Below are 70,171 nucleotides of genomic sequence, written 5' to 3' on the forward strand. Positions count from 1 at the left end.
ACGGTCCATCGTCTTTGGGGTCGGTGGGAGTTTCGATGGTGGCAGTGTAGTCTTTTGCCATAAAGGCAGTTTCCACATCGGAAACCTAACGATGGTACTCAAGTCCTTCTGAGTCCAAAATGTCAAATTCAGGTCAAGTTGGATCAGTCATCTACATAAACAAGAGAGAAGATATATAAATGACCCAGTCATAAAGACATCCACGTGAACTATTTTCCAAGGATATGAATTAGATTTCAAGACCAAGATTCGTAATGGTCACAATTTTTTGATGCTATGTGAAAATACTTTATCACGGTAATTATGTATTTAGAATGCGCATGAATTTTCATTATCAGGGCAAAACTCAATTTATATATAACATGCTAAATAAAACAATTATAGAAGGTAGTAACATAAATTACAGGACATGCTCAAATTTCACAAATAATATATAACAAAATATATGCTACACATAATAACAGCAATAATATTGCATGCTCAAATTTCTACGAATAATAAAACATAGATAAAATAACAAGGCATGCTAAAAGGATCAATATTATCTAACCATACATGCTCAAAAGTTCTAATTGTAAATAATTAAATTTATTGGAGTATGAAATTAAATAAATAAAAGAGAACATATATACTTGGTTTCGAGAAAATAAAACGATCCTAGCGCACGCGCGTGTTGATACAGGCGTGCGTAGCGATTTTTTGGGCTTCTGCTGGGCCCGCTGATGTGGTGGGCTGAGAAAGCTGCACACGTGGACCTACGTGACAAAGGTGGGCAGGAGGACAAACGTGTGCCAAGGCTGTCGTTGGCTGACTGATGCGCGAGTTGCTTGGTGCATGCAAGACAGACGCGCAAGGTGATGTGCGGGGGATGCAGTGCGAGTGCCAGACACGCGCTAGGGCTGAGAAGCTACGTCGCTCGGATGCTGGTGTGGCGTGCAGGGAACAAGACTGCTGCAACACATGGGCTGGGTCAGAACGGCGGCTTGGCTTGACAGATCTGAGTTTTTTTTTTTTTCTGGTTTTGTTGTTTGTTGGTTTCGACTAGAAGAAGAAAAAAAATATAGGGTTTTTTTTCTCTTTTTTTTCTTGACTATTGGCTCTGAGCGTGCTGATAACGTGTAAAAGTAAAATGGGAAAATTTGTCTACTCATTTCATAAGATAGTCCCTTTATATAGGGTAAGGATTACAATGGTAATAGCAATTACAATAATGGATGATTGAGCTGTAACCGCTAATTCCCTAATTCCCTCTTCTTCAGTTACTTTGACGAAGACGCATAACGTGTTTTTCCTTTAACAAGGGGCTTATTAAAAGAATAAACATAAGTAAATAAAAACACTAAAAACACTAAAAAAGAAAAAAAAAAAAAGAAACAAAAAAAGTTCCACAAGCCCACTTCCACCCAAGACAACAAGGAACTCTTGACAAGCTAGCTAGACGATCCATGACAGCCACCGCAATTGGGGCACCATCGCCGCTGCACAATCACCACCTTTGAGAAGAGACTACACAACCTTCACTGCTAAACCGTTGTCGTCCCCCACCAGTGCTCGTCCAGTCACCACCCTGTACAGACCAAATATGTCACCACCATGCAAGCACAAGCATCAAACGATCGACTTCTAGCCAACAACCCACACGGATCCAAGCAAAACCCGCTCAAGTTCAACTCACTTTATTTTGCACCAACGTCAAATTTTGTTATCAGGCTGTATTAGAATTGATAACCCTAATGCATAAATGTGCTTGTGTTGTGTATATTAAGTTATTAACAACCCTAACTCACTAACGTGCCTATGTAGTGTTGCATATTGTCGCGTGATGATTTTACGACTTGGAATTCCATAGACGCACGTTAGGATTGATATGATTCATATCGTGTGGATTCCTGTCATGTTAGAGTATTAACCGTGTCCTAGCTAGTAGATAAATAACCTAATTAAATTTAAAAACTCATAGTATCTATTAAACTAGTTTAATTTATGTTAGCTAGTTGACATGCAGATGTAGTAAATTCAACCCAATTAATTTGGCTAAAATTAGCGAATTGTGTTATTGGATTGTGTTAGAATTTAGCCAATTAATTAACAACCCTTAGGCCTCGTTTGTATGCCGGAAAGGAATTGGTTTCTTGGTGTTTCCCATGAGCATGAGAAAGTAAAAAGATATATAATCTCAAACTCTATTTTTTTTTCTTCAAAGGAAAAAGATCATTTTCAGTATTCCTCAGTGATCTTGAAAGATTGATTATTTTGTTTGTATTGATTATGAATCCTTTATTTGTTTTTATGAGAAAAGAAACAGAGTATTGTGAAAGAGCTCGATTGAACAAGAAGAACCAAATCCCTCAATTTTGTTTATAAAATATATCATATGAAATTGCAAGCTCTTGAATCTTTAGTTCGAAACGATAATTCAATTAAATGTCTCAACCTTTGTTGTTAATTCCTCTGGCCCATGAGATAATCCAATTATATTGAAGCTTAAATACTGAAGCTTTCACCCTAAATCATCCAAGAGTAATCATCCATATAAATTAGATCTGACACATGGAAGATGGATTTTCTGAATCCTCCATTCTTCTCTACTGCATGATTTTGCAAGTGTCAATTGATTGAAAAAGATGGGGAAGAAGAAAGTTAAAATAGCAAATAAAGTAGATGAGATCATGAGAAGAGAGGAGAAGTCCTAATGAAAATAGTGGAAGAGAAAGAGAGAAAGACCAAAAGAGAAGAGAAGAGTTTTCAGATCTATGTGCTTAAAAGTAAAAAAATTAAATCACTTTCTCCAATTGCAGGGTGGGTTGTTTTCAGGAAACAATGAAAACATCAAAAAGTCATTTCCCATATTTATTCATAGTTTCTGAATTGTTTCCTAAAATCTGTTTTCCCTGTTTTTCAAATCTAATGCAACGAACACAAATTACATAAGTTTTTGAATTCGTAAAATAAAAAACAGTAACGCAAAATGATACCGAACATGCCCTAAATTTCCCACTAGTTTTCGATCTTTGGTTATGTGCCTAAATAGGAAAGTAGGTAACATCAATTTTCCCATAATATCCTTATTATCGAAACATAAAAAATTCAAGATTAAAAAGTTTCTTGGATAATTTGATAATAACAACCATTAAAATAATCTTTAAAGTAAGCAATTAATGTGTAATTAATGCAGGAAAAGTATGAGGGAAAGTGAATCTCATGCAGTGACGGAACTGTGTTTCGGTCCGACGGGGTCCGGACCCCCCCCCCCCCTAACCTTACTGTCAGATATATACTTATACGAGCATTGCTGTTAACCAATCCAAGGAAAAACCTTCCATTTCCCCCCTCCTCCTCCCAAATCCACGTGATAATCAATTCATATATGAAAGTTTAATAAAACAATCACTAATAATAAGAATACAGTAATATTAAATAAAAACCAGGTTGTTTTTTTTTTTTTTGAAACGAGAGTTATCTATCAGTTTGTTTCGAATTTATTGTTTACTTATGGATTATATTGAATATGTTTAAGGAAAACTAAATTGGGAGAGAATTGAGTCGTGCTTTCATTGATAATAGGGGTATCTTTATATAAAGGATTACAAGACATAGAATCAGAGTTGTACAAGGAAAGATAATCGTACAATTAATCGGATATCTATGAATATCTCCGAGAATATCTCTAATTCAAAACTCTATTACAACTAGGTCAAGTAACCTAGAGTTTGAGCCAGACACATATTCTGGATTTAGTTGAATAGAATATGATTTTTAATTTATTTTTGGTGTAGGTTTTTTTTTTTTTTTTGAACTTATGTCTCGACCCTCTCAATGTTTAAATCCTTGTTCCGCCCCTGATCTTATGGGGCGGTGCGGGAGGATCCATTCCCCCCCCCCCCCCCTTTCCTGGGTTTGTCAAACACAGGAAAGGAAAAAGCTTCTCTTTCCAACCTTTCTATTCCGCGAACCAAACAAGACCTTAGCACGTGTAGTGTATGCTGGGGCCTGTCGGAGTTTAACTCTATTCTAATTGAGGTTCTGTGAAGCTGCGAGGAGTTTGTCGTAATTTGCATGTTAAGTCAGGAGCACACTCCACGACACATAATACGGCTCGCTCTGAATCCAAGGTACTCAAACCAAAATTAAATCAAACCCTTTTGTTTTTTTCCTCTCTTATTTTTTTTTTGTTTTTTTTTCCAAAATTTTAATTTAGTTTTCCGAAGAATTAGTTATAACTCCCACCAGCGAATATGCTTCTGTGTCTCTCTCTCTCTCTCCTTGTCTCCGTAAAACCGAGGAGAGAGAAAACCGAAGCAGCAGGAGACAAGAAGCTAAAGCTTTTCTCCCCTTTTCTCTCTAAATTTTCCCAGAAAGCAAAATTACGCAACGAAGGAAAATTTAGAGAGATATGGGGAAGATAGACAACAATGGGGATGAGGGTGTAAAGGGATCTATCAGTAAATTCCCATTGAACTTTTGGGAGGTCACGGTGGCTTCCACGGTGGTGCTGGGTTTTCTGTTCGGCCTTCTGGGTGTTTACCTAACCATGCCCGCATCCGATTACAGCTTTCTTAAGCTCCCCCGGACCCTCCAAGACCTTCAAATCCTCAGGTGATTATTTATTTACCGATTGGACTTTGGTTCATATTTACTTTTCAATATGGTTATTGCTTTGGTGTTAATATTGCTTAGATTGGTGAATTGGGTTTGTAAGAAAAGGTTTTTTTTTTTTTTTTGTGGGTGTCTTGAAAGAAAAGGAAGAACATTTAATGGGAAAAGTGTGTTTTGTTTTAAATGCATGCAATCCGTATCTGGGTATTTGGTTTTTCATGGTGTTGCTGTATCAGAGCTCTGTTAATATTGTGGTAAATTATCAATCTTTACTTTGAGAGCTGTTTTCTTAAACGTCAAAGGGTTTCTGTAGTGCACCAGGCCTCATTTAAGTGGATTCAGTCATTCAGGACTAGGACTATAGATGATTCGTTGTTGTTTACTATTATTGTTGTTTTTATCTTTATGACGCAAATGCCTGATGTGAAGTGATGCAATAATGGTAAAGATTGAAATTTTCAAGTAATGCCTTGTTGTGAGCTAAAGGGGTTTAGTTTGTTATGACTGTTTAAAGACAAATTCCTTCGGATTTATGATTTTGTTGCTCAAACATTTTGTGAGGCATACATGAAACGTCAGAAAAAGTAGTAAAACTTTGAACCCGATTACTTGTTGCTAATATAGTCCTACACTCCTACAGTTTGATGGCCAATGTATTCCGTTGGAACCCTTCCTGTATTGCCTCATTCACAGAGAGATTCTGGAATATGGTTTTGACAGATTTTGTTGTTGTCTTCTTTTTTGTAGAGATCACCTTGAGGACTACACAAGTGACTACACAGCTCAGGTTTTGTTAGGGTACTGTATGGTTTATATATTCATGCAGACATTCATGATTCCTGGAACTGTGTTCATGTCGTTGCTTGCTGGTTCCCTTTTCGGAGTCTTCAAAGGTGTAGCTTTGGTGGTGTTCAATGCCACTGCTGGTGCTTCTTCTTGCTATTTCTTGTCAAAGGTGATAGGGAGGCCCCTGGCCACCTCTCTTTGGCCCGACAAGCTCCTATTTTTCCAAAACCAGGTAAATCCAGATGTCCGTCTGCATATGTACACTTCATGAATGCTATTAAAGTATTTACTGTGTTATCTTTCTCACATCCAGGTGGCTAAAAGAAGACAGGGGTTGCTGAACTACATGTTGTTTCTCCGATTAACTCCAACCTTGCCAAACACATTTATTAATGTTGCTTCACCAATAGTCGATGTGCCTTATCATATTTTCTTCCTGGCAACCTCAATTGGTCTGATACCTGCTGCTTATGTCACTGTCAGGGTATATATCTTTCAATTCTTTTGAAACTTTTTTGTTCAATGTTGAATTTTTTTTAGTTTCAATAACATAGAAACTTTATGGTAGAACAGAATGAAAATCCAGAATCCAGAAAGCCAACTCTTTCTGCAGAGAGAAACACTATTACACCTTCATCTTATCCCCATCTTGACTCATCGTGATTCATGGGAAAATGTTTTGCTTGTCTTTCTAAATGCAAATGATATCAGTTTTCTAATTTTTGAAGGAAATAAAGTCATTTTTACATAACAGTTTTTATCCAGGGTCACTCACCATAGAACCAATCTCATCTTGTATACACTCTTAGTGCATGAGGTACAACAGAGTTGACAAATGAATGCAAGTTGGTTGGACCTCAAGCCAACTGCTATGAGTAGATGGATGGTGGGATAGAACTAGGTCTAATCTAAAAACGACAGGAGCAATTATGTTGGTGATTATCTGTATGCTCTGGTATTCGTGTTGCTACTCAACTATCACTAGTTGTGCCTATGTATCGCTGACTTATGTTTTTGTGCTCAGGCTGGACTAGCTCTTGGAGAATTGCGATCTCTTGGGGATCTCTATGACTTCAACTCAATAGCCACCTTGTTCTTCATCGGAGTTGTCTCAGTTACGCCCACATTAGTGAGCAAGAACAAATCATAGCATTTCACTAGCTCAACTTTACTTGGGGTACGTTGGGCCCCTGTTGTGCTTGCAGCCATTCGCGTATCACCTCAATACATTTTAGCATCAAATAATTGCGCACCGGAAGGCTCTGTTCATTCTGGAAATTACTTTCTTGATGAAAGCTTCACTGAAGAATGTGGGAAGGTGTCTCCTTGGGTGTTGGGTTTCGGGGGTAATGTGTATGTATGTAAACTTCAATTTCAGTTTCATAGAGTATGTGTATCAGTATCGTTGGTAACAGAATGTAAAGGCAGTTTCTAGTAAAGTTCTAAGCTTTTCACGTTTCTAGTGTTAGATTATTGGTGTTTTATTTCATTACAATGACTACAACTAATTTATAAAGCTTAGATTTTCTCGTTCAACGCTCAGCAGATAAGTATGACATTTTGTTATTTCATGATTGCTTGTTTGCCTAAACTAATCAAGAGAAGTTTGAAGTTTGCAAGTAATGATGGCTTCTAAAATTGCCTTGTACGAAAGCCTATGTTTAAGACTTGCAGGGTCGCGAGGTATTGTTCCTCTGCAACGATACCTGGTCTAGAAACTTGGCGCTCCTATTGAGAGGAATTGCCTACTTGCTTGAGCTGTACAAAGTAATTTATTGCTAGTAATGAAATTGTTCCAAGGAAAATAGGTAGGATTGCTGATATTCTCACTAGATAGGACATGCTATAAGATTATGTGACGTGCTGCAAAAGGATCTACTGATCTACAAATTGCAAATGTGGTTCACAAATAAATAGTAATGCGTTGAGATGTTGCTTTGTATTATATTTTTTTGCTTCTTTAAATTTTTCTTTTATTGAGATGTTGCTTTGTTATTTTCTTATCAACAACTGGATCATCCATGTCACACTCAAGATTGATACAAGCTTACCCGACTTTGCCACTTTAGTTGGGGAAGAAAATTTGGAATTTCAAGCATCTTCCCTACTTTGAAAGACAAACCACAAAGTTTCAAGAGAGATGCTGAAAGTGCTCAATTTTCAATTTTGACCCCTACAGAAAGAAAAGCCACTTGCCTTGGCATCCTGAATCTGTACCTAATGATAAATCATTCTAATCCACATCGCCTCCATAATATATTGGACTACAAAGAAGGAAATTTTGTAAATCAAATAAATGAACCAACTGAAAAAATACATTCAATTTAACATCAGTGAGTTGTACAAGAAAATATTTAAAAACTTGGGACAAGGTACAAAATTCAACTTCTCTTGCCGCAGACTGGAGGGCAGAGAGCCTTTCAACTGTATAAGGCCCCTAAGATATGGAGCAACTGTTTCTGTAGTCCTTCCTACCTAAATTTCTTGAATTTCTTTTTCTGGTGGGAGCTCTCTGGAGTTCGACTATCCATCTTACGCTTCACACCTGCTTCTTTTGAAGCAGCACCACCTTGGAATGCCACCTTACCTTTTCTGGCAGCAACAGATGGTCTTTTCTCTGTACGTTCTTTCGGCTTCACTCCACTCTGAGGCCTTGATTCAAACTTGGCTTTTGGATACTTTTGGACACCATTTTTACCCGCACGTACACCCTGGTAGGACATGGTAGCCTTGGAATTTCCCTTAAACTCTGGAGTCCTTGAACCGAATGCTAGCCTTTTAGCTGGGGACTTGGTATTTGATGCAGGTGATGGATTGCTTCTCTTAGATGGGGTGGAATCTTGGTTTTTGCTCTTAGATTGGGCAGACTCTGGTTTTGCATGAGAAAGCCTGAGTTCCCGATTTCGAAGCTTCAGATTTCGTTTCCTAACGACTGCATTTGCAGCTTCCTGGGAGACCAAAACATACACGATAATAAGATATACATCAGTTGAAAAAAAATTGAAAAAAAAATATATTGAGAAAATGGGACATATAGACTTGCTGACAGAATTTATGACAATTATATTCTTTAAGCCGGGCTTTCTAATAAGTTCAATAATGACCACAGAAATACTTCTCATAACAATTCTTCCAACCGTCACATTGAGAAAAAGGGATGGAAACAACTCTGTCTCAATTTTTAATTCTTAACTGGAGGCAAACCATATTCATCTCATGTAGTCAACTATGCGTTTGTGTTTCATTTTATGCCCTCACTTTAAATAAAGAGAAAGCCAAGTCGAGACAGGCAGATAATTAGAGGCAAGTATATCATCTTCATTCCATTGGACTCTATTCTTTTTTAAATGCATGACTGTAAAGTTGTGATGGGAATAATTCATAAATGCTCCACCGCACAATCTAGGTCTTATCAGCATCCATATGAGGACTCTATCCCAAGAGAGTACAGCACACATCCCGAAAGAGAGCACATATATGAGTTCATGGAATGCCATGCTTTCCAGAAAATAATGACAGTAAATGGTTCAAGAAGTATTGAAAACAAAACACCTATACCTTTGTTTTAAACAGAACATAAGCAATGCCCTTTCCGAGACCAACGTTAGAATCCCTGATTATGCGAATGGCTTCAACTCCGGAATCCTGATTGTTAGTGCCACAAAACAACTGATAAACTTCTTCATCCTGAGAAAGAAAATAGGAGAAGCACATATTACAACCAAGGTCGGCAACAATAATGCCAATTGGAGGGGCAGATATTCCCAAAGAAAAACATCAGAAAGTGCAAATCACCTTTACTTCAAAGGGAAGGTTGCCCACAAATACAGTTCTCGTGTGATCATAAACAGAAGCATTCTCCCCTTTCAGCTTCTTACGAGGTGGGCATGCCCTGTCAACACGGATGTGATGTTCTTCAACCTACATCAACAGACACAATATGTCAGGGAACAAGACCTTCAACAACTTCAGCCTTAATGCTGCTCAACTAACTTCTGATCGAAATTGATGAGAATAACATACCACAGCCATGTTATGGGACAGGGAAGCCTGCGCAGATTCCTCTGACTTGAAAACGATGTATGCATTCACGCTGCAAGAGAGAATGAGCTTTCAAATTCAATATGGAGTTCACTTCTCAACTATATAAGAACCTTTTAAACTAAGTAGTAAAACCTAATCCCTAACAACACAGAGCCCCCATCTAACAATGAAATTTCTATCTGAGCCACAATGGATTAAAACAGAAAAGAAAAGCTAAAACATACACAATCAATCCAAAATCAAACAGTAACAGAATAAGCACCTATGAAAAAAAAAATATAACTTTTGAAAATAATGAAGTGATTGACATCTTACCTGTCAGCTTTCTTATGGAGTTTCTTTGTAAGCACTGCTACTTTTCTGGGCGCTTTCGTCTGCACAAAGATGATCACATGAATAAATCAATCATCAAAAACCACAAGTAACAACACAAAAGGCTTAAAACTTGAAAAAGCATTCCGGTAAAACACTCACATCCTCTATCGGCACGGACCGAATCCTCACAGACTCCACCTCTCCAAACTTACTGAACTCCCTGATCAACACCTTCTTCTTCACCTTCACCGGTAAATTCCCAACGAAAATAGTCCTCAGAAGCTTACTTTCGTCGTCGAAACCTTCCTCTGAAACCAGCATATCAGCTGGATTATCCACCGTCTTCCTCTTTTCCCCCACAACTTTCTTCCCCAAATCTCCATCCTCCTGGTTCTCTGTCACACCATACTTCTTTGCTTCGTATTCCCTCTCAAGCTCATCCCTTTTCCTCTTCTTCTTCACCACACTCAGACCGAAATTCGGATCGTTCTCGGTATTCGATCCCAATCCCAAAACCAAATTGGACACTACATCATTTTCTTTGCTTTCAGAACCCAAATTAGGGTTTTCCAAATTGGGTTTTTCCTTCTTCGGCTTCTTGCTCTCTAATGCAGCCTCCTCTGAAGCTTCTTCTTCTTCTTCAGCAACCGAATCCATCGCCTTCTTCTTCCTCTTCTTCTTCTTCTTCTTCACCTCACCATTGCCGGCGTCCTTGTCCCCGGAGCCGCCGTGGTTGACGTTTCCGACGGTTTCGAGTGACGGAGCAGCGGCAAACCCTGACCCTGGTTCCTGGTTCTTCCTCCTGAAGGGGTTGTCTTCGGAGAAGATGGCGGGGGCGGCGTCCTGGGTGGCGGCGTCGCCGAATAGGGTCTTGAATATGTCGGGTTGACCACCCGAAACGGCGTCGCTTTCTGGGTCCTTGGGCTTCTTCCTTCCCATTGTAGTTTGGTTCAATTTGAGAAACCGAGACTCAGAGAGCGCAGTTGTGAGCTTGTTCCGGCAGAGAGAGGAAGTGGCGGGTTGAAACCCTAGAGCTATTTTCTGAAGGAGGAGGAGGAGGGAGAGAGAGTTTCAAAAGAAGAAAAGCCTTGACAGTGGGCCGGGTCGGATTTGGTTCCAGGCCCAAAGATGGAAAACCAGCTCAAAACCATGAAAACGTTGGTGTATCAGATTTTTAAAGTGTCATTGGACCAATGTTTTTTGAGAAAATCTGGCAAAATATTAGGGTGATTTTATGAATTTTAGAGCCATAAATTTTGTAATGTAATTGACATGTTGGTATGGTAGACTAGCAAAAAAGAGGGTGTCTCAGATTACCAAAATGTCTTTGTATCCCCAACAAATGATTTTAGATAATGTAATTATGGAACCATTTACGCACCAGGAAGCGTAATAACTCGAGTTGAAAGAATATGAAGGAGAAGTTAACACATGATGAAGAGTATATAATACAGTAAGTCGTTTGAAGTTCAAAGAAAGTGAAAACTCATGCACACTATGTTTCAAAATTTGAATGGGATTCGAAATTTGAGAGAAGAAAATCTATTATTTTTACTAATTAAATTATTGTCGTGTCATCAATGAGATCTCTTAATAAAATAAATAACCCACAAAGATTTGATCATTTTTTTTTTTTTTTTGAATCAAGGTAGAAGCCAATATATTGATCATAAACCAGAATGATCATTACATACCCTCCTGCTACCAATTAGGGATAGGCAAGAAGTTGTGCTAGTACCCACAGTGGTACGTAGAAACTAGGGCACTCATTTGACATTAAATACATCAAAATAGCATGAATCTTCCTTCGGTACTACTCCAGAAGATTCGCTAAAAGCACAACAAAGTGCATAGCTCTCTAACAAAAAGAGAATTATTGAAAATAGACTAGCTATTAACCTAGGCTCCCAAAACAAAAGGAGTTAAAGCAAGAAGGAAAAATCCAACTAAATATAAGCCCAAAGCCCAAAGAACGGCTGAAACCCTAGACCCAACACACTTGGTCCAACCCAGACCTTCTCCTCCTTGTGCAAAGCAGCCACACCCCAGCCACCGCTGCCGCCACAATCAGCTGCAGGAAAAACCGCTACCTGCAACTCACCGCAAGTCGATCAACGCCGCCATGACTCAAGGACACCAAGAAGACTCGCGAAGCCACATCAAGAAAAACCCGACCCCAAAACAGATTTGAAGTCCCGGCCAAACTCGACGTCACCATCACCCCGCTTGGAGAAGATCTGGATCACGATCCAGTCACCCCTGCGCCGCCCACTCATGCCTTGAGTCGGTGTTTATGGCTGCCCCGCCGTAGAGCAATTTGGGAAAACCACGCCAAACCAAGCCTGTCAAATCCACGGGCACAACAATCCAATGGACCAAGTACTATATTCCGTTCATCACCCGTCCGGTAGCATCACGACGTCAGTGAAGTGACATCGGATCGCCACCGGACGAGAACGAGGTTGTAGAAGTCGGCGGCTTCTTTAGGGTTTTCTCCAGAGAGAGAGAGAGTTTGTTGACTTGTACAAAGCTTTAATTAAACTAGTCCTTATCAAATGTGGTACAGAGAGATTTGATCATTAATCACAATACAAGTAACTTTATTATCATTTTTTGGGTGATCCATACACTTTTGAGAGGCAGAAGATGCAGTAAAGGAATGCATTAGATTAGTTAATTATATTGACATATGAAAACAATTTACAAAGCAAGGAGAAAATCAATTGAAATAAACACATACAGACAGAGAAGAACTCTCTTAACTCTTATCCTCTTCAAGACTAGTACCTTACTACCTTTCACGTACTTGGCTCTGGCTAGCTATAGATTTGTGCTGATAGAGGTACGTAGATTCATACATACATGCCCTATTAGCATAGCTATTTATTTCTCGTTCTTCACGTTAGTTAGTGTTACAGTAGAAGGCTAAAAAGCCTTTTCTCATAAACCAATATCCCGATGTGATAGACATCAAGTTCCTGCTAAAATGCTGGAACCAGCTGAGCTGCCGATGAGACTTGAGCAGTTGTGGTGTTACTGTTGAATTCTTGATCTTCTTCTTCTTCTTCGTCTTCCTCTGCTTCCCACATGAAGCTTGCGGAGGAACCCAAAACCATGCTGCATAGAAATACACAAATAATAATACACTGAGCAGCTCAAAGAGCTAAATTAAGTTATTCCTACTTCAATTATGATTCACATTTTGGATTTGCCATCGTCTGTGTTAGAATTTATACTATAATTTGCATGTTAGGAGTGCTGTAATAGTCGAATCATAATTTAGGACTGCAACAGTATATCTATCCTAATGTCTACAAATTTACATGAACAAAATCAACTATGACAAATATAGGACTGATATGATATTATGATCCTAAGTTAGGATGCGTAAATCATTGCAATCCTATAACACAATAAGCACATATATATGGCAGTATACGATATGAATTGAAATAAAAGACAAAGGGTACTGTGTAGAGATACTAACTAGTTCCACTGCCTCCTTCCATTGTTCTTCTCCTAGATCCACCCTTGATCTCATATTGTTAATGGGACAATTTGGTTGAGGTTTGGTGTTCTAGCAGGGATCAATGCAGGCGTTGTTTATCCTTTATATCAGACAAAACAGTTATGCAGTTCCATCCATTAAGAAACTGCTGCATAACTTCCTTATCCTTGTCAGATTGGATTGATATTGATAACCACACCATTTGAAATTCAAATTCAAACAGATTTCAATATATATAAAACTATTTTCGATTACAAGTTTATATATACAACGTATTAGTATTTATTTGAACTCTAAACTTCTCAAAAATATCAGCTTAACTAGACAATGTTGATGTCTAGTTATAATGAGGCTTTACAATCTCCCACTGAACTAGACATCACACATAATCTATTGTATAAATGAGTTGTTTCTTAAGTGTGCACCATAATTCAAAAACACTATCTGTCCTCAAAGTTCTGTCAATTTTCCTGAACTACATTGAACTACAGAAGACTATAATGAATTAGCAAAACATTGATCTGCTGCAATCACAATATAGCAAGCAAAAAATTACAGGAACTACCTCAAGTGTGATTTGTACCTGTTTAATATTTACAGTAATCGATTTGTAACATATATTTGATCCAAAATTAATTTCAACTAGATGAAGTGTTGCATTATCCTACTGATTTGGCACATCAGTATCAGGTTCTTCTGCGTATGTACATATTCAATGATTTGGTATATCATTATCAAGTTCCTTATATGTACATGGTTCTGCAAATGTACATGATCCACACCATTTGAAATTCAAATTCAAACAGATTTCAATATATATAAAACTATTTTCGATTACAAGTTTATATATACAACGTATTAGTATTTATTTGAACTCTAAACTTCTCAAAAATATCAGCTTAACTAGACAATGTTGATGTCTAGTTCTAATGAGGCTTTACATACTCTTATTATGTGACTCATTTGACAAGGAAACTGGGGAAAAAGAATATAGATTACAAGTCGAGCAAAATTCCGGGCACTTTTTCTTTACAGAGTCAAAGAGACAATAAACACAATACAAGTGACATTATTATCATTTTCCATGTGAGTCTACACTAACACTCATGAGACGCAAAATATGCAGGGATACATTAACATAAAACTAGTCTACAATTACATGCTCTGCATGTGTACTAAAAATTTTCGTTTAAAAAAAAAAAAAGGTGGGTAGTTGTTGCAGAAGAAATAGATTCACTGGTAGTTATTGCATAGAGAAAATAGTGGGAGAGAAAAATGGGGGTTGTGGAATCATTTTTTTTTTATTTTCTTAATAAAAATCTATTTTATAATTGTCCTATTTATCCTTGTAAATTAATTTATTCTTAAAATTTTTTAGTCTTTCAGGGATAAATCTGTCAAAATTTTTAGTTTTGGCTAACAAAGCCTATTTTCTTAATAATAGTATAGATTAGTTTATATTGACCGGAAAAATTTACAAAGAAAGCAGAAAATCAAATGCAATGTTTACATAGAGAAGAGATCGATGAACTCTCCTACTCTTATCCTCTTGAAGACTAGTCTTTCACGTACTTAACTATTTCTTAGAGATTTGAGCTGATAGAGGTACGTAGATTCGTACCTAGAAGCTCTATTAGCATAGCTATTTATTTATTGTTCTTCGCTTTAGTTAGTGTTTACAGTAGAACGCTAAAAAGCCTTTTCTCATAAACCATTATCCCGATGTAACTTGGCGCAACAAACTGTGATAGACATCAAGTTCCTGCTAAAATGCTGGAACAAGCTGAGCTGCTGATGAGACTTGAGCAGTTGTACTATTACTGTTGATTTCTTCATCGTCTTCTTCATCTTCCTCTACTTCCCACATGAAGCTCGCAAAGGATCCCAAAACCATGCTGCATAGGAAAGCACACATATTTAATACATTGAGCAGTTTAACTATAGTCATAGAGCTAAATTAAGTTATTAATTAATACTTCAATTATAATTCAAATTTTGGAGTTGCCGTCGTCTGTACTCTATTATGTGACTCAATTGACAAGGAAAGTAGAGTTGAGAAAAAGAATATAGCTTATAAGTACTTGAGCAACATTCCGGGCACTTTTTCTTTACAGGTCACCTACAATAAAAGCAACAAGATCCCAAACCCCCTGGCTGTTTCACAACTTGGAGAACAAAATGAACTTCCTTCACTCTTCTTTACAAAAAACGCAGAGAGTAGTACCTAGTACGAGATCAAATCCTAAAGACTAAAGTTTTGCATCTCCCTTGCTTCAAAAAGATTAAATCCAGAATTCTAATTGGATCCTAAAGTTTTGCATCTCATTTCTTTTAGAAAAATCTTCTTCTAAACAAGCTACTCTTGGAGTTTTGATGGGATTTAGAGCATTTCCAACTAAAAGACAAAAAAAAAAAAAAAAACTAGTGTGCTATGTTAACATGGAGAAAGTCTTAAGTACAATCTCATACCCAAAATACCCTTGGATATTATCTCGAAATATCCTTACTTCCTTACCAAGTGTCAAACTGCTCCTTTCAATTTTCCAATAAAAGAAACTATGATTCCAAAAAATTTACTGAAGAAGACAAAGCAAAGGTGAAGGATAACAGAAACAAGTGTTTCTATATATGGTATAGTGGTCAGGACTCAGGACAGTAACCTAATGCCTTGTTTGTAAAACCAAAAGAAAACCAAAGATAGCATATAACATACCAATTGTTGGGTGAAGCCGAAACAGCCTGGTTAAAGTAAGAATTGGCCCGATCCTTATCCCTCTGACTCTCCCATATCAGCTTCGCGTACAGCGACAACAACTCGCCGTCTCCGGGACTCGCCAATATGGCTCTGCAATAGCACTCCTCAGCTCGCACCATATCCTTCTCCACCTTCAATAAATTCAATTCCAATTGTTCAACTTGTTATCCGAAAAATTAAGCAAAATAATTCGATCGAATAACCAACATGTCACAACAGCTCACCGGCATAATTAGGTTAAATTAATTACCTCGTGCAGGAATTGACCGTAGTTTCTGAGCAGCAGAGGATCACTCGGATTAGACTTGAGCATCTCCTGATAATACTCTACCATCTTTCTCCGCTCTTCTCTTTCGATCGTCACCGTTTTGCTTCCCATCTCCTCTTCCGGAATCCCACTTTCCGGCGACCTGCTTCCGGACGGGATATACCTCGCTTCACCGGAGTCCGATCGTAGAATGTTGCTCTCGGATACAGCTCGCCGAATAGTGTCCTTGTCGCGGCTGCGGTTGACGTCCAAGTGGAGGCAAATCCTCGGAGACGTGGCGACGTTGCTGATCTTCTCGCCGGACAAGACGCCGGAAAGCGAGTCGGTTCGCGAGAGGGAGACTCTGGGAGAGCCGGAGAGACCAATGGAACCGGTTCGGATGAGAACAGATAATTTCATCACTGGAAGGGCTTCAAAGTTTTGGTTTTGGGGTTTAGAAGTAGATCAGGCATCAGGGAGTGATGTATATATAGGTGATTAGGGGGCTGTTGGATTAGGGTGACGTTGACTGGGGGTGGTGTGAGATGGGGACACGTGTGGTGGGGCACGTGAGGAGGCCACTCCGGTGGAGTCGGCGGGAAGGACGTGAACCAAGGGGGCGCCAAGTCAACGAGTCGCGACAAAGTTCGAGTGGTTCGGACTGTAGACCTTTCATTTTCAGACCCAAAAGTAGTGAAGGAACTACAGAACTTTCTCATTTTGGTAAAGGTTTGTTTGGGCGCGGTAGCTTTCGGGGTATGTGATTTTTTTTTTTTTTTTTGATGACTTTTCGGGGTATGTGATTTTTCGGGTGAAATGTTGTTGACATTTTTAGAAAGTTATCGTGTAATTTGTTTGTGAGTGTTCAATTTGGTAAGTACAACAGTTTACTTAATATTAAACTATCTTTACTTTACTAATTAGATCTAAGCACCTTTAGAATCATTCTAACGCAACTCAATTACTTTAGAATAATAATCAGGATATTTTTTAAAAAAATAAAATTTATTGGCACACGAATCAATCAGCAAATCAAATTATTGGTCAAGTAATTCCTAAAAATTTTAAAGTCTAGGTGCACTTTCTTTTAGTATATATCCATGAACCATAGACTCCTCAATACTAATCAATATTTAAAGTTTTACGCAAATAGATAAGTTTTCTATAATTTAAAAATGTATTTTGATTTGACCGCCTTATCAACATTCCTATCTATGGCACTGGGGTCAGGTGGTATGTTGCAAATCTAGGAGTTTAGAAAGGGTTTTAGACAAAATTGTGGGCTTTATGTATGGTTTTGAAGACATTGGAATTAATTGACCTTTTGATATGATAGTTGCATATATACAGCTAGCTAGCATTGGCTTTATTTTTTTATTTTTTATTTTTTTGAACAGGCATTGGCTCTATTGTGCATTTAGAAAGAAAAAAAAAGTTAAGGGGATGATCACCAGATTTTTGGATTAATAGAAGAATTAATACAAGAGCTTGATGACTAAAAAGTGAAATTGTAGCTAGCATATCTCGGGCTACTCTCAGTTTGGGGCTGCAAAAGGGATTGCATTATCTGAATGTTTTTTTCTTCTTTTTTCTTTTTCTTTTGCAACTAGAATTAGACTTATCCTGTTGCTAGCTTTTCTCCTGGCCTTTATAATATCTATGTATAGATATATCATATATCCATAATTTTCATTTTACCGGTACCCTTGTTCGAATGATTTTTTTTTTTTTTTTTGGAATAGTGTTTGAATGATCTCTATATGAACATATTTGGTACTTTTTGTTTATTTTGTCACTTTTCAGATATGAGATATGTCTTCTTCACTGCTCTAATCTCTTCACTTCGATCACATATACATTTTATTAAGTTTATAAAGAATACGTCATTTAAAATCTTCTCTAAACGATTGAAATTAGTGGCTTAGATTTTAATTACATGTCAAAAAAGTGAAGCGTCATTCTTAATTGGTTTATAAGAGCAACTCCAACAGCTTCCCTATAATTTTTGTAGGATTAAATACTTGTTACTCCCTGTACTTTGCTCCAGAAAACAGTTCAGTCCCTCACCTTTTAAATTAAACAATTTAGTCATTATTCTCTTTAATTCTCACACAAAAGGTCCAAAATGATCCAAAGTGACTACTATACCCCTCACTTCGTATTTTTTTTTTCTCTATTTTTTTAATTTTCTCCCCTTTTTTTATACTCTCTCTCTCTCTCTCTCTCTCTCTCTCTCTCTCTCTCTCTCTCTCTCTCTCTCTCTCTCTCTCTCTCTCCCTCTCTCTCCCTCTCCCCCTCCCCCTCCCCCTTCCTGAAAACAAAATCCCTAAAACTCTCAGCTTTCTCTCTCGCCGGAGCCACTCTCGGCCTTGGATCGAAGCTCAACAGAGAAGATGAAGACCGGGGCCGGGTGCCAGCTTCTGCTCACACATGTCCATCAAAAACTCCCTGTACTCTTTCGCTGCCTTCTCCCACGCTTCGGTCTCAATCTTTATCTGCCTCCTCTTAAGCATTAGGTACTTCCCTTGCCCCATTCCTCTCTGCCTAGCCTGCCGGCTCCGCCGCCTATACTGTGCCTGCCTCCTATCCTCTTTTCTCATCTCCTGCAATATTTCTTGAAGCCCATCAACAAAAGACACCTCTTCCTCAGCATCAGTGGATGAACCGCCTCAGCTACACTAGCATACCCTTTGGGGCAAAAATCACTGACCCCAACTCGATTCAGAGACCCAAAAGTAGGCTTGTGCATATGATCATTTCGGCAAAAACCCACCAAATTTGAGCAAGAACTTAGCAAAATGGGCTTGAGATTTTCATGAAAACTCGATCTTTGGCAAAAACCCAGAAGGGTATGAGCTCGTGAAAGAGATTGGGGTTTAAGGGGGAGCCTCTGGGCTCTGGAAATGGCTTGTTTAGCGAAGCTTCTCCACACACGGAGATGGAGGTGCAGTGGGAGGGAAGTGGTTACAGGTGAAGCAGAAAGCAGATCTAGATCTTGGCGGCGTACTTGACGGTGGAGAAGGGATTGAGGACGGAGCGGCAGGTCCAGCATTGGAGAGGGGAGTAAGGGAGGGCTGACATGTTTGGGATTCTAGGTCGATGAATTCACTCATGTTTGCTGAGAGAGTGAGAGAGAAGGCTCAGGGGAGGAGAAGAGAGAGTGGTATTTTTTTGATTCTCTAATTCGGGTTTGGAGGGGGGAGGGAGGTAGAGAGAGAGAGAGAGAGAGAGAGAGAATAAATAAAAAAGGGATTGAAAAAATAAAAAGAGAAAAATTAAAAAAAGAAAAGAAAAATAATATAAAAAAGGAACTGAGGGGTATTATAGTCATTTTGGACCTGTTATGGACTTGTTATGTGAAAATTAGAGAGAATAAGGACTATTCAGTTTAATTTAAAAGGCGAGGGACCAAACTGTTTTTCAGGAAAAAGTTTGAGGAGTAACAAGTAGAAGCAAAAGTCAAACCTTTAGCCTCTTTTTCTTCTCAAACTCCAACAGATTCTCTAGTTTACAGTAATCTATAAAATCTCCATATTTTTCTTTAAAATTTTGGAGTTTGCTGTAAATATAGGGAATTTGGTTTTCTCTCTCCTCATTTTCCCTAAAATAGAGATAGTTATAGGGAATCTGTTTGAGCAAAAGAGGCTCATTTTTCCCTAAAGTAGAGAAAAATCAAAATATAGGGAATCTGTTGGAGTTGCTCTAAATAATAGAACCACACGCACTGAGTCACTACTTCCGAGACTCTATAGCTGAAGTGCACAAAGTGTCGGCATGTTTGATACATGTGTGGCAGTGTGACACCTGTTTTTTGTTATGCAGAACGCTCTCTGCATGTAGGTTAATTAAGAAATCCATGAACAAATATCCTGATTCCCACTAATCTAGTGCGAGGTCAGTGAGAATCAAGAGAACTTGCATATAACTCTGTGTCGACAAAAACCACCGCAGGTGGTCGAGTTGGTAAGAGGTTTCAGGTGTGGAACCAGTGGCGGAGTCAAAAATTTAAGTGTACTGGGGCACAAAATAAAAATAATAATATCAAAATAACTCTAATGAACAACTTATACGCGACAATTTCTGCAACATAATTTAATTTTAATTTTCTTTTCAAGTATTTCAACATCTCTATAAAAAAAAGGATTTATAATTGACAAAAGAATTGGCTGATAATCGTTATTAATGTTAATAAAATATTTTTTTAATAATTTTGTATTAAACTTGAAAATCTGTAAATAAAAAAAAATTATAAATGATTAACTAAAATTAATTATATGATCCATGTCAAAAGAGTTCAGGAATTAGAGTATTAGATTATCAAAGTTCAAAACTTGGATCCAAGACAAAACGGATCTGCCTTCTTTCTTTGGTTTTGCCCAATGCGGGAATCGAACTCACAAAAATGAAGTTGAGATACCAACTGAACGAAACCATCTTTCATTCACTCATCTATATGATATATATAAACCTAAAAATCATAACTGGGGCACGTGACCCAGTGTGCCTCTACCTCCCTCCGCCCCTGTGTGGAACCCCCATATCCGGGTTCGAATCCTGCCGACGTTTAGGGCACGTTTACTTACTTGGAAGGAAAGGGAATGATTACGGGGTAAAAATATTCCTGCGTTTACTAACACATAAAGGAATCGGAATGATTCCGGGTAAAAGAATTCCTGCGTTTACTAACACATGAAGGAATCAGAATGGATGTAGGTCCCACCTCCTTATCAGGAATCGATTCCTGAATACTCAGGAATTCGATTACGAAGGGGGGAGATGGGTTTAGGAATCATTCCTCCGGAATCAATACCGATTCCTTTCTTCTCCCATTCCACTTGTCTCCGATTCATGATTATTTTCCATTCCAAGTAAGTAAACGTGCCAGGGGGGAGGAAGCGTTCTGACAAAATCCCCCGAGTACAAATTAATCTCTGGGCCTAAAAAGCCTTTGAAGACACTGTGTGATTGAACAATAAAAAAAAAAAAAAAAAAACTCTGTCGACAAAGGAAACAAAAAAAGATGGGAACAACATATGACAGGACCCCATGCATTTTGTTTATAGTGAAAAGTCTCTTGGTTAATTACCACGTTCAGTTCAGAATCAGATAGGATTTGGCGCATATGGTTTGCCACAGTTTCTGTGTGCCCATCCTGTGCTGCTTTGTTACAGAGAGAGAGAGAGAGAGAGAGAGAATGCATGAGTAGAAAATAGTTTGGCTGGTTTGCTTCTCTTTCCCGGTAAGGACTCAGATCGATCTGCAAAAAATAGGCTGTCTCCTTTTGTTTTTCTCTTCCATTCATTCCCGATGCACTGCAACTATGCTTTCATGTTACTTGCAGACCAAAGAAAAGAAAAAGTAAAGAGAATTCCATGCATGTTACTTGGGGCAGGGGCCAACTTCCCCCACGATATTAGGTAATCTCATATATTTTGATTCCACATGAAGTTATGGCCCCATGTGTTGTCACGTGAAGGATTTCTCAGTTTGAAGGACATATTGCAGAAACATTTGAGTTAGCTACCCATAAGATTACGTGCATCACAATCGAGTGCTTCCTAAGCAAAGCAAACGTGATGCACGAGCCCAGTAGTAGTAGTAGTAGTAGTAACAGAAATCCAGATACATCCTCCATGTTTATGCCTAGAGTGAACATAAAACACGAGGATCTCGATCGAGTCTCTTCTTCATACTTAAAGTTTTCCATGAGCCCTCAAGACAGTCATTTCGAGTATAAACGTCATTTCGCATTCTTAGTGGGCGGTGGTGGAGGAACTAGATCGGAAAAAAGAGGATTCCAGCTAGTTATAAGATTTTAAGATATCTACTTGTACCATAATTAGAATTGAGATATCATCTATTCATCTTACAAACTGTTCGCAGCCTTAGTCATCTTTTCGGTACACATGCATTAAAACGATCGTTTTTGCTAAAATGGTTCACCTTTTACTTAAAGCTTGATCGCCTTTACATAAAACTTGACGAAAGTTTGAATCTAAAAGAGATTTGTTCACATAACCATGTTCTAATAAAGTAATAGAACCTTTCAAAAAAAAAAAAAGTAATAGAATATGTGGAGGCACCTTAGCTGTATTAAGTTCATGTGATTAAGACTTTTTTATTTTTTTTTAATAAAGGACCGGTGCGGCTGTCCTCAAGCCTTGATTAATGAAATTGTCGAATATAAAAGAGGGACATAAAGCCTAAACCCCTTATTACAATAAGCATCTAGAATATGTTCTGAAATGATATCAAGAACTCTACATAATACATGTATTCTAACAAGCACTAACTAGCGAATAAAAGACTTTTGAAAGAAGAAAAGTCTTCTTCCCATTCAGAAAAGAAGACAAGAAAATTTGATCCCACTTTTGATGTTTAAAATAAGTTGATCTAATCTTCTTCTTTATTTGTCTCATCTGCTTGAAAGAAGTTTTGCACTTGGCTTCCTTTTGATCGATCTTTTCTTCCCTTGTCGTCTTGTGGACACATGATTTTGTTATTTATTACCAACCATATTAAAATATGCATTTTCTTGATCCACATCTAAATAGTATCCAACACTAGATATACAGAGCCAATTAAAATATGCATTTTCTTGATCCACATCTAAATAGTATCCAACACTAGATATACAGAGCCAAATAAAATATGCATTTTCTTGATCCACATCTAAATATCCAACACTATATATAAAGAGCCAAATAGGCCATATTCACTTGATATTTCTATTTTTTTAATTTGCATTCATGTCCAATAATCGGATACAAACCACAGTTGAGTATTATTATGAAACTAAATCTGAATCTTTATTTTTATTGAGATTATAAGAATCACAGATCAAAAAAAGAAAGCTACAGAAGTTTTTTTCTGGTTGAACAGAAACATGCACCAAATATACATTCACTCTCATATTCAAGGCCAGAGTTCGAAGATTCCCTTTGGCTTTTGACCTCAGTGTAATGAAACTCTATTAATTCTTATGGACACCCATGATGTCTAGCAACTGGTAATCAGCTCCGAGATCTACATTTGGAAGTACAAGAATATATCCAAACTCCCAAGCTTCCACCAAATCAAACCGGGAGAGTTGGGTTCTTTATGCACAACAGAGTACCTGGTTTCACTGTCCTGTTCACTATAGTTTCATCTTCAATTTGAAGTTTCAAGATAGTGGATCACAGATCTACATAACAGAAATCATGTTGCAAGTGGAAAGAGATATGTTATCTTATACATGTTTCAACAATATTGATTGCAACCCTTAGATGTCAGTATCATTGCCAACATCAGTATCCATGGGGGTCAAGCTAGTTCGATATCAGTTGTTAGCAGATATTGACAACTTGTCTGACAGCTGGGGGGCTATCTAAGAGATTAGGATAAGCTTCCTGCTGTCATTATAAATGATCTTGAAAAGATGTAATTCCATTTTCATGAAAGGAGAAAATGATTTAATTCTTCGTTAAATACTTGATTTGTGTTCTTGTGCTATGCTCAGTAGATTCATAGCCAGACAGAAACTTATCTAATCTGTTAACCACCCTAGAAGCTGGCTGATAAGTTAACTTCTATAAACCAATGCATGCTATCAACTACCTTAACAACCACGCTTCAATGGATAATGAGTTTGCAAATGTACTAACATGCATGGCTGTGGCTGCAATCATTAAACTGTTCAGATCCTTAGTATTGGGTGTTACCATTAGAATCTCTTTACATGTTTCAAATTTATATAATAAATATTACAAAAATACCTTCAAATACCGAATCTACTGATCCTTCTTTAGCTTCGATGTGGAAGAAGATGATTTAAGATCGTAGCGGGAAGCTTGAATTATGAAAATAAGCGTTTCTACAAGCATGCCAATGACCAATCCAAGAATGCCTCCAGCAGCATTCTGAAATGAAAATATAAAAGTGCCATCAATTTTGATAATACTAGGAAAAATGATAAACAAAAAATAATAATACTAACCAGATCATATATCATAGCATTCTGGAATAAGAATATAAGATTGGCATCAACTTCATTCATACTAGAAAAAGTGAGGAAACAAAGCTAATAACCTGATAATAAAATTACTGAATACTACAGTACCAAGAAAACAAATCAGAATTCTATACAAAACGATGGTCTTTTAGTAATCATACCATCACAGGACTGTGGCTAAACAATGCTCTGAATGCAGCATATCCAACCAAATAGCCGGTAAACATGGTCACCACAACATGTAAACCTGTAGAAGTTTTTGACTGATTATAGCTATGAAATATCCAAACATATTTCCAGAGAAAACATGTAAAATAAAGAGAACAAAAGAAGAGATATAAATGAACATAAATCAATTAAGGGCAAGCATAAAAAAAAAACAGAACAGAAAAGATGCTTAAATTATATGAAACAACTGAAGTCTATTTGAAAACAAGAGAAATAAATATCAAAAGGATATAATCAATCTCAACACAGACGTTGAAATGGATCAATCTCAACACAGACGTTGAAATGGGATCCAGTAAAAAAATGAGGCAAGTAGTGAAGCAGATGTGAGTAAAATCATTCGAAAGAATCAGATTCAACTTTCATACCTAAAATGTTATGAAATCCTATATACTTTTCCAAAAATCCATGCCATACTATCCTGTCGACCAAGTGCACATGTATAATCCAACACTTCTGGTTCAGTCCCAAAATCATCACCAGTATTGCCTTAATGATAAGTCTCTCCAGTACTGTCCTAATTACCTACCACCACTAACTCTCCCTATCTATTCTAGATCCAAGAGTCTTCAACCAGATTTTACGGGGTCTTTTAAACATCTTCTTTTGGGAATATAACCACTACAAAAAGTTATAGACATCAACGACAATACGAGCTGTCGTAAAGACCCATAAATGTCTGGCTTTAATATAAAGGAAAGGCAAAAAGAAAGTACTTTCAGCAAAGCAAGTGCTTTATTTCATTGATGGTCACTAAGACTTCTTAAGACAGAAAACTTGATTAGAGCTAAATGCAACAACAAAAACACCAAGAATATCATCCATTTTGAGTATGTACTCAAACATTCCCTAAATATGGCAGCATAAGTGAGTTAGAATACTAGAATTTGCTTTAACTGCCCATTGAAAATGGAAACAGACATCTTAGCTGTGCAATCAATACTTATTAGCAACATTTATATGCAAAAAGAGGTAAAAGAAGGCACTTTATAGCAGGCATCTTAGAGTTTGGTAATTTATCAACATTCATTCTCATATTGAATATGCAACATTCATTCTCATATTGAATATGCAACATTCCTACGCACAAGGCTAAAGTCAGACACTTGATAGCTGACACCTTAGAGTTTTCCCATTTAACATTTAGAGTAGAGTTCCTCCATTTGTTAAAATTTGTGATCATCCAATCTCAATCACCATGTGATGCTCGCTCAGATAAATCTTAATTTTTGTGGATATCGATCTAACCATGTTATCCTCACTCTAAATGTCATGGTTTTACTCGGAACAAATTGCTTCAAATACAAAATTTGTTTTCCTTATATTAAGTAATATACCCATAAACTGAACTAGAATCAGCCATCTTGCTTCAGATCTGTTCACAGGTATTCTCTATTCCCATTAAAACTTAGTCCAATATGTTTATTGAACGGACGAAACTCATGCCTGTCCCTTGTTATTGAAAATGTACTCATGGCAACAAAAAAAGGAACATAGAACTAAAAGTATATTCTCTTAATAAGTTCATGGAAACAGAACCATCTATGTAACAAGTCCCTTTCTATAAACACGGATAGAACCATCAAGATTCACCCACATTTTAGAATACGCAAAAGAGGTCAAAGAAGGTGATAGCAGACACCTTAGAGTTTATGCATTTAACTTTTGGAACAAACTTCACATTTCTCATCATCTAATTTCAATTAACAAGTGATATTCAAATAAACCGTACATTGTGTAGATACAAATCTAACCATACTATTCTCGCTCTAAATGTTATGTTTCTAGACTCTGAGAACAACCATTATGTCCTGTAACCTGAACTAACACGAGCCATTCCGCTTCCAATCTATTCTATGCTACCACTCCCCTCTAACTTCTTGACCTAAAATATCAAACTAATACTGTCATATAAATTTAAGAAGCTCTTCGCCTTCATCATAGAATTGAAACATTCCAGCACCAATGCAATGATTCCCGAAAACATAAACAATCAAGATATGATGCATGAGTTAGGCATACCAAAGCCCAATTGATCCTTGTAAGAAGAGAACGGCTCCGGTGCGCTATCTTTCCGAGGCGTTATATCCTTCACAAGCTCTGCATATGCATTCCTCTCTGATATCTCCTCCAGCTTCTTCAGCCTCGCCTTCAGCTCCTCACTCTGTCTCAATTCCAATTTCAATTTCAATTTCAAATTTCAAATTCAATCTCAAAAGGTAACACAATATTAGATGATCTGTTTTGTGACCTTCTCTCTGGGCTTGGGGCTGGTGAAGACGAACCCGGAACCGGAGAAGAGCTTGACCAATTGGGGCCGGGTGGAGGCCCGGGAAGCGACCCAGAGGGCGCGGATGGCCCGGTAGGGGACATTGGATTTGGAGGAGAGCTTGGAGGCGGTTTGCTGGAGGTCCTTGGAGAGGTGTGGGTCGGTGGAGGCGGAGACGAGGAAGGAGAGGATGGGTGCCGTGGTCGATATCACCAGTCCGGGTCCAGTTGCCGGTGCCGGAGAGTCTCCGCTCATTTTCGCGCGTTTTTTGGGGTCTCCGGGAAAGATGGTTCGAGAGAGAAATCGATCAAAGGTTGGAGTGTGTTTAACAGAAGTTGGGACCTGGTCATATAACGAAGGAAAAATAAAATTTTAAGAACAGTACATGAAATATTGACCATTCCGAAGTTTGGTACATCAGGTTTCAAAGAATTAAGATTGGTACATGAAATTGCAATTTCGACTCTCATTTAGTACATGACGTCAATAACACCGTTAAGCCTATGTAATTATACAATTTTTGAAGGGTAATTTTGGTTTTCATCTCTCTCTCTCTCTCTTTCTCTCTCTCGCTCTCTCTGTGGGTTTTTAATAGATTAAAGAAATCAGAAAGCCAGAGAGAAGCTCCATCACTTCTGCAATGGCCGCCGCTCTTTCACCGACCTCTGACTATCCTAACACGACGTACGTTCTCTACGCCTCCATCTCCAGCCTGATGCCCATATTCAAAGCACACAATCTCCTCGGCTACGTCGACTGCTCCATCACGCCGCCGGAGAAGTTCTTCCCGAACGACGCCGGAGAACCGACGATCGCGATCAGCTCGAGCTACAAAATCTGGATGGTGCACGAGGCCAAATTTAAGCCGCCCGAGACGTCAGAAACTTGGTCAGAAAGTCGTCTTCTTCCTCCTCCTCTTCTTCTTCTGCGGCCAAGACTCGATTAAAGTTGGAAGCTTCAGGTGTGATTCCACCTTTGGTGACTATGCTGGTGTCTCCTAACCCAGATGCTCGCCAAGCTTCTCTGCTAGCTCTTCTCAATCTCGCTGTTCGCTATGACCAGTATAGTTTCTTCATCTTTTTTTTTTTTTTTTTTTAGATTTCTATGTGTTTTATTCACTTGAGCTGTTTGAGACTAGTTTATGCTAATTTGGATGATGGGTTTTGTTGGGTTTGTGCTGATTTTGTTGCTAAAAGTGAAAGATTGAAGCTTTTGGTGCTTCTGGGATTGTGTTTTTGCAATGAGGCAGGGCATGCTGCTTTGGTCTGTCCTCACAGAATGAATTTCACATACCAGGGCATACAGAATCAATAATCGAAGCCTCAACTTAATGTTAATTTCTAGTAATAATTTTCTTTTTTTCTTGTGTCTATCGATTTAGTAATTTGAACTGGTTAATGGCTTTGGGTTTTATCTGCTTTGCTCATTATGTACCTAGCTTTTTATCTCTATGTCAATAAATTTGATGTTTCTATAAAAGAGAGAGAGAGAATATATATGTATATATATTTTCATCAATAAGGCTTGAAGAGACATATTTGCCCCTCAAAGTTTGACGGAACGCACCCTAAATAACGGAAAGAGTAACGGCATACACCGATTTTGAGTCGAAATTGCAATTTCATGTACCGATCTTAATTCTTTGAAACCTGATGTACCGAACTTCGGAATGGCCAATATTTCATGTTCTGTTCTTAAAATTTTCCCTATAACGAAACATGTAGGTTTCAATTTTGTTTTTTGGTTTTTGTTTTTTTCGTTTTTTTAACAATGGCCAGTTCGATACAACTGTGAGGATCATTTATACGCCCATTAACGATGTTTCGATGAAAATCTTACTCTTAAAATAGAATTAAGGTAAAAACTATTATTAACCAATTAAAACTTGTTTCCATAAAAACAACATGTGCTAGCTAAACAAAATCTTCAATCATTCTAGGTAGTCTCTCGCATAGCAAGAAAGCTCTAGTATTGCTGCCCTATTGCTCTGACCTTTTTTTTTTTGGGCAACAGAAGTCTGATTCATTGATATTAAAAGGGAAGATTTCACAAACAGTACACCAAGTAAATACCACTAATAATTCTTATACATAAAGTTCCAAACCAAATATTTCAGTACACGAAATCTGAAACTCGACCCACTATCAGTGCACGACGTCAATTTTTGACACCAAAATGTCCATTATGCCCTCAGTTCTTTTTTTTTTTTTTATAATTTTTTTTTTCTGTTTTTTTTTTCCTTCGTTTTTATCTCTTTCTTCTTCCTTCTTCCGGCTCCACGAAACCCACCTCTGTTTTCATGTGAGAAGAAGCCGGAAGAAGGAAGAAGAAAGAGATAAAAACGAAGGAAAAAAAAAAGAACAGAAAAAAAAATTATTAAAAAAAAAAGAACTGAGGGCATAATGGATCTTTTGGTGTCAAAAATTGACATCGTGTACTGATAGTGGGTCGAGTTTCAGATTTCGTGTACCGAAATGTTTGGTTTGGAACTTTATGTATAAGAATTATTAGTGGTCTTTACTTGGTGTACTGTTTGCGAAATTTACCCATATTAAAATCATATAACCTTACTTGGTCAAGCTTGAGAGGTCCAAAGACCTCTCACATTACAAATCAATGCTCGAATAAAACGACTAAAATCCAAAACGGAAACTCCAAAAAAAAAATAATTCTAAAGGAACTGCAGAAAATAAAATACATAATTGAAAAAACTCCCTAACCCTACGCTGTTCTAACTTGGAACCACTGTTTTGAACATCTTGACGCCTAAGACCATCTTGGTATACATTTCAACAGTCAACACAGCCATAGCAACATGCTAGGAGCAAATGTAGGACTAAGAGTAGGACAAACCACCTCCCAAAATGCCCAAACCATACCCAACTCAAGTGAGGGAGAAAAAGGGAACTGGACTATCCAAAGGCCAGTTCACCAGCCTGCATCACCACAGCCCAGAAAGGCAAGGGCCCACTACCCACTGACTAAACCTTACGTCTCCAACACCTAGATTGGATGGGTCTGATCCTTCAGGGAAGCAGCACCCACCCTTCACCGCTCCGGTGACCTCCAGTGTTATGATTCTGCCAAATGGTTGTCCCTGTGGATCTAGGAATAGTATTGTTGACTTACTGTAACACACCGTTTTGTGCCTAGAGACTTGGTTATTTCTTTTGGTCGTGCACATGTGCTGCACGTGGCTGTGGTAGATAGGTTTTGTTACTTAGGGTTACTGTTATCCATTCGATCATTGACAAGTGTCTTGATCTGCTAGCTTCTCTAGTAGTATAAATATGAAACTGTTGTAAGGAGCAGCCATCTATGAAAAACCATCTTTATTTCTTTCTCGTTTAGTTTCTCTTTTCTTACACTTTTCTTACATATTAATTGTTAGGGCTACATCCCTAACATTTGGTATCCAGAGCCTTTCGATCTGAGGGTGATGGTTAAGCAAAAGGGTGGCGGAGTTCATCCTGCAGTTTCGGGTGAACTTTCACATGTCGAATTTGACCTTCAAGTTCACAAAGATGAAACTACGGCTCGGATTGATGCACTACAACAAACACTGAGTGTGTATCAAGAATCCCTATCTACATTTCGCACCGAGATGTTGGACGAGCTGAGGGCCATCAGAGAGCGACCCCCTCCAGTGACTCCAGATCCAGATCTACAAGCCTTAAAGTTCAGTTCTTTGCCACCAACTTCAGGTTCGCCCACCATGGCAGCTAGGCTGGAGTCAGCGTCGTCCACAAGAGGAGTGGCATCTTCCGCTTCAACGGTACCAACCGGTGGAAATACTTCACAACCCCCTCATGGTTTCTCTTTAAATGTATCAGATGCAGATGTCATTTTGGGCTATACTAGTGATTTTGTGATGCATCCCATACCAACTTCTACCGCTGTTAGTCGAACTAGGCCCTTGGGAGCTAGTGGCTCAGGTGCTTTAATAACTAATGCTTCTGGAGTGGTGATGTCTATGGTTCATAGCACGAATAATGAACGGGGAGAATCGAGTCTGAGGAGAGCTCAGATCAGTGACCATCAGGAACCGCCTCACTATTATCAACACTCTAGCTTCGGTACTCAACCGTTCAATGTGTTTGGAGGACCTTATTGGGTACCTAATCCCCAACCTATGCATATGACCTATACATCCCACAATGGCTTTAATGGAGGGGACCCTTTCACTATGAGCTACTCAGGTCCCTTCTCATACACTCCCATTAACTTCAACAGTGTACCACTGCCACAAACCTTACCATTTGCAGTCCCATATTACCAAAATATGGCACCATTGGGTCAAGCCCACCCCACCTTTGTTACCACAACCACTCCAGTGCCACAAAATACTCAACCCTCAGGGACTCAGCAGAATTTCATACCAGTGCAACAGCCTCCTCGATACCCTCAGATGAACGATTATCCTCATTTGGATCCCAACCTACCTACAATGAAACAAATGAAGCTAGAGTTCGGTACATTCAGTGGGGGTGATCCGGTGGAATGGTTGAATAAAGTGGAACAATACTTCGCGTTTTATCAAATTTCGGAAGATAGGAAGTTGGCCATTGCTACAATGCATTTGACAGAAAGAGCAGCGGACCGGTGGTACATGTTTCGGGGAGAATTTCCAAACTCTTGGCTTGGGCTATCCGATCTTCTTATGAGAGAGTTTAGTGGCCACAATGTGGTGGATTACCAAGCGGCGTTAGCAAGAATGTCTCAAGTGGGGACGGTAGACCAATACATGGATCAATTCACCAAACTCTCTAGGAGAGCTCCTGGCTTCTCACAACAAGTTTTACTGTCTTGTTTTTTAGGGGGGGTTAAAGGACACCATCCGAGCTGATGTAAAGGCCTTGAAGCCTAGGACCTTATATGATGCATGTGAGTTAGCTAAGGTTTATGAAGAGAGAGATGAACCTCAGAAGCCACTTCAAAATACCATTTGTAAACAGAAATGCCCCCCTAGAACTAGCCATACAACCACAGGTGGAGGAGGACAGTTTCGAAATAACCCGCAAGTGGTTCCCACCTGGCCACCTGCTGCTCCTGTGGCAGCTAATCAAGTAGGAGGGAACAGAAGGTTAACTCAGGCGGAGTACCAAGAGAGAAGAGCTCGGAACCAATGCTTTTTCTGTGATGAAATATTCAGACCCGGCCACAATTGTAGGTGAGGTCAAGCCATGATGATTATGGAGATTACGCAAGAGGAGTTAGTGATGCAGGACACAAACAACCCTGAAGTGCAGGAATAAATGGTTCCAGAAGTAGGTGAAAATGCGGAGCAAGAATTACAACTACAAATGTTGGGGGACAGCAATGTTAGCACCATGCAGCTTAAAGGGTGGTGCAACAAAAAGAAGGTACATGTGCTTATTGACTCGGGAGCCTCCCATAATTTCATACACCCAAGCTTGATAAGAAATTTTCATGCCACAATTAAGAACATCAAACCACTGAGGGTGCGGTTAGCCAATGGAGATATCTTACAAACAAGTAGGCAAGCTACTTTACAAATGGAGTTGCAGAAGTACAAGTTCACTGCCGACTACTATGTTTTACCTATATCAGGCTGTGAAATAGTGTTAGGGGCCGTGTGGCTCAAAAGTTTGGGTGATATAGTTTGGAATTTTGAGTTTATGACCATGAAGTTTTTCAGTTCCGGGCAGCAACACGTGTTACAAGGGGAAACAGAAACGAAGACAACTATGGTGAGCTACAAATCCATGACGAGGTTGTTAAGAAGGGAGAGAGAAGCAGTGATGGTACAACTCAGCTCCATAGCTGAGAAAGGCTCTTCAGCGGAGGTTCATCCGGATATCCATGATCTAATTCACAAATATTCTGATGTATTCGAAGCTCCTACGCAGCTGCCTCCTGCAAGAAGACAAGACCATACGATTGAACTACTTCCCAACACAGCTGCCATTAGTGTCCGACCCTACAGATATCCTCATTCACAAAAGGAAGAAATTGAAAGGATTATCTGTGAGCTGCTGGATAATGGAATAATAAGACCTAGTGTAAGTCCATTCTCATCTCCTGTCTTATTGGTCAAAAAGAAGGATGGGGCTTGGAGACTCTGTGTTGACTATAGGTCTCTAAATGTTGCCACTGTAAAGGATAAATATCTCATTCCAGTTGTAGATGAGCTGATTGATGAGGTTCATGGAGCCTCCATATTCACAAAGCTAGACTTGAGATCGGGGTACCATCAGATAAGAATGGATGAGAGAGATATCAACAAAACAGCTTTTAGGACTCATTCAGGGCACTATGAGTTCTTGGTCATGCCATTCGGCTTAACCAATGCCCCATCAACTTTCCAATCGGTGATGAATGAAGTTTTGAGGGACTATCTTCGGAAGTTTGTGCTAGTATTCTTTGATGATATACTTGTTTACAGCTCTTCTTTAGAAGAACACTTAAAGCATTTGGAATTGGTCTTCAAAAAATTACAGCAACACTCCTTGAAAGTCAAAAAGAGCAAGTGTAGCTTTGGAGTACAAAGGGTAGAATATTTGGGACATGTGATCAGTGAAAATGGGGTAGCTGTTGACCCTTCCAAAATTGATTGCATCAAAAAGTGGCCTCAACCAAAAACTCTAAAAGAATTGAGAGGCTAGGGTTTTTGGGACTTGCAGGATACTACAGGAAATTTGTTAAGGGATTTGGAATGATTGCAAAACCTTTAACAGATATGCTCAAAAAAGATGGCTTCCAATGGAGTGAAAAGGCTATAGCTGCTTTTGAAGAATTGAAGCAGACTTTGATTAGTGCACCAGTTCTAGCAATTCCTGATTTTTCCAAAGAATTTGTTGTTGAGTGTGATGCTTGTGATAGAGGTATTGGAGCTGTACTTTCTCAGGAAGGCCATCCCATTGCTTTCATGAGCAAATCACTAGCTCAGAGGCACTTGGCTCTACCCGTGTATGATAAGGAGATGCTAGCTGTTGTCTCTGCTGTGCAACACTGGAGACCTTACCTCCTTGGCAATCATTTCAAGATTTTTACTGACCACCAGACTATTGAACATTTCCTAAATCAGAGGATCACTACTCCTGCCCAGCAAAAATGGCTCCTTAAATTATTGGGATACTACTATACAATACATTACAAGGCAGGGAAACAAAATGCAGCCCCAGATGCACTCTCTAGAGGTGCTTGCCTGGCAGCAATCACTGGAACCTCTCAACTTGTGCATGATTACGTGTTTGAGATCAAGAAGGCCTGTGAAAAAGACAGTGAAAGCCAGGAAATCTTGCTAGCCCTCCAGCAGAACCCCACAGGTAAGAAACATTTTTCTGTCAACAACTCTCAGCTACTTTATAGGAATAGACTTTTTGTACCTCATGTGGATGAGTGGAGGAAGAGAGTAATAGCTGAGTTCCATGAGGGCTAGTTGGGAGGACACGCATGGAGGTCTAGAACTTACAAGAGGGTACTAAGGACTTTTGCTTGGCCTAGAATGCACCATGGCATCAAGGAGTTTGTATCTACATGTGAGGTGTGTCAGAGGAATCATTATGAGTCTATAAAACCTCCTGGGTTACTGCAGCCACTACCCATCCCAGAGAAGGCATGGAGTGCTATCTCAATGGACTTCATCGATGCTTTACCAAAATCTGAAGGTAAAACTGCTATTTGGGTGATTGTTGACACCTTGACCAAAGATGCACACTTCATCCCTCTTTCTCATCCATACACAGCTGCTTCTTTAGCTAAGGGCATGCCCGAGAACATAATCTCTGATAGGGATCCCATATTTTTGAGTTTGTTTTGGGACGCTTTTTTCAAAATGCAGGGCACTAAATTAAGCAAATCCTCAGCTTATCATCCCCAGTCAGATGGTTAAACAGAAAATCTAAACAGGACACTAGAACAATATCTCAGGTGTGTCATTGGTGAGAAACCACATCAGTGGATGAAAGCTCTTCCTTGGGCGGAATGGTGGTATAATACTGCCCTGCCATTTAGATGACCCCATTTGAGGCACTTTATGGCTACCCTCCTCCATCAATCACTCCCTATCTACCTGGCTCCACAGCGGTTGCACAGGTTGACCAACAGCTAAGAGCAAGAGATGAATTAATGACAATTCTGAAGAACAACTTGGTGAAAGCTCAGACAAGAATGAAGGGGTTCTATGATAAAAAGCATTCTGAGAGAGCATTTGTGGTGGGGGACTTAGTCTACCTCAAGCTGCAGCCGTACAAACAAAACTCAATGCATTCCTTCCACAAGTTGTCTGCTAGGTACTATGGACCTTTTGAGGTCACCGAAAAAATTGGACAGGTGGCCTATAGGTTGAAGTTGCCTCCCACTTCCAAAATTCATGATGTGTTCTATGTATCTCTGATCAAAAAGAAAGTGGGAGACTCTGTGCGAATTGAGACTCAACTACCATCTGTTAGTGACACGACATATACTCATTGGGAACCCACTGCTATCCTTCAGACTAGAATGGTCAAAAAGGGAGGCTATGCAGCTACTCAATGGTTAATTCAGTGGGTGGGGGCTACGCCTGAAGAGGCCACATGGGAGTATGCTGAAGATATAATGTGCAGGTACCTAGACTTTGATTGGAATGCATGAAACTTAAGGGCAAGTTTCTTCTGCAGAAGGGAGTAATGTTATGATTCTGCCAAATGGTTGTCCCTGTGGATCTAGGAATAGTATTGTTGACGTACTGTAACGCACCGTTTTATGCCTAGAAACTTGGTTATTTCTTTTGGTCGTGCACATGTGCTGCACGTGGCTGTGGTAGATAGGTTTTGTTACTTAGGGTTACTGCTATCCATTCGATCATTGACAAGTGTCTTGATCTGCTAGCTTCTCTAGTAGTATAAATATGAAACTGTTGTAAGGAGCAGCCATCTATGAAAAACCATCTTTATTTCTTTCTCGTTCAGTTTCTCTTTTCTTACACTTTTCTTACATATTAATTGTTAGGGCTACATCCCTAACATCCAGCGGGTCTCCACCATTAGAAGCTTGAAGAGACCCTACCTTGGGTCTAATCTGGAATACAACCTCACACTGAAATCCTAACCAGATTCACCGCCGACCAACAGATTACGTCGCCTTCAAGCACCTCCTCCGGCAACCCCATCAATACCTTGCCGCCGAGACAATAGCCGCACACCACTCATGCCGAGTCCACAATCCCAGAACGATCAAAGGATCCCCGCGTACCAATCTACACCCGAGAAACGAACACAGGAAACAAGGCAGAAACACCGCTGCACCGCCTTGACCCTTCGATCTTCAAGTCGCACCACTAAAGAAAAATCGAACCGAGCAGCAGGTTATTCACCCACCATGCACGATCAGCGCTCTTCAAACTCGTCGTTGTCGCTGCCTCTTACCGCGCAGCACCAGGGTTTGCAGAGAAAAACCCTAGACAGCGGCTTTTTTGAGTATTTATGTTTTCTTTGTTTCCCCGTACTATTTAACGAACTCTGTGACCTCTTCTCTTAGTTGTCACACTTTATCAATAAAATGTTTCAACTTTCAAGATGCGATTAATAAGGTGAATTCTAACATCTAGTTCATGTAATTGCATGTCGAATTCAAGTACCTATCAAGATGAATAAAAAAACGAGATCATACACATTTGTTCATTGCTAGCTAGGTTTGCTTTCTAAGTTTCTGTACATGGAGGTCTTAGTTTATGCATGTGACTTAGACATTTCAAGTAGAGTATATAATTTGAGAACTATAGCTTTTAACTCGATATATAACCTTATTAATAGGTGAAAAAGGATATCATGTTATAAGTTGAGAATAATAAATAAATTGGGTTCTTGACCCAAAGCACCAAAATCAGCTAAAATTATCTCATTTACCCCAGCAACAGATTTTTATTCCCAACTACCCAATTTAACGTAAAAAGACAATTTTACCCTTAGCCAAATTAATAAACTACCCCACGTGCCATCTCTCTCTTCTCTCTCTCCTCCGATCTGAAAATCTCTCTCTCTCTCTCATAGACTGTATCTTTCTGCTCTGGATCTCATTCAATTCAATTCTCAGTGTAAGTGCTAGCTATCATGATATGCTTCTTCCTTCCTTCTTCGATCTTTTGCAGAGTAGCACAAGAACCACATTGAAAACTGCGATCGATCGGTGACTCGTCAACGTCGTAGCAGCCGAAGTAGGCTTCCGGCAACGGCGTCTGAAGCGTCAGACAATAGATCAGATATGGCTTCGATTTCTGGCCATAGATCGGATATGGCCTCGATGTCCCGGTGACCTATGAGATTTCCAGTCACCACGCTCTCCACACTGTCGTGTTGGACATGTACGACAGTCGGAAACCCCTCCCCGTCAAATCAAAGCAGCACTGTGTCACGCGATACATTGAGTTTCATATGTGCTTGGCTGCTAAATGGTGAAGAATCTGGCGAATGTGAAAGATTTTCCAAATATGCCCAGGTGAATGGGTTGAGAAGTGGAACAAGCAGAGGGAGAGTGGAACATTCCCAGGTCCGCTTTGACTTAACACCAGTAGCTTGGAATGGTCCTCCTTTTTTATTTATTTTGAATGGTCGAATGGTCCTTTCACATGAAAAGTTATGGTTCACTTTTTGATAAGAGTTGCATGATTTTTAGTTGGATCATTTGTGAATCAATAAGTGACCAGTTCGAATTTCTTTGGGTTTATTAGACCACTGCATTTATGAAGGACTTGAAATAGACCTGAAATGTCATTCTAGTTTAATAAAAATTCATTATAAGAAATGTCATTCGTTTGTTTGTTTTTTTTTTTTTGGTAAAATGGGGGCAGAAGACCCAGAAGGACTGAAAAATGAAAAAAAAGAGTTCCATTGGGAGGTAATAGAGGTTTGTTAAATGTCTATTGCGGGGCAATAGATGTCTATTGCGGGGCAATAGATGTCTATTGGGGGGCAATAGACATTTTGAATTGATGTAATTTCCTCTCTCTTTTTTTTAATCAAAGTTTTATTTGTCTAATTTTAAGGAGATTAGTTCATATTTCGGTGATTGAAACGCCTATTGGGGGACAATAGACGTCTACTGCCCCTCTATTGGGGGGCAATAGACGTCTATTGCCCCTCTATTGTGGGGTAATAGATATCTATTGGGGGCAATAAACTTTTCTATTGGGGGGCAATATACGTCTATTGCCCCATAGACGTCTATTGGGGGGCAATAGACGTTTTGAATTTATGTAATTTCCTCGTTTTTTTTCTTTAATCAAAGTTTTATTTGTGTTATTTTAAGAAGATTGGTTCCCATTTCGGTAATCGAGACGTCTATTGAGAGGCAATAGATGTCTATTGGGGGGCAATAGACCTTATTGCTCTTATATTGGGGGGCAATAGACGTATATTGGGGGGCAGTAGACATCTACTAGGGGCAATACACTACTGGGGCAATAGACGTCTATTGCTCCTCTATTGGGGGGCAATAGAGGTTTTTAAAAAAATCCGGTGGGCGGCAGCCGGTGACCGGATTCCGGCAAAAGTTGGCCGGAATCCGGCGACCGGTGACCGGCTCCGGCGAAGTCTCCTATGGTTTCTCTCTCTTCCATTTTCTCTCTCTCTCTCTCTCTCTCTAAGTAATAAAGGGGTGATGGGTAAAATGGTATTTAAAAAAATTTAAAAACAAAAAAAAAATCTTAATGGTGTATTAGGGAAGACTCCCTTAGAGTGTATTGGGTAAGAGGGAATTAAAATAACTTAATGGGGTTAGTGGGAAAAAAATCCCTAGAAATGGGGTAAATGGACAAAATTTGAGACATTTCAAGTAGAGTATATAATTTGATCACTATAGCTTCTGAGTTCTGGCTTGAAGGAAAACTTTCCTAACCATCCTCGCTTCTCTAGCAAACTGGTATTACACATTCGTTTTTTCATTTTTTAATTTTGCTGGATTTGTTTTCTGTACATGTTCTTAGTTCATGCTATTACAAGGATTTGAATTTACTGGACATCTGTAGGGTGCAGTACATAACTTTTTCTTGTTTTTATTCTTTGTTTTTAATTGCAATCTGAAGTGCAATAACATGCATTAAACTATATTTGTTTTCGCTCTTATCAAACTTTGCAATAGGTGAACGAGGATAAAATATTAGGTGAAAAAATTGAAGACCATGTCATTGTCCCAGACTTGGATTCGGAGATGAAGCATGCTGAACAGTTTGTTGACCAGTACATTTCCAACCTTACCACAAGCCCTCTTGACCTTTCCAAGCCACTATGGGAAGTCCATATCCTCAATGTCAAAACCTCTGATGCAGAAGCTGTTGCAGTGATTCGGATTCACCACTCGATGGGGGATGGGGCATCCCTCATGTCACTTCTACTAGCTTGTGCTCTAAAAACATCGGACCCTGATGCATTGCCTACTGTTCCAACCAAGAGGAAACAGGAGGATAGTTCTTCAAGTGATTCGGGCGTGTTCTGGTGGTTCTTATTGACTATTTGGTCAGCAATCACATTGATAAGAAACACTCTTGTTGATCTTGTGCTGTTCATAGCCACTGCTCTGGTTCTTAAAGACACAAAGACTCCTATGAAAGGTCCACCTGGGGTGGAGTTTACTACCAAGCGCTTCTTGCACTGAACGGTTAGTTTGGATCACGTCAAGCAAGTGAAGAATGCTTTGAACATGGTATGTTAGACCATGCATACATATTTTGTTGTAGCTAGTTTCAGTATCCAATTGAGCTACCATACTGTGGTCTAAATTCATAAATGAAACATAGATCTACAAAATGTAAGCCATAAATGAAATATGTAATCTGATGTGGCTCATATCTAGTTTCTGTTTACATTTTACCAGACCATCAACGATGTTATATTGGGAGTGACACAAGCAGGTTTCTCGCGGTATTTGAACAGCAGATATGGTAAGTTCTCTTAAGTGTGGACTGAATCACTTCAGTTTAACTGTAGCAGACTGTAGCTTTCACCTACAGTGACTCGAACCCATGGTGACTCGAACCCATGACTTTGTCATTAGGTAGTGAGTGCTCTAACCACTGAGCTAACACCTACAAACATTTGAATTATTGAAAGGCTATATTATCCAAATGCAAAATGACTAATAAGTACACTAATTTTCTAAAATACAAATTTGTAAGGAAAAATAAATATTTAACCAAAAAATAAATACTAAGGCTCCTTAAATTCTCATTAGATAACATTAATCTTCATCTTTTCCACTCAAATCTAAATTCATTACTATTTTTTTTTGTCATTTTGTTCCCTGTTTATCGTTAATTCATTAGTCATTTCACAAAACCATTAGTGTTACTTTAATCAAAATCTTTGCAATACCCTTTGTGAACACCGAAAGTAAAGATTTATAACACACACAAAAAAAAAAAATCATTTTCTTCTTCATTACTCATAGTTGTTAACTTACTAATATTCTGACATGTATTCCAATACACGAACATTGAAGGTGAAATAGAAAATTAAAAAATAGAAATAAATCAAATTATGATTTTGTTACGAAAATATATTATATTTTAGTACTTTTATTGGTATAAATTAAATGATGTTATAAACTAGAGAATAAGAGAGAGATAAAAGAGAGAAACAAAATATGGAGGAGGTAAATGTGTATGTTTCATTCTCATTAGACCCCTTTATATAGGAGTAGGATTTACATCAAAAGGATATAACTAATGAGTATTAACAATGGACAGCCACAGATATATAATATTTACAACACTCCCCATTGGATGTCCACCAATTTGTGATATGGTGTTGGACGCGCTTAATGTTGTCTCATCAAAAACCTTGCCAGGTAACAAAAACCCAGTGGGATAAAAACAACCCTGGTCGAAGGAGAAAAAGAGTGCAACGCGCATATGTCCTAGGTAGCATAATTTTGAATGCTCCCCCTGATTGTTGCAAGCTTTAATCATGTATGTAATAAAATACATGCACCATGTATATTAGATATATATGGTGTGTCAATCACATATATAGGTGAGACTATGTGTGCTTTGCATAAGGGGACTCATCATGAATTGCGATTCCTGCAAAGTTTAGGGTAATAGGGTAATACCAATAAAACTATGATATTCTTAATGAATCTTACCTGACATGATAAGAGTAAAAAACCAATTTCATATGCTCAAATTATAGATACAGATATTAGTTAAAGAATAACAACATAAGGGAACAATAATTGACACATTTACCTTTATCCGAGCATTGAAATTTAAGTATGACATACTTAGCCATAAATATCCATTTGTGTAATTGATAATTTCATATAGGCTCAATATGAGCTCTAGATAAATTCATAACTTCGCAAAAGTTAGAATATGTTGCAACATTGTGAGCATGATTTGAATTCGATTTATTAATCTTGTCATAGTACTCATTGAGGCAATAAGTCACTTTGACCGTAAATGAATGAGTATATATGAGCTTTAGACTTTTTGATTCCATGAGTGAGCTTTAAGCTCTTTCACTCATTCATGGACTTGCCTTTGGCAATATGAATCCGTCAAGGATTTGATTAAGCAATATGCTTATAATGACACATAGGATTTGGGGATTTGCTTTTAGCAATTTTCCTTTAAGATCTTCATATTAGCCAAGACAACATATCATAAGTCTCTCGTCAATATAACACTGTACTTATAGAAAAGTTGTCGCTTGGAGAAGAATGATAAGCTCATGTCTCTATAAAGAGACTTGTGTTATAGTGATTTCAATTCACTTTAGTACATCCTTTTGTAATTTTTTAGTGTTGATAAAGTCCAAGTATATCATGACGTTTACAATATTCAAATTTATTGGAATTGCCTCTTTCCAATTTGGCCAATATTATAGTTTGTCGACACAATGAATGAATGAAACGTGGTAGTATACAGCCCTTGATGATATTTAGTAGCTACAACATATGAGATATCATCAATGATCATCAATTAGAGATCTATCACACATTCAATCAAAATATATCCATGCATTAGCTATAATAATCTTATGCATATTAGGTACACATGCCTCTTTTAGGGCATTTGTTGTCTCTCAAGGACAAATTAAAGAATGTGGATCTTTGTATAACCTCATGAAGAGCGTTATAGGGCTTGTATAATTTTCCCTTACAGGGAGCTTAAAATATTGGACTTTGTGGATATATTCCACATAAATTCGCGCCGTTACATTAGTGTTTCCTCCCCCTAACGGCGAGAATACTATTAGATTTAACCACACCAAATATGTGTTTATAAATATTGGATTGAAAAATCCTTTGGTGGGTGGCGAGCCCAAACCAATTTTTAGGTCAAAAACTTGTAGTTAATGATTGTCACTTTCTCAATTTCTCATAATTGATTGAGACTTTTTCTTAAGATAAGATAAGACATGGTGGATAAATATCACACACCAATTCATGTCATTTTTCATACACGATATTTCTCCCCCTTATGGAGGAAGATTGTCTTATTAAAGTGACAACTCACAAATATGCGATAAATTATAATATCCTCGGTAGGAAAGTTTGCAATTATTGTTGTATTATACAACAATGTAAAGTATGTAGATAAGTCTACATGACATAGTAGATAAAATAATGACACATTGGTCACGCCAAAATAATTTTATTTGGCTCAATGAAATTTTTAATTCATGATATAGTATATATTAGTATACTTGTAGTTGATTAATACAACTTAAATTAGGTGAAAATTTCATCACCAATATATGCAATGGTATTCCATATAGGTAACATAATACGAGCTTAGTTGGAGCCATCAATCAAGATCTGCAGCTCTTGAGATGATTGTTACCGTAGCTTTTTGAAGCATCAATTGTGAAAAATTATCAACAATTGCAATGGATCATGTCCATAGTTGCATTATATGCATGCAACACAACTATGTTTGTGATATTTGTCATGAACATTTATTGTTCAAATTGAATTTATTGATGAACACGTGGTTCATATTATTGTTTGACACTGAAAACAAATGTCAAAATTATATACTCAAAGAAGAAAAAGACAAATAAAAATAACTAAACAAAGCAAAGATAGATAGAGCCTAAACATAGGCTTAAAATTAATAGGTGCCAAGAACACCGCCGCTGATCATGTCGTCAACATGTTATCCATTATCTACAAACAAAAATCAGAGAAGTTGTGGTTGCTATCTTCCTTGACATGTTCTCCACATAATTTTTATGGGAGGTAATCCGATGCATAGCGGAATTGAAATCAGTGATAGAGTTGAAGTTTTGAAGGCGCAAATGCGTCCATCAATATCGTGCTCTAGGTAGATAAATGGATTTCTGGTGAGCAAATCAATCAGCAAATGCTTGCCAAAGCTCAAATGGGTATTTCATCGTAAGGTACTCATCTTTTAGACTCTTGTCAAGATGATGACGCAAGAAAATCATAGCCTTAGCGCGATTTTGCACTGATGACTTATTGTCAATTTTGATGGCATCTCCAAGGTTGTTAGCCATAAGGTGAAATTCGGCATCAAATAGTTCTTGCCAGAAATTTCAAGAGGATCAAAGTCCAAGTTTGTCAGATGCGTCACCTTTCTACAAAGAGAAAAGACGAGATATATCAGGATCCATAAGTATTAGAACAGTATGTTCTATGAAAAATGATAAAAAAATTCATATACGAAACAGAGTTTCGAAGCGTTCATAAATATGAACAATGGATCCCATAGGGAAAACACGAGAAAAACATTCGTGTGATGTTTGTAGAACCATAGGTTCTAAGATTACTCGGTCAGTGGACTGAGCCTTGACTATTGGAACAATAGTTCTCAAAGTTGAATATTAAACATACATCTCAACAATTACATTATATAAAAGATACATACAAATATATGTAAATTATATGATCACATAAAAAAAATTGATGTTCATATGTAATAGGAATAAAAATGATAAACATGAAGCACATATATCTGTTATGCGATAATATGAGATATCTATGTTATATATGAATCAATTCGTTGAGAATGAGAGAAAAACTCATAGATCATTAGCCTTGGTCATAGGCAACTATGTTTCACCAGAAGGCTTGCGGATCATCATAGAGTTCAAAGAAGAAGAAGAAGAAAAAAAAATAAGAGCAAATGCGTGATGATAACGTGTTATAAACTAGAGAATAAGAGAGAGATAGAAGAGAGAAACAGAATATGGAGGCGGTAAATGTGTATGTTTCATTCTCATTAGACCCTTTTATATAAGAGTAGGATTTACATCAAAAGGACATAACTAATGAGTATTTACAATGAACAGCCACATATATATAATATTTACAACAAATGAGAGATTTTGGTTAATTTTTTTTTTTTGATATGTCATATAAGGATATTTTTGGAAAAATAAATAGAAGATAAGTAAATTTTATACTGAAATTAAAATGTAAGTAGTGAACAAGTAGGGTGAACAAAAAAAATGATAGGGTGGCAATAACTGCACCCTTACTTTATAAGTTGGTACTTAATAGTGAGTGTACGGACTCTGTCGCACAACAATTGGTTTCAAAGATAATGAATCCATTGGGACATGTCACCAAATATTGCAAAATACAATAAATCAAGCTAGCTCAAAAAAAATAGAGCAGCTCGGAGACTCAAATAAAGTCTCTCGATAACTAGAATGACTTGAAAACTAGGTGCAATAAATTCTCGAAAAATTTCTAATGCAATTGGATCATGAATCATGATATAATTGATGAGGTAAACATTGAGAAAAAGATTGCATCTCGTCAAGCTAAGGATTACTAGGATTATCTAGACCATGATATCTATGAAACCGACGCACTGTGTTAGACTTTTAGTTTTTACTAAATGATTTGTTTATGACTAGTTTCATTTTACCTCTCTGACATTTACATCTTAATCAGTTGTGCCTATGAACTTCTAGTTTCATCACATGTACTCCTATATTCTCCAATTTAATAAATCAAGTCCAATAATTAATTTTTCCATTCAATATTTTGTAATTTGAAAACGTGGCTCTAACATTCACTAACGTAACATTGAAATTACATCATAAGTGACTAAAAATTCAAAATATATTACACAACATACTTGGCAAAAAGCTAATGATTAAATTCCATACGCAATTCTAGCTAACGCCCCTTGCTGTTGCAACACCAAGCCACCAGTGCCACCCTCCACCACCACAACAGCCACTAGATTGGCTGGCTATTTCGTTAGAAACTGGTTACAGGCCAACACTCTATGATTGAAGAGTACACAGCCTCTGCACCGGTCTTTGATATTCTCATAACTCGGATCAACCTCCACCACTGCAGTCGCTACAAAATCGAACGACCATCGCACCCACAATCGCCGACACACATCTAAAAACGTCCGAATCCTCTGCAGACCAATCACTTGACCTTATCTGATCGAACTTCATTCACACAACCAATCACTTTACTAATAGTCTAATACGATCTCATTTATTAAATAAATTATATAAAAAAAATTTATTGGTCTCATTAACCCCTAAAATTTGAACAACCTTAATAAATCCACTTTATCTCCTAAAATTTACACATGCATTATCATAAAATTTGCCAAGCAAACACAACTCATGCACAGCTGCATACATTATTATAACAGTAAAACATATTCCAGTTATATATCTTGCTATATTTTATTTAATATTGATTGAATTTATTGGGTTGGGCAGAGAAAAAGAACGGTCCAAAATCTCCCATGGCTTTGTTTTTTTCTGCACTGGTCCACTCTAAACACAGTTCTAGAAGACAGGTTCGAGACGATGACCATAACTATATAGTCCATTTCGAGTAATTAGGTTCCCCATCTTTCAAAAGAAAACGAAGTGAGTAGGTTTGCGATCGTGTTCTGGTCTACGTAGGTGAAACTTAATTGTTATAGACACATGGCTCCACCAAACTCCATATATACCATTCATTCATAATTCATTTGATATATCCAGATTACCCTCCTCCTCCTTCTCGCTTCATTCTTCGTCTTCCAAGTTTTATAACAACTACCTCCTACCCATCAAACCCTCCACGCTCTTTGAATGCCAGCCACCCGTCCATATCTCCATCTCTCTCTTCTATTTCTGGGGGTCTTCGATCCCAACTTGGGGGTTGTGATTATCTCATGCTTCCTCTAATTCTTTCTTTAATTATTGGAGCTGGATATTAATTATATTTCTAACCTCCAACTGTTTTTATTGGATAATTGCCGTCCATAATTCTGCTATGGAATAATTTCTTGTATTATATGTGAAATGGTCAACGAGGAAGAGAAGTTCTCTGTATACAATGAATTTGCACGAAAGAAATTGTACAAACAATATGCAAATTTGAGCAAATATATAGGTGAAGTATACACAATGAGGAAACGTTAGAGTGAGCAAATTTGACAAGCAAGTTGGGGAGTTTTTGGATTTAAAACGTGGGAGGATTATGTATCTTCTAAGTTTTGAGCTCAACTCTCTATTAACGGCTAATTATAAAAGATGATCGATATAAAATTGTAGAGTGAGTTCAAATCGAATGATTACACTTGCCATATTAATTAGTGAAACAAAATTGATGACTTTAGAAATTTCGTTAGAAAGTTTCTAAATTTTATGCATGTCTGACCTAATATAGCAGTATTTCATATATAGTAACGATCAATCTAATCCTGTCTTCATCTTTCAAACCATTTCTCATACGTTTTTTTTTTTTTTTTTAAATAATTTCTTACAGACTATTTTGCAAAAGATTAATCAAATTAGAAATCAATTCCTCTTCTGCCTTTATCTAATTGATGGATTTACATAATGAAAAAAAAATAAAAAATTACGATGTATATATCTCATATGTATAATTCAACGGTACGTTTCAGTGTTTCACACATTAGTAATTACGTAATCGTTGATGCTATCTAATATGTTTATCCTCATAATTAGTAAGTGATCGCATAATTAGTATAGGATTTTTTCGTTAATAACTGATCACCTGATTGGCATGCTAGAAGCCTAGAAAATGTAGACTAGAAAACAGAGGGTGGTGTGTATACACACTATCCACCGTTGGTATCCAAAATCCAAAAGAACTCGTACGTCTTGAATGTAACTAACGTGTGGGACTAGTTGTTTATATATAAACCTCATCACTCCCCTCCCTAGTCTCTACCTATAACCTGCAACCTCACTATTAATGTTGCCAGCACCCTTTAAAACTATAAACCCAAAACAAAAGCAAAGCTAGACCCTCTCTCTCTCTCTCTATACCAGACATGGCTCCCGCAGCTTCGAATCCTTTCGACGACCACCACGGCACCACGAGCTCGACCACAGTCTGCGTAATGGATGCGTCAGGCCACCTCGGCTCGACCCTCGTCCAGCGCCTGGTTCAGAGGGGATACACAGTCCACGCCGCGCTTCAGAGCCATGGTGGGTCCATATCGATCAACTTCTTGGTTCATGATGTTATATATATGCTTATTATGCTCGACCGTTTTGTGTTTCTTATCGGTTTTGTGTGATGAATCAGGGGAATCCAAGTTGGGTTCGGTTTCTTGTGAGAATAACAAGAGGCTGAAGATTTTCCATTTAGACCCATTTGATTACCAGAGCATAGTTGATGCTTTGAAGGGCTGTTCTGGCTTGTTCTACACTTTTGAACCTCCACAAGACCAGCCCGACTATGATGTATGTTCATTCTCTCCGATCCCCATTTTTCATTTTTGCATTTTCACTTCTTTTTACCATTCTTTTGAATCTGAGGCCTGCAGTAACAGTAAATTAGCTTTAATTGTGTTCATGATCCGCTCAAGGGAAACTGTAATAATCAACTAGTAGTAGAGTTATGCTGAAGAATTTTTTTTTTTTTTTTTTTTTTTTTTCCTTTCTTGGTCAGATAATTATGCAGCATAAGTTACTAATATGAAGTGTCATTTCCATTAATTTTTTAATAGAAAGAATATGAATTTGAAAAGGGTTTTTTTTTTAATTTAAAAAGAATTTTATCTTATCTAATCAATCATATGAATAGAAAAGCATATGACTAAGTTCAGTTCATATGAATTATGCTTCCTATGAGTGGAGAACTGGATATATTCAATTTTTATGAGAGTAGAATCATTCATTTACGTCAAGTAACTTCATGTCTCTAATAACTAAACATAGATCGTTTTACTTCTAGCTCTAGTTAATTTGCTTGCCAATTCCATTGTGCTTTGGTTAAGAGTCAATTACCCAAAGAAAAAAAGAGAGACGCTTTCTAAATATGGATCATCATAGTCTTCTAAATTGATAAGGATATTTGTCAAAATTTCTAAACTTTTTTGAAAAGTTGATTGACTCAATGTTCCGACTTTATCATGATTTGTCCCAAGTCATTAAGCTTCAAAAATATTGTCTTCACTAGCGAAATTTTAATTTCAAGGATCATTTCTGTTTTTTTTTCCCCTTAATAAATAAGAATACTTTGCTAAATATTTTTGGATCCGTGTAGGAATATATGGCAGAAGTAGAGGTGAGAGCTGCACACAACGTTCTAGAAGCATGTGCCCGAACGGAAACCATAGACAAGGTTTTGTTCACATCATCAGTCACCGCCGTCGTTTGGAGCAGTAACAACAAATCGACGGTCGCTGCTACGCCGGAGTTGGACGAACGGCACTGGACTGACGTCAACTTCTGTCGCAAGTTCAAGGTACTACGTACTTTCATTATTAGGTGGGCCATGGACCGGCCCAGCCCAACACTCATCAGAAATTAAATTAACACTCACTGGCGCTACATCCTCCACACGAAGCACCAACCATAGATAATGAAATAGACCTAACATTAAAAAAGTCCACTACTTGAAATTACATTAATACCCCTTACCAAGCTACGCTTTGAGTTCGGTCACTTTCCTGCTACGCTTTGAGTTCGGTCACTTTCCTGCTTCCTTTTGACTTTGTGTACTAATGCTTTGCCCTTCAAAAATCGTTACAAACAGCTATGGCATGCCCTATCAAAAACCCTAGCAGAGAAGACAGCGTGGGCGTTGGCAATGGATAGGAGCTTGAATATGGTGTCTATGAATGCAGGGTTGATGATAAATCCCGACTTGTCCATCAGCAACCCCTACTTGAAGGGAGCGGCGGAGATGTATGAAGACGGCGTGCTCGTGATCGTCGATATAAATTTCTTAGTGGATGCCCATATTTGCGTCTTCGAAGACATCACAGCCTACGGTCGATACTTATGTTTCAACAAAATCATCACTCAGTCGGAAGACGCTGTTAACCTTGCCCGGAAGTTGACCCCTTCTGCCCCGGCCTCGTTGCCCCAAAGCAAGGACCAGGATATGAGAATCATCCAAGAGAGAATAAGCAACAAGAAGTTGAATAAGTTGATGGTGGGTTTCAAGAGTAAATCTCAAGTGTGTTGAAGGAGGATATTGTTTATATGGCATGGTGGTGGTTAAAAAACCACCCCATGCCATACAAGGTGGTGGTTAAAAAAACCACCCCATGCCATTAAGAGAATAACTGTGTCTGGTATATCTATACAACATGATTAGTTATATATATTGGTAATTAATGTTCTTATTAATGTGGTTAATTTCCTTGTTTTGGAGCTAGCTAGAAGTTTTCTAAGTTATTGCACTAGTAATTCAGAAGCCAATCAAGGCGCTGCTGGTATTGTAGCATAATTGTAGTAGACAACTACTTCACTACTACTTCAGATCTATTTGTAAGTTCTCTTCATAGAACTGTAATTTATCCTTTATTATAGTTATTGGTTTGGTAATCAATCCACAAGAAGTAAAGACAATAAACAACCATCTAGTCTCTTAGAACTTTTTTTTTTTTTTTTTTACTTTGTTAAGGGGAACCTAAAGGCTTCCTAGGCCCAAGATAAACTCCTTCAGTGCATGTGAAATGCTCCAACTGTGCATTGCAGCACAGTGCCTGACCACTTTGACAGCTTCAGGGTTCGAACCTAGGTTGGGGAGCACACCCAACTAGTCTCTTAGAACTTAGAAGCTCCAATTACGACTAGGAGGTTACGATCGACAGTGGAACAAGACGTAAACAATGAAGGATATCTAAGACGAAAACTGTATGTATCAATATTTGATATGTCAAAACATCCCTAAAACACTTAGAACAAGTAATTACTAAATTGAATCTAATCTTTTATTTGACGGAAATTATCCATGTATTTTCCTTCTATCAATTTCAACGTATTTTATGCTGATAACGTAAAGGGTTAGTTTTGTTCATGTTAGTCCACTTATGAACCCCAACTCAAAATGCGTAGAATGAGACACACACAATTATATTTCACATTTTTCACCCGAACCTTTAGAATTAAAGTGGGGCCCAAACAAAAAAACCCTAGGAGAGTATTTCTCTTAACCTAGTCTTCTACAGCACCCTAGCCTCTAGCCTCTAGCCTCTTGCTATCGCTTCCTCCTCTCTATGGCCTCCATAGATGCTGCTCCTCTTGCTCACGCAGCGGGTGGTAGCGCCCTGGATCTGGGAAACATTAGCGGTGGTGCTGTGTGCAGGTCCTCCCAATCTTTTCTACTTGGAAAACCTTTGATCGAGGATGACAATGATGTGCCTCTTGTCACTAGACCTGTAAATGGACCGGGTTTTGATCCGGACCCGCTCCAGATCCGTAGCTATTAAACGGGTTTGGATCGAACATTTTGATCCGTTGATCCGTTAATGATCCGAATCCGTTAACCCGTTTAATAAACGGATCGGATTTGGATTTAGGTCGATCCGATCCGTTAATGATCCGACCCGTTTTAGTAATAAATAAATATTATTTTTTTATTAATATATTATTATTTTTTAAAAATATAAAATATAAAATATAAAATATAAAATATAAAATATAAAATATAAAATATAAAATATTAAAGATTTCTAATATTACTTTTTTGCAGAAATCTAAGAGGCAGTCTTTGTAATTATTGTCAAAAATAAGTAATTTTATTTTTGGTGATACTCTTCATGTAGATCATGTTATTTTAATATTTTATTAATATCTTATGAGATATTATGATATAAATTTAATATTACTATTTAAAATTTAAAAATATTTGAAATTATAAACGGATCGGATTAGCGGATCGGGTATCCGTTAATCCGACGGGTACGGATTTGGATCAAGGTATCAATGATCCGCCGGGTTAACGGAGCGGGTTTGGATCGAATTTTTTTTTTTAGTAAACGGATTTGGATTTAGGTCGATCCGATCCGAACCCGATCCATTTACAGGCCTACTTGTCACTCTGAAGAAGAAGACCGGTAGACCGCCGAAAGTAAGAACAAGAGCCAACGTCCCAGTAACTGCAATTGGAGGTTCGGTTTCTAGCCCTAGAGATAAGGGCAAAGGAAAGCCTTAGGCTCTCCTGGTCTCTTGCCTACCACTTGAAATTGGGTCTTCTGTTACTTTCTTCTTAGTTTACTCTAGTTGTACACCAATTGAAGTCTCTAGGCGACTAGGTTTACTTTTCAATGAGGGGTTAGTAGTGAGGACTTGATTTCTTGTTGTTTAGGCTTAATAAGTGAGTGTATGTGTTAACAATGAGGGTCACCTGTCTTTTGCTTGGCTGCTTGTGCCATTTAGTTTTTTTGGTATGAGACAATATCTGATGTACGTGTCTTTTGGCTATGGATAAGTAATGAAGTTATCTATTTTGGCAAAAAAAAAAAAAAAAAAAAAGTGGGGCCCAAATATGTAAAATGTTTCAAGTTAATATAACTCGCTTCTACCTTTGAGTTTGTTTTCATTTGGTATGTAGTCATGTAGATCATATCTCGCCCATCTGATCCAGATTAGCAACCATTCTTTTTTGGCATTCGTCAGTGGCGTACTTTGTTAATCCCTCTCTCTTTCAGATCTATTCTTCCTCTTCTTCCAAGATCATTTTCGGCATCAGTCCATCAGTCACTTCTTTTCTTCTTCTTTTTATATCGCTTCCTCTTCTTCTTTTTCTTCCCATAATGCAACAATCAACAGCCTTGCTCCGTCTCGGCAATCAATCATTAAGCCTTGCTCTGTCTAGAGACCCAATCAATAGTCTTTTCGGGAGTTCACTTAGGTAACAACCTTTTTGGGCAACAGACGTTTCGTCGTCCCGTCATTCAGTTATCAGCCGTTTCAACTTTCAACATTAGTTAACAATCAACACTCATGTTTCAGCATCAACTAGTCTTCAACAAGTTTTTTTGTGGAATTAGAATTTCTTTTGCTTTTGATTTTGGTTTTGGTATTGGATATTGTCATCAGTAACAACCAACATTGACATCAAGTTATCTATCAACATCAAATTTTAGTTTTATTCTTGTTTGCTTGTAACTTTTTTTTTTTTTTTTTAAAGGGGGATGGTGCGGCTGCCCTCAATTCTAAACAATGAAACTGCAGAATACAAGGGAGGACATACAACTTGAATCATAGATTACAATAAATATCAAGAGAACTCCTGAAATAATATCAAGAGTCTCCACAAAATCTGTGTATTCTAAGATGCACGAATTAGTAAAGAGTGCACGATTGGCTACTCCATTTGCTTTGATATAGCAGTGACATACATGAAATATAACTTTATCATGAAAATGATCATTACAAATAACATAGTTTTCCCACTATGTTGTGACACAGAAACAAATTCAGTGACACTCTGTTTCATCCTGCAACTAGGAAGTTGCGTCCATTTGATCAAGCAAACATGTCGTCGTCTCGCTAGGACAGACAAGGCACAGTGGGTATGCATACCGGGACAAAACCCACGTCACCCTACCTAAAAGTGGTAGGGACTTATTATCGGCATAGAGCCACGTCTTATTAAAAGCAATTATTGTCGGCATAGTGCCACGTCTTATTAAAAGCAAATAACAATAAAACAAATCAGAAAAGTAAAATGGGTCAAGGGTCAAAGCCCAAGCCCAAGCCCAATCCAAGTTAGAAGACTGCAGATGCAGCAGCACCACCATCTTGCAATCACCCTTGTAGTCACATCATCAGCAGTAGCTCCACCACCACACCACGCAATCGTTGGTCGTCCCTCCATCCCTCCATCATCCACATCCTTCTAGCAAGGAGGGCTGCCCCTCCCAATCACCCCCCTCTTCAGACCGACTCCCAAACCTGATCGGAAACCTCTGCTTTGATCTGCGCACATCAGGTTCCAATCTCGTCACGACCCTCTCGTCACCACATGGCGACCACACCTCTCGCTGTCTGTGCTCTGATCTATGGTGGGGCGACACCAACGCCACCTTCATTCCACCTAACCGCCATCCTCTTTCACTCCGACTGGACCAGCAAGACCACCAATCACCAAACACGAGATCCCTTCTGGCCCGTCCGACGCCAGTGCTGTGAGGACGTGCAGTCGTACCAAGCATACAAACAACCTAGAAAACGAAGCCACTCCGCTGCCTTTACTCCGACTGGACCAACATTACCACCAATCACCGAACACGAGGTCCCTTTTGACCCGTCTGACATAGCTGCAGTAAGGGCGTCCAGTCGGACCAAGCATACACTCTCCTCTGAAAACCAGACGCGGCTCTAGGGTATTGAGAGAAAGTTTTTTTCTTTTTCTTTTTTATTCATCCAAATGTAACTTATGTTTAGAAGAAAGAAATGTGGTTGATTTAAGAAATGGGAAGAGATAGCTAGGTTTGATTAGCCTGTTATTGGTAGGAGGACTCCTATGCGGGCAAGTCCATGCAAATTATATATACTTACTCAATACAAAATTAGCATAAGCTCAAAATAGGTTGGTTCAGTTTAAACTAGTTTATTCCGAAACAAAATCTGAGACCAAACCAAGATTTTTAAAATATAATCCAAACTCAAACCGAACCACAGATTTTTTAAGCAAAAATCAACTTGAATCATCGGTTCTGATTCAGTTTATTTGGGTTTCTCAATTCTTTACTAGAAACTTCCGAATGTAATTGGTTCAGGAAATAATGTGGTAGCTGTATCGGTCAATAATTATTCTTGAACTTTTTTATTTTTCTTAAATTCAACTTTTACATTTAGAAAAAAAAGAAAAAAAGAAAAAAAAGAAAGGAAGAAGTGGCAAACACATGTCAACATGCTAGTTATTACATTACATAGAGAAAAGAAAGGAAAAGGTGAGATGTGGAATCAATTTTAGGGAAATTTTCACAATCTAAAAAAAAGTCAGAGAAGTTTTGAAGATATTACAGTAGAAAATGTCTAAAATTTGAACTAAATTCACGGTCTTGAGTTCCTGTTTAAAACATGGTACATCGGTAACAGATGAAAGTTTCAGAGTAAAGACAAAACCTTAAAAATATCAAGTGGAAAAATACTGAGAATGGATAAAAAATGGCACCAAAGTACAGAGACCTCGTTAAAGTCTTTGTTTCCTCCTTTCATACATTTGATGTGTGTAGTTCGGAAGATGATGTTCTCCTCCTTTTGGGGGCTCTCTGAACCAAAATCTATCTCTAAATTCTCACTTTCCTTTTCCCACTTCTTCCATTAACTCTACCACGTTCCCCTTTCACTTCATTTACCATTTTCCCATTTCTGGTATTCCACTTTCTCATAAACTCTTATGGATAATTTGGGGCTTTAGATCCATCCGCAATTCCAACTTGGTAACTTGTATCCTTCTCTTTTAGATTTGTACTAAATTAATCTTTCTTTGATCTGTTGTATCTTCTATTTGTTGTTGTTGTAATTCCTTCTCAGAAATTTTATAACTAAAGCTTTATACTTTGGGGGTATTAGATGTGTTTCTGAGATACCCATTTATCTTATTGCTCAAATTTCATCAATTTCAATAGAATTTGGGTGAATCTAGTTTCTGGGTATCTATCTGTGCATTACAGAGAACTTTAGGATAGCACTTAGGGTTTGTACAAGGCATTTTGTTTTAGTTTAAAGGAGTTTACTTTCTGGTTTGCAATGAGTTATGGTAGAGAAACAAATGTAGTTCAAGTAATCACTGGGAATGGTGGTGGAGCTGATATGTGGTCTGGTGACCAAGCAGTTTGGGCTACTGAGGATGAGTATCAAGTTTGGAATAATGGTGATGCATTGGGGGATACCATGTCCAACTCGAATTATGATCAGAGGCAATCCCAAAGTCGCTCCGGAAGCGAACCTCCCAACAAGAAATCTAGGAACACCCAAGATGTGACTTCTTCTAACCGGTCGAAAGCCATTGGGAAGATGTTTTTCAAGACCAAGCTTTGTTGCAAGTTTCGAGCTGGAACGTGCCCGTATGTCACTAATTGCAACTTTGCGCATAGCATTGAAGAGCTTCGGCGGCCACCTCCTAATTGGCAAGAGATTGTGGCTGCTCATGAGGAAGAAAAGGCGGTGTCTTCGGAGCCCAGGGAAGAGTTTCAGATTCCGATTGTGACCACAGGTTATGGTGTGGAGACTCAGAGGTCATATAAAGGGAGGCATTGCAAGAAGTTCTATACTGAGGAAGGGTGCCCTTATGGAGATAATTGCACTTTTCTTCATGATGAGAGTTCGAAGAATCGGGAGAGTGTGGCAATAAGTTTAGGCCCCGGAGGCTATGGTGGTGCTGCAGCTGCTGCTGCTGCTGCGGGTGGAGCAAATAACAAGCCATCAAATTGGAAAACAAGGATTTGCAATAAGTGGGAATTGACAGGATATTGCCCATTTGGAAGCAAATGCCATTTTGCTCATGGTGTTGCAGGTATGTGTTATAGACTCTATTTCCATTCTTGTTTAGAGGACAGAAACCTCTTGATGTTGATTCTTTATATATGCTTTTTTCAGTCTTTATAGCTTGAATCTGGTAATATAGATTGATTTGAGAATGAGATTAGTTTCATCCTCGATAATAGTAAATCATACCCTTATGATCCTTTTCTTTTAGAACTAGCTATCTTGCTTCGGCTCCGTTACTGTCCTTTGAGTTTCATTACATAGGAGTCTGCTGTCCTGAATTTATGATGCCCCAAATTAGTTGTTCACTTCTACAGACTTTGTAATAGATTAATTCATGCAACATTGTAGCCCAATTGGATCCATGTTTTGTTGCTTTTGATTCGGTTGAGTGCTTGAGCAAACTGAGTCATTCATTTTGATTAGCTATTGTTGCTTGTTCTGTTGGTGTATCTTGGTTCTGCCCTTTAACAGAAAAGAATGTATGAAGGCAGGATTGGTTCTTTTTCCTCATAATTAAACATGCAAGTGTGTGCTTGTCATTCATGGGTGTTGGCAAGCTCAAGTCTGATATTAGGATTGAATTTCTGGGATGAAAGATCGTAGCATGGAACGTTTTTCCGAACCTCCCATCGTATCTATGTGATCAAAGCTCTAGAGGCATGTTAAGGAACATCTGTCTCAACAGAAACTTAACTACATTTTGAAATTGTTGCGTACCATCCACCTTTTGGTTGGGTCTGACAGAGAGCAGGGAAGAGATCTCTTTCTATCATTGGTTTTCAACCATCTGTGTGAAGCAAGGTGTGCGGAAGTTGCCTTTGCTGGTTGTTGCAGTTGAAAAACTCTTCTGTTTCTCTTCTCCGGTTGTGTATAGTTGAGTATCATTAGTGAATAGGAAGGGAGCTAAGGAAGAAGACCAGCCAAAGAATACCCTTAGGACGGACTGACCAAATAAGAGGTTACCCTTACTCCAGATCAAATTAGTGCAGTTTAAGCTTGGTAGAATACACAGGCGACAGACCACCTAGAGTCAGCAAGTCATCCATGGGTCTGGGGCTGTTCCCCATCCCACTCAAAAACGAGAAAGGATAGGAACACACTAATAGTTTAAGAACACCTAACTTGGAAGAAGGGTAAATTTTCCATTGGAAAATTTGTAAGAAAATGTCTAAGCGATGCTCTTAAAACTGCAGATACCCCCTTAGCATCTATAGTTTGAGGAGAAGTTTAGCTTTCCACAGAATTAGCTGTGAAGAGTGAGTTAGTATTCTGACCCAGTGTGCTGTAACAGAAGCTATTTGTTGAAGTTTTTGTTGTTCAGGTTTGCTCTAAGCCATTTTTTTAGCTATTGCCCTGTGAAAAAAAATCAAATAGAATGGAATACAAGTAGTCATACCCAGTATTCCATTTTCTTTTTACTGCTTCATATATCCTCTTTGAGATACCAGATATGAAACTCAGGTCTTTCTAAGGTGAAGAACTTTATAGTTCTTACTGTGTGTTAAAATGAGGAAAAGATAAAAAATGCGCTCCTGTAGTTCCTCTTGGAAACTCCCCAGAAACCTGGTGTATATGATATCCAAATCATGTTAGACACTAGACCTCATAGGCAACTGTAGTGATGGTGATAATACATATCACCAACCAGCTTAAGAGTGACTAATCCACTTTTGTGGCGATCAATTACATGCTCACCACTGGGCATTTGTGTACTGAAGTTTAGGGTAAGGCCTATTTCTTAAATGGGCACACATGGAATTCACAGTTCAGTGCATTAAGCTTAAGCAAAGTCAACAGACACAGAATATAGGTTTACAACTTGATTCAGTTTGACTGCCCAATGCTGTTCCTCTTGAATTTTACGTGTGATCAGATTACTAGTTTGTTCTTGTTTCTGTTCTCTCTTCACTTTGTTCACATTAGATGTAAATTTGCCCTTATGCGGAAGCACTTGGCATCGTCTGTTGGTCATAAATTTCTGTACCACTGGGTGATTTGTCTTGGGCGTTTAGATTAGCGCAATGGCTATTATTATAGTAAACTGATCGATATACTTCTTATATCATAACTTTATGATGCTCATGGAAATTTGAATATCTGACTTACTGACTTTCTGACTACAGAATTACACCGATATGGAGGTGGGCTTGTGGACGGAGAAATTAGAGATTCTTCAGTCCCTCTTGACAATAAGCAGGGAGGAGTGCCTTCGAAAACTCCAGCTGATAATGTGGTAGTATCAGTCCCTATAGTTCCTCATTCTGATTTATATCATGGAGTTCCATCACAGAGATCATCGATAGTAAGTCAGAGGCCAGGGCAGAGAGCCCATCAGAAATGGAAGGGGCCAGACAAAATCAGTAGGATATATGGTGACTGGATAGATGATATCGAATAAAATTTGGGGTGTCCTAGCCTGCAAATGTTGAAGTTGCACAACGGTCACTTGTACCCTCCGTGGAGTTAGTTAGGAAACTGGACACGTAGTCTCCATAAGAGATTACAGGATCATGTAGCTGTAACTTTTCTGTTGAAGTAGATTTTGTATGCTTGCTTCAAGTTCAGATTGATGCAAGGCTTGTTGGAATCACAGCCCGTATATTCCCTCTGTGAATTTTGTTGTTGCAAATGTAACTGAAGCTTGTATCACTTTCCTAGTACCAATCCTTGTTGCCATATATATTATGAGATGACCATCATTAGCTTGTATCCGTGTTTTTAATTATCAATTAAATAATTCCCTCTCTCCCTTTCTATCCCTCACCGGTATACATGCAGGTGCACATCTCTCATTCTGGATTCATTCTAGTAGTACTGAAGGGAGTTGCACAGGAACTTCGGAAATTTTGGCATACCTAGAATCAAAGTACTAAAATGCTGCTCCTGCTTGCATTTTGTGCAACATTATATGCTTTTCGAAAGCGTCACAAATAGTTTTCAAGGGTGTTTGGTCAAGCAAGTCCCCACTTCTGCTTCTATTAGACGGTTGATGAAGCCTGTTCAGATAGAGGTAGGTTTATTACGAGTATCCTCTAAAGATTGAAATTTGCCCTATGAAACTTTCCGACCTTGTGCGTTGCGTCGTCTACAGACATTACTTTAGCTCAAGCCGCAAACCGGAACCTCAAGAAAGCTACCCAGTTTGTTATATATAAGATGAGGAATTTCTGAAATGCCTGATTCCCAAGCTTACCCAAAGAACAATAAAGCTTACCCAAAGAACAATAAAATAGTGAGCACAAGCACAAGATCACAAGTAATGCCTGATTCCTTGGCACATTAACACTGGTTCAAGATATTAAGGTTGAGGAGTTCAGTTTCAAACCTATAAAGCAAATTTAGACAAGTTTGTATATTTAAGTCATGATGCTCCAGATGATTCTGTGTGTGTGGTTTAACTGTTTGCTCCTTTTTCAGTCTTGAGCGTTTCATTTAGAGCAGCTCGGAGATGGTTGCTCTTGTGGTTAATTATAAAATAAATAAATAAATAAATCCCACCCACAATATCACAAATATTTTGCACGATTCACGTGAAACTTAGCAAAGCCTACGGGAGATGGCGATGATCAACCGAACCATCATGACCGATTGAATGCTGTATTTGGTTTTGGGCAGCATTTTCTTGTGTTTGCTTCGGGAAAGGTTCTCACTGCTGACCCTTAGGCCATCTTCAATCGTCAAGGTCTAAAATAGACCATGATTCCGTGCGGCAACATAGTAGGAAAGTTGTGCTATTTGTAATGATGCTTCTCAGTAGTAGAGTTATCTTTCCGTTATGTCACCGCTTTGTCAAAGCAAATAGAGTAGCCAATCGAGCACTCTTTGCTAACTGGTGCATGTTAGAATACATTACTTATTGTAATATGGGGTTCAGGCTCTATGTCCCCCTCCTTGTATTATATGGTTTCATTAATCAAGGCTTGAGGGCAGCCGCACCGGCCCTACTTTAAAAAAAAAAAAAAAGACCATGATCTAAATTTTTAGACATTCGAAAGTACTATTTATCAAAATAGTAAGGTCTATAATTTTTCCAACTCCAATCATTCGAGGTCTATAATTATAGACTCTAATACATTTAAATTATCCATGTGGGCCAGCAATTGGTTTTCATTGTCTAAACTAAGGTCTATATTAATTAGACCAACCAATAGACTTTAGACCCCCATATTTGATTTTTGTAATAGACCCAACACCTCCAATTGGAGATGGATTTTATTTTTCCAATGGTTTATAATTAGACTATAAGAGCATCTTTAGCAAACTCTCTATTTTGACTCTTTAGCTATTTTGGAGAGCATGTTTAGCTTTTTATATATTTTAGCAGCTGCACCAAACTCCTAAGTGACTCTTCATTATAACTTTTAGCTATCTCGCTCCTAAATATAGAGAACGAGATGAGAGCTTTATAACATTCCTTTTGAGTTATTTTATGTAATTTTTCAATACATTTTAACTATGTAACCTTCCTTTAAAAAATAATATAAATTCAAAACTAGCTATTATAGAGAGCACTAATGCAGATGTATTTCTAAAGTAGCTAGCCAAAATGACTTTTTAGCTACTCTAGCTAAAATTTGACTAAAAAATGGCTAGCATTACTAAAGATGCTCTAAACCCACCATTGGAGAAGGACTTAGTTGGCTAGAAGTTTCGTACAAAGGCCTCTCAATTGAATATGCTATATGGTGCTCGATCTTTCTTCTCTCCCACGTTCAGCAGCAGATATTTATGCATAAAAAATACATGGTATTACATTTTTTGACTGACTATATATTTTCTGGCCGGAATTGGTCTCCTCTTTAAGTCATCTACTGATGGCCCTTCTCCGTTGATCTTGGACGGCTCCCACCCAATTGAGCCCTAAAACCTCCATCACCTCTTCTGCTTCGTGTGGGATAGATGATGTGAGTGATACTGATGAGAAGTCTGATTTGTTTAGACTCAAAACTAGATGGAAGTGTGAATGGCCGAGTTCGCCTGTCTAGAGCTCGGCTCAAATCTGGGCAGTGCATAGGTGGAGAGGCGAAACCTTGGAGCGATCTGGGCTTGACGGCGGTGAACCGTGTGAAGAGGCTGACAGCCTCTGGTGATTGGCTATAGCAAGGATTGACTGGGTTTCGTAGGAGACAGATGGCGACAAGAGTGTTGTCGTTGTTCTGTGGAGATGTGAGCGCCGCCGGGGTGCTCCGATATGCAGGATCGACGGCAAGGAGCTTCGTGTCACTCTCTGTGGCTGCGGAGGCAAGGGGAGCTGTGACTCATCGAATTCATGCAATGTTGGGTGAGGGTGAATTGGAATGGAAGCCAGCGAATAGCTATACTATTTTTGGAGCGGCTGCCGCTGTCCTGGTGGCAGCAGAGATCTTGGTGGTGGAGAATGAGGGGCTGCCCTCTTCTGGGGGGTGTCCAAAGTAATTGGGTGGACCAATTCAAGATGGAGGCCCAAACTAGCTTGGGTGCCCAACTCAATTTGGTGCCCTAGTTGGTTTTGGACTGTTATGGGCCCGGGCCCTAGCGCTGTAGCAATTGGATTTTGGAGTTGGACTGCCACTGCAATGTGGAGTTGTGGACTACTATGAGACCCGCACATTTTGGATTTCATATTTGAGACCCGAGTAGGAATGGGCAAATGGAAGCGGGGGCGGGGTTCCCCCATCACGGGTGCGGGTGTGTAGGCGGGGGCCAGGGCGGGGTTTCCCATTACCAGGACGGGGGTCCCCATTCTTTTTTTTTTCCTTTCACAAAAAAAAAAAAAAATTAAAAAAATAAAACTTAAACCTCCAAATCTCCAATACTCAGGGTTTTCTTCTTCCAAATACATCAGCTATAACCTATAAGTCGCCATGGCTGAACTGAAATTTTCAGAATACCAACAATGATGAAGTGGAATTGGAGGAGAGAGAGGGAGGGTTGGCCGGCTTGCTTGAAGGCGGAGTCCGACGACGCGAAGATGATGAGCGACAGAGACTTGGGGATGAGCAACTGAGAGACGAGCTCGAGAGTGAGAGCCATGGAGAGGAAGCCGGAATCGGAGAGGATTTCGGCGGCGTTAAGGATGTTGTGGGAGGGGAGAGCCGAGGAGAGAGAGGAGGATGAGTAGGAGAGAGACGGCGGTGATCGACGACAACGCCATTGACGGAGCTTCAAGAAAGATTAATATTTTTATCAAAATAGGAAAAAAAAAATCTGAAAAGAAAGAAAATAGGAAAAAAAAAAAGTTTAGATAGCCAATACAGGGGCGGGGAATCCCCCATCTGAAAAAATCCCCAGATGGAGAACTGGGGCGAGGGGAAAATTTTAGACGGGGGTGGGGAAATCCCCCGTTTGCCCATTCTTAGACCTGAGTGACCTCTTTTGAGTACCTTACCAAACCTCCTAGCCCTAATGAGAAGGGCAAGGAGAACATTTAAGTTATTTATGTTTTTGTGACTTGGCCTATTTGCTATGTTTTTGTGTAGTTTATAGGCTCAATTGGAATAAGTGAGCATTGAATTGTAATAGTGAGTGATGCTAACATATCGCTCATCTTACTTGCCCTTTATGGCAATGGATGATATGTATTCGTGCCGTTCTGGTCTGAGCTAATGAAAATTCTATTTACCGATTCAAAAAAATACATCTTCTTGTTTAATATTTTCCAATGCAGTTTCTATTTTATTGATTTTTTTTTTTTTTTTTCCGATGATCTTCCTATGGCCGATGCGGTTTTGCATCTTTTGTAGCTATTTACATAGTAGGAAAGCTGTGCTTAAGCTGGCAATTATGCTACGTTGTAATCGTGTTACATATCGAGTTATCTTTCCGTTATGTCAAAGCAAATCGAGTAGCCAGTAGAGCACTCTTTGCTAGTTGGTGCTTGTTTGAATACATGTATTATGTAGAGATTCCTGATATCATTTCGGGACATACTCTAGCTGCTTATTGTAATCAGGGGTTTAGGCTTAATGTCCCCCCCATGTATTCTACAGTTTCATTAATTAAGGCGTGAGAGCAGCCGCACCAGCCCTTTATTCAAAAAAAAAAAAAAAAAAAAAAAATCTATTTAGAGTTACAATGGAGAATTCACAATGTTACAGCTCTTACAACATATTGTTAACCTCCACTACAAAGCGCCAATTCCATTCTGAATCAGCTAGATTTGATTTTTCAAAGCGCCAATTACACCTTTAACCTCGGTTGTTATTATTTCCAAATTAAGCTTAATTTACAATTCTTCTCACCCTAAGCCTCTCATAACTGTATATATCACTACTCTCCATCTCAGAGTTTTTTTTTTGCCATGACTTCGATGATTATCAATGTCTTGGCTGTACGTGGTACGGTATCAAGGAATTTCATGATGATATTTTTAGGGCAGGTTTCTCATGCATCTATGTACATGCAAAGGGAAAACAATCGATCTTTTCAAATTGGTGACCTTAATACTGAGTAACTCTCTCAAAGTTTTCTATTGGTATTCTTTTCGATCATTAGAAATTAAGGTCAATTAAGAAGCTAGAGTGATACTTATTTTAGTTCATTGTATTTGTGAAGCTGTTATATACTTACGAATTTGCTAGCTATCGTTTGAAACTGTAAATTAGTATGTTTAATTAACTAGCTAGGCAGTGTATTTGGTTTTCAATAGCTAAAATTATACCTCTTATATGGGAATTCAAGGTTTGACAACACGGAACTTGCATGATTTGATTTAATTTAGCTATATGTAACTAAATTGTTTGGTGTTATATGTGTGTGAGCAAACGCAGCTCCAACTACTGCACTGGTCTCTAGCATTAATTTGAATGATAAAGAAACTCGTTTGCATTTGAACTACGGTCGTGGGAATCATCGTGGGGAGGAAGTGGACACTGAAAATAAAGATCATCATAGAATCTTTTTTTTTTTTTTTTTTTTTTTTTTTAAATTTTACCAAGAGAAGACCCCTTGAACAAGATGAAATCAGACGTACATTTCTTCTGGTATATATGTCTCTATCTCTCACTCCCTTATATCTGTGTAAGTGAATGTATATACTAATGTCATCGATCGATCACCTTGTATGCATCAAAACAAAGTGTTTAGTTAATTCTCCTAATTTTCATGTATGCTGTTATAGAAGCATATACATGCACATACCTGCAAATTTTCATTTATGCATAATATTGGATTTGTTCTCAATTTTACCAGTAAATGTGGAAGCATTCAAGCTATCCATATGCATAAAGTCAAGATCTTTGCCCCCGTTGCCTTTCATCATGCTCCTCCGTTGCAGCTGCCCTTTCAAACGCAGGACTAGAACTCTAGAAGAAGGACTCGCCAAAGTTTTCATTAATAGAAAGATGGCGTGGGCGAGGAATGAGTAGACCAATATTCCCAAACCAAGGAAGCAATTAAAATCACATCCATTAACTTACTGGCTTCTCTCCCCAGTTATAGATTATGTTATACTGGAAGTCCGATCTGTTTTTATGTTTTTCTTGTAGTCATTTTCATATTTACTAAACTTAAGCAATTTGTCGAGTTATTCCTGTTTCCCAATTGTACTACTTCTTTCTTATTGTATGTCAATACGTTTCTTAATAAAAGCAGTTAAGAAGTACAATATATATATAATATATACTTTTGTCAATTCACTGCGTTTTGAATTTATTTAATGTCTCCCATGCCAATAGAACAGCTTATATATTAACTCAATCATCGGTGAAAATCAGGTTCTTTAATTTACTTATTTGTGGAAAAAAAATTTCACTTACGTCCATGGATATAACTTAATTGATACATATAATGTATAATAATCTCTTAATAACTATATATGTTCCTTATTTCTCAGCCAGCTTAAGTATATATGGAATACATTGAAACTATGATCCGTACATTTCATGTTAAATATGAGCCACTTGAAGGCAATCCTCATAGAAGTGCTTCTTGAAAGCATCCATATGAGCCACTTGAAGACATAATGCAACAACCACAGATCCATCTCCATCGGAGCTTGGAAGAATCAATGAATCCCCATCAAAATCATGAGTTCCTGGACCCATATAAATCTCCTTCCCCCACCCAAAATCCAGACCATATATCGGCAATGTTAACCAGCTCACTACTCCAAGATTAGGGTTTCCATAGAAAGGCCCTTGGTCACTTCCCAAAGCATGAAGGTCTTGAAACCGAGTCAAATCCGGTTGGTTCTTCAAGTTTTCAATTGCAGACAACACGTAATCATTCGACACCTTCTCGATCGCCTCCCTTATTCTACTCGCAGCATACCCCAATGGCTTTGAAACCAGCTCCCCCGAATGACTCGTCGCAATCACATCGAAGGTTGCGTTTCCGAAGTACCCCTGAGGCAATGGGGGTTGCATTCGACTACGTGAGTCAACGCAAACTCCCAATGCCGTTGGCTGCTCGGCTTTGTGGTTCCTTGCCTTGCAAGCACATCTCCAGATATGCCCCGAAACTGTCTCGTAACGTGTGTAACCGCCACGTTTAGTAGTACTGCCAGCAGAGGAGTTGTTGTTGTAAAGGTTGTAACTATCATTAGCCTTACACTTGAGTTTCTCGAGCTGATCTTTACTAAGTCTTAGCATGGCAACAGTGGTTTTCTTCTTCCTTTCTTGTACATTATCTGATTGCCCCAGTAAAAGGGGCGGTTGGTCAAACTCTGAGTGGTAGAGCCGTGGAGGTTTTGCTGCCGCCCGGCTGCTGAAATCTCCTCCATGCATGGCTTTTCTATCCAAAAATGGCGTCACCTCCAACGGCTCACCCCTAGCAAGGCGAGCCCACTCAGACATGAAATGTAGTGCACTTGGGCCGTCAACAACAGCATGTGAAATGGTGAGGCTAAGACTAACACCGGCACACTTGAACCTAGTCAATTGAACAAGCAACAAGGGAAGTTCATGAATCGGGAGGCTATAGTCAACCATGGGGACAAGATAGTTATACTCTGGTGACGGGGAGAAGTCACCAAAGTCTTCGAGTTTGGAGTCGGACTCGGCTTCGATGAATTGGACCCCCATGGCATTGCAGTCGAGCTCGAGGCGACCGCCGCCAATCCAACGCAGGCGGCCTGCTAAGGGGTAGAAGGAAACCAATGCACGGGCTAATGAGTCTTTAAGTGTGTTGGGGATTACGTCATCTGGTGTGATCCAGTTAGGGTTTGATTTGTAGAAGTAGATGGTGGGAATATGAGTAATGGTTCCAACTTGATCCCATTCCGATAGAGTTAAGGAACCTTTCCATGTGGGTTTAGAGGGTTTCACTGCTTCGCAGCCTTTGAACTTCACCACCATTTTTGTATAAGTTTTTGGTATATATAAGTACGTAGAAGTTAAATTGATATGCGTACTCAATGGGGTGTATTGTTTTTATAAGGGATATGGATGCACCTGTTGATGTTGTGGTGAATCTGGGTTTGGTAGGCGCAGTGATATAGTTGGCGATAAAAATCATCAATTTCACATGAGAATGGTAGTTCCCTCAAGAAAGCCTCAATTTCAGGTATTCATTTTTCATGTGACCAACAAATATGGAAGCAAGAATTGGATGCCGCGTCAACTTTGGCCAAAGTAACATTTTTTTTTTTGGTCTCCTTTTTATTTTTCTATTCATCTGACATCATGAGCATATTTCTGATATTAGGTCATACTCTTCGAGGTAGTAGAAAATACAGTATTACTGAATCAACATTATGAAAAGCATATTTTTCTGGTTGATATTCTCTAAATGATTCCAAAGTACCTTAAAAAATTCCTGTGCGGCAGATGCATATTAGTTTTGAAGTTCATCACGGAAAGACTAATTATGATTTAAGAGATTTTATGTTTCGGCAGAAGGCTATATAGAGCAGCAGCATGCTCCCTACCCTTGTATAATTTATTTAAAAAAAAAAAAAAAAAAAGTAACTTAGGAGGGAGACCAAACGAAACATCTCTAGAAGGCTAACGAAAAAACAAGTCATCTAAACCAAAATTGAAGAAGACCCAATTAATCACATAGATGAAAAGATGGAGGAGCGTCCCACCACACTATATTTGAAGAAGTCGTACTATATTTTACGGTTTACCAAAATGTTGATTATCTTATTTCCTTTGCAAAAAATACTTGAAACATAGAAACATGCAACGATAAAGACATATGTATTTTAGGAAAACTGAAATTTGAATTTGGGAGAGAATTGAGTCGTGCTTTCATCGATAATAGGGGCCTCTTTATATAGAGGATTACAAGCACAGAGATAGAGTTGTACGTGGAAACATAATCGTACATTGATTGGATATTTACTAAGATTCTCTGAGATTATCTCTAATACAAACCCTATTACAACTAGTACAAGTAACCTAGAGTTTGGGCTAGACACACATTCTGGATTTATTTGAACACTCCCCTTTGTGTCGCCCAAACATGGTGTTCCTCTCGTTGCTTCATTAAAAACCTTGCGGAGTAACAAAAACCCTGTGGGACAAAAATAACCTCGGTTGAAGGGGAAAAAGAGCACAACACACCCTTCACATTTCGAGATCATACATGTAGACATATCCCCTTGATATCTGCACCTCCCCCTGCTGACTACGGTCATGGGAGTTCGGATAACTTCCGTAAACGATGCTACCAACATGTTTCTCGAAAGTGGAATTTAGGCAATGACTTCGTGAGCAAGTCTGCCACACTGTCCTCAGATTGAACCTAGTTCACTTTGATCTTGAGGAGAGTCAATTGTTGCTAATTATGCCTGGTGTTGTGGCCTTTGATGTAGCCTTGCTTCATTTGGTCAAAGCAAGTAGCACTATCCTCATAAATGCTCATAGGCTCATCTGTGGTAGACTTTAAACCACAATTGCTTCGAACATGTGTAATCATGGATCCAATCCGGCCATATACATTCATGTACGAACCGCTTCGTGAAGAGCAATAATCTCTACATGATTCGAAGATATAGCAACTATGGTCTGTTTTTGTAAACCTCCAAGATATCGCGGTCTTGCCCATGGTGAACATTTAACCAGTTTGGGAATAACCTTTGTGTGGGTCAGAGAGATACCCAGCATCAGCAAAACCTTCCAAAACACTATATTGTTTTGGGATGGGGATAAATGAGGCAGGCCAGTGTTGGCGGCATTCCTAGTGTGTGATGGGTCCGAATTCATCATCTCTCTGTAGGGATATAACATGCCCATATCAATTGTACATCTCAAGTATCGAGAGATATCTTTTACACCAATCTAATGGCATCGCGTTGGCGCAGAGCTATATCTAGCTAACAAGTTCACAACAAATGAGATGTCTGGTCTTAGGCATTGAGCTAAGTACAATAATGCGCCTATTGTATTTAAGTAGGGCACTTTTGCCTCTAGCACATCTTTGTCATCATCCTTTGGACGAAGAGGAACCTTTTCAGGATCAAGACTACAGACGGTTATGAGGGTTCTTGAAGGCTTGACCTTGTCAAAATGCCTAAGCATCTATCAACACGATGCTCAAGTTCCAAACTGAGACATAATCGTGTTCTCCCAAGATCCTTCATCTCAAACTCGAATTTCAAGTGTTCAGCGGTTTCCCTTAGCTCTTTAAGGGCTTCCAATGAAGATCATGCCCAACATGAACTGCTATAGAATCCAGAACTTATTATGGTAACACGTGGGCATTTACATATCCCTTCCTAATCAAGTAGTCACTTTACTGAGCGTTTCCACCTCATTGCAAACGTGCTCCGTGGTCTAGAGCCACTTGACTTGGGTGAATAAAGTTCACCATGAACCTTCATATATATTTCGTATCTGGATCCCCATAGAGATACGTAGTGACCATATTCGTAAGCTGCATGTTCAGTTATTCGAAAACTACCAAACTGACAAGGTAGTGGAGTGCAATGACATCCATTACGAGAGAATATGTCTCATTGTAGTCGATTCCAGGGAGTTTTGTGAGAAGCCTTGCGCCATAAGGTGAGATTACCATCTCTTTTTCTCATCACGCTTTCTAACGAAGACCCATTAGTCAACATGTTTTATGTTAGGAGGTGTTGGCATCACTGGCTTCAAAACCTTCCTCTTCGTTAGAGAATCCAACTTAACCTGGATCTCATCTTTCCATTTAGGCCAATTTTCTCTACGTTGGCATTCATTCATCAATGGAGTGTGGTTCGATATCATCGGACTTTACAAACTCATGCGCAATGTGATGCGCGAATACATCATCAATCATGAGGGAGTTTCTATCCCACGGGCCTCCCACGCATTCTAGCTGGGGCCATGGCTTATAACGCCAGAGTTCCGCTCTCTTTAGCGTTGACACCATGCCTACCTCCGTGTAGGGCGGCGCTACGTCCTCTCGTAGGGACGTCCTTCCTTGCAGGCATATTTGCAGTAGATGTGTGTGATCTCGTCACTTTAATAGGGATCGAGATGAGACATAGTGAGGACAGGCCACGACAATTCCTGTCGTTCCTGCTGAACATCTGTGTTCTTATCTCCCCCTAACGACAGGAAGACTGTCTCATCAAAGTGACAATCGGCAAATCTAGCGGTAAGGAGATCGCCTAGCAAGGGCATTAAGTGACGGACGATTGTTGAAGTCTTAAATCCAACTTAGTTGCCCATTCGTTTGTAAGGACCCAACATAGTATGTTGTGGCGGCGCAATTGGCACATAAATGACACACTCAAATTTGCGTAAGTACGATACTGATACCCAATCACTAGCTGTAACGCAGAGGTAGATTGAGTGACGGTAGGTCGTAGACGAATTAGCATAGCTGCATGCGATATTGCATCACCCCAAGCGGATATAAGGAGATTGGTGCGCATTACCAATATCTAGACTACCATCATAGTCATTTACACGAGACCATTTGAGTGTGTACATAGGAATATGATGTCTAACATCAGTTTCATTGCAATAACCATCGAAAGTTTTCGATGTAAACTCTCTAGCATTGTTAAGTCGAATTGACTGAATAGGATAATCCGGGGAGTGCGCTCGTTGTCATATGATATGTGCTAGGAGTGTAGTATAAGCAGCATTTACAGGTGGACAATGGCACACCACGTGACCAGCGTGTTTGCGTGTCAACCAACATCATGAAATATTTAAACATCCGCAAGTTGGTTGAATCAGTCCGCAGAATCCCCATGGATTCTATGTAAGAACATAATGAGTATTTTCATATCCTTTGCATAGAACGGTCTCAGTCCTAATTTTCTGAAGGAACAGGCTTTGTAAAACGAGCGAGAGGCCTTAGAAGCAACAAATGATGATTTTGGTTGGGTTTGAGCGTCTGAAGCGCTATTTGAAGCAAAGTTGGTGATTGCAGCATCACCTGAGGCGCCATCACCATGATGGACACCATCCATGGCGTCATGGATAGGGACTGTGCCAGCCCTAGGTTGGTGGTGGACGACGGTGGCGGTTACACTTAGTCCAGGAATCAACTTTTGATTCATGCTTCGTTTTGCTCGAAAGAATGGATGTCCGTGTGAAGTCTTTAGTAGACGGATCATCATATCATGATTAGGACGACATATCCTATCATGACAAAACCAATATGTGTCTAAATCCAGGAGATCTTATCTCATGACTTTATTGGATTTGATAGCTCAAATAGTGACATATAGTCCACTATGGGGACATATAAACTTCTCTAAGATGCGCCTTTATTCGCAATCATTAGAGGTATTGCAAAGAAACTCATTTTCATTCTCTACATGCGTTCCCGCATGGAATCCATTGGCTCGAATGACTCAATAAGGTTTGATTTTCCCTAAGAGCGTAGAGAGTTTCTATGACAATAATTAAGGTGCCATTTGGCAAA

General features: G+C 38.7%; 7 protein-coding genes, 1 long non-coding RNA gene and 1 pseudogene across 13 annotated transcripts; 5 read left to right on the top strand and 4 right to left on the bottom strand.

Moving 5' to 3' along the window:
• Window positions 1-4,243: 4,243 nt before the first annotated feature.
• LOC133745909 (uncharacterized membrane protein At4g09580) lies at window positions 4,244-6,918 on the top strand. The gene is made up of 4 exons (XM_062174072.1): window positions 4,244-4,596; window positions 5,344-5,614; window positions 5,696-5,866; window positions 6,407-6,918. The coding sequence occupies exons 1-4, from the start codon at window positions 4,394-4,396 to the stop codon at window positions 6,530-6,532; spliced, it is 771 nt and encodes a 256-aa protein (XP_062030056.1). The 5' UTR covers window positions 4,244-4,393; the 3' UTR covers window positions 6,533-6,918.
• A 735-nt stretch (window positions 6,919-7,653) lies between these two features.
• Window positions 7,654-10,864, bottom strand: LOC133745466 (uncharacterized). Its single transcript, XM_062173543.1, has 6 exons — window positions 9,901-10,864; window positions 9,742-9,800; window positions 9,406-9,475; window positions 9,178-9,303; window positions 8,941-9,069; window positions 7,654-8,330 (listed from the first exon to the last, which is right to left on the bottom strand). Exons 1-6 carry the CDS (start codon window positions 10,678-10,680, stop codon window positions 7,854-7,856), a joined length of 1,641 nt encoding a protein of 546 aa, XP_062029527.1. The 5' UTR covers window positions 10,681-10,864; the 3' UTR covers window positions 7,654-7,853.
• A 1,737-nt stretch (window positions 10,865-12,601) lies between these two features.
• Window positions 12,602-16,714, bottom strand: LOC133706451 (uncharacterized). 2 transcript variants are annotated; one of them, XR_009844531.1, is made up of 4 exons: window positions 16,255-16,714; window positions 15,963-16,135; window positions 14,948-15,144; window positions 12,602-12,675 (listed from the first exon to the last, which is right to left on the bottom strand). XR_009844531.1 is itself a non-coding variant. In XM_062131989.1 (3 exons), exons 1-3 carry the CDS (start codon window positions 16,669-16,671, stop codon window positions 15,015-15,017), a joined length of 720 nt encoding a protein of 239 aa, XP_061987973.1. In that variant the 5' UTR covers window positions 16,672-16,714; the 3' UTR covers window positions 14,679-15,014. The 2 variants fall into 2 exon arrangements, 1 of the variants encoding a protein (XP_061987973.1); XM_062131989.1 differs by lacking the exon at window positions 12,602-12,675 and having other exon boundaries at window positions 14,679-15,144.
• A 6,230-nt stretch (window positions 16,715-22,944) lies between these two features.
• Window positions 22,945-27,091, bottom strand: LOC133746001 (uncharacterized). 5 transcript variants are annotated; one of them, XM_062174161.1, is made up of 5 exons: window positions 26,724-27,091; window positions 26,495-26,636; window positions 24,406-24,491; window positions 24,009-24,152; window positions 22,945-23,368 (listed from the first exon to the last, which is right to left on the bottom strand). In XM_062174161.1, exons 1-4 carry the CDS (start codon window positions 26,994-26,996, stop codon window positions 24,024-24,026), a joined length of 630 nt encoding a protein of 209 aa, XP_062030145.1. In that variant the 5' UTR covers window positions 26,997-27,091; the 3' UTR covers window positions 22,945-23,368; window positions 24,009-24,023. The 5 variants fall into 5 exon arrangements, with proteins under 5 accessions (XP_062030145.1, XP_062030146.1, XP_062030144.1 ...); XM_062174162.1 differs by having other exon boundaries at window positions 22,945-23,382; XM_062174160.1 differs by having other exon boundaries at window positions 22,945-23,389.
• Window positions 27,092-27,224: 133 nt separating this feature from the next.
• LOC133746002 (uncharacterized) lies at window positions 27,225-28,154 on the top strand. The gene is made up of 2 exons (XR_009863894.1): window positions 27,225-27,802; window positions 27,938-28,154. It is a non-coding gene; the product is annotated as an uncharacterized LOC133746002 (long non-coding RNA).
• A 9,366-nt stretch (window positions 28,155-37,520) lies between these two features.
• LOC133744725 (wax ester synthase/diacylglycerol acyltransferase 11-like) lies at window positions 37,521-39,632 on the top strand (annotated as a pseudogene).
• A 7,214-nt stretch (window positions 39,633-46,846) lies between these two features.
• Window positions 46,847-49,484, top strand: LOC133745959 (cinnamoyl-CoA reductase-like SNL6). The gene is made up of 4 exons (XM_062174115.1): window positions 46,847-47,128; window positions 47,229-47,386; window positions 48,192-48,392; window positions 48,684-49,484. Exons 1-4 carry the CDS (start codon window positions 46,972-46,974, stop codon window positions 49,116-49,118), a joined length of 951 nt encoding a protein of 316 aa, XP_062030099.1. The 5' UTR covers window positions 46,847-46,971; the 3' UTR covers window positions 49,119-49,484.
• A 4,586-nt stretch (window positions 49,485-54,070) lies between these two features.
• LOC133743683 (zinc finger CCCH domain-containing protein 56-like) lies at window positions 54,071-58,090 on the top strand. The gene is made up of 2 exons (XM_062171696.1): window positions 54,071-55,406; window positions 57,505-58,090. Exons 1-2 carry the CDS (start codon window positions 54,641-54,643, stop codon window positions 57,777-57,779), a joined length of 1,041 nt encoding a protein of 346 aa, XP_062027680.1. The 5' UTR covers window positions 54,071-54,640; the 3' UTR covers window positions 57,780-58,090.
• Window positions 58,091-64,238: 6,148 nt separating this feature from the next.
• Window positions 64,239-65,655, bottom strand: LOC133741892 (spermidine hydroxycinnamoyl transferase). Its single transcript, XM_062169601.1, has one exon. It carries the CDS (start codon window positions 65,653-65,655, stop codon window positions 64,246-64,248), a length of 1,410 nt encoding a protein of 469 aa, XP_062025585.1. The 3' UTR covers window positions 64,239-64,245.
• Window positions 65,656-70,171: the final 4,516 nt, after the last annotated feature.

The sequence above is a fragment of the Rosa rugosa genome, chromosome 4 (assembly GCF_958449725.1).
Source record: "Rosa rugosa chromosome 4, drRosRugo1.1, whole genome shotgun sequence".
Lineage (NCBI taxonomy): Eukaryota > Viridiplantae > Streptophyta > Magnoliopsida > Rosales > Rosaceae > Rosa > Rosa rugosa.

Coding starts and splice junctions, on each gene's coding strand:
- LOC133746001 (XM_062174161.1), bottom strand. CDS start 26,996: ATGAGCGGAGACTCTCCGGCACCGGCAACTGGACCCGGACTGGTGATA. Junction 24,492..26,494: donor CAAGGATCAATTGGGCTTTG/GTATGCCTAACT, acceptor AAACTTCTACAG/GTTTACATGTTGTGGTGACC. Junction 24,153..24,405: donor TTAGCCACAGTCCTGTGATG/GTATGATTACTA, acceptor TTTTCATTTCAG/AATGCTGCTGGAGGCATTCT.
- LOC133706451 (XM_062131989.1), bottom strand. CDS start 16,671: ATGAAATTATCTGTTCTCATCCGAACCGGTTCCATTGGTCTCTCCGGC. Junction 16,136..16,254: donor ACGGTCAATTCCTGCACGAG/GTAATTAATTTA, acceptor AATTTATTGAAG/GTGGAGAAGGATATGGTGCG. Junction 15,145..15,962: donor TCGGCTTCACCCAACAATTG/GTATGTTATATG, acceptor TTTCCTATGCAG/CATGGTTTTGGGATCCTTTG.
- LOC133745959 (XM_062174115.1), top strand. CDS start 46,972: ATGGCTCCCGCAGCTTCGAATCCTTTCGACGACCACCACGGCACCACG. Junction 47,387..48,191: donor AAGACCAGCCCGACTATGAT/GTATGTTCATTC, acceptor GGATCCGTGTAG/GAATATATGGCAGAAGTAGA. Junction 48,393..48,683: donor ACTTCTGTCGCAAGTTCAAG/GTACTACGTACT, acceptor CGTTACAAACAG/CTATGGCATGCCCTATCAAA.
- LOC133745466 (XM_062173543.1), bottom strand. CDS start 10,680: ATGGGAAGGAAGAAGCCCAAGGACCCAGAAAGCGACGCCGTTTCGGGT. Junction 9,304..9,405: donor TGTCCCATAACATGGCTGTG/GTATGTTATTCT, acceptor CTGTTGATGTAG/GTTGAAGAACATCACATCCG. Junction 9,070..9,177: donor ACCTTCCCTTTGAAGTAAAG/GTGATTTGCACT, acceptor TTTCTTTCTCAG/GATGAAGAAGTTTATCAGTT.
- LOC133745909 (XM_062174072.1), top strand. CDS start 4,394: ATGGGGAAGATAGACAACAATGGGGATGAGGGTGTAAAGGGATCTATC. Junction 4,597..5,343: donor CAAGACCTTCAAATCCTCAG/GTGATTATTTAT, acceptor TCTTTTTTGTAG/AGATCACCTTGAGGACTACA. Junction 5,615..5,695: donor TCCTATTTTTCCAAAACCAG/GTAAATCCAGAT, acceptor TCTCACATCCAG/GTGGCTAAAAGAAGACAGGG.
- LOC133743683 (XM_062171696.1), top strand. CDS start 54,641: ATGAGTTATGGTAGAGAAACAAATGTAGTTCAAGTAATCACTGGGAAT. Junction 55,407..57,504: donor TTTTGCTCATGGTGTTGCAG/GTATGTGTTATA, acceptor TTCTGACTACAG/AATTACACCGATATGGAGGT.
- LOC133741892 (XM_062169601.1), bottom strand. CDS start 65,655: ATGGTGGTGAAGTTCAAAGGCTGCGAAGCAGTGAAACCCTCTAAACCC.